Source organism: Nicotiana tabacum, chromosome 22, assembly GCF_000715075.1.
Source record: "Nicotiana tabacum cultivar K326 chromosome 22, ASM71507v2, whole genome shotgun sequence".
NCBI classification, from domain to species: domain Eukaryota; kingdom Viridiplantae; phylum Streptophyta; class Magnoliopsida; order Solanales; family Solanaceae; genus Nicotiana; species Nicotiana tabacum.
The window spans coordinates 207,292,073-207,364,161 of record NC_134101.1 but is presented as its reverse complement, the minus strand read 5'-3'; positions in this window follow the sequence as shown (position 1 = coordinate 207,364,161).

Here is a 72,089-nt window from a genome sequence, read left to right as displayed (position 1 = left end):
TACCACTTTGAGCCTCATTTATTTTCTTTCATACCCCCTTTTGGAATCAGTAGCGAAGTTCAGAAACGCAAGTGCAAAAGATAAGTAAAGGAAGAAAAAAAAAATAGAAAGGAAAGAGAAAAAAGGAATGAAAGAGGAAGAAAAGAATGAAAAAAAAAAGAGAAAAGAAAAAAAAAAGAAGAAAGAAGAAAAGCAACAAAAAGAGAAAAAGAAAGCAAAAAGAGAAAAGAGAAGAAAGAGAAAAGAGAAAATCACAACAACAAAGTAATTTCTATGACATGAACTACGTTCGACCTAATTCCTTTTATGGATACGTAGGCAGCCTCACGGTTCGGTCTCATCAAAATAAAAATCCAAAAGTCCCCAAGAAACAAACTGGGGCAGAAGTTGTGGTTGTTGTAAGAAATCTAATTCCGAAAGTTGTAATTTTGAACCCGTGTGAATTGTTTTGAGCCTTTGATATCCTTTATGTTTAACCCTATCCAAAATCCCATGTTACGGTCAAAAGAAAGACCTTTCGATCAGTCTTCAAGAGATGCCAAGTCAAGCAAGGAGAGGTAATTCATATCAGGGGCAACACTCTGGTCCAAGCAGAAAACTAATGAACCGTAGGGCGACGGGAGCTGAGAGAAATCCAAAAATGAGAGAGTCTTATTGGTGAAAACCCTCGCGGGCACCGTAAGGTGACGGTAAGTTGAGAGAAAGAACAGAATAAGAGAGGCTTGATGGTGAAAACCCTTCGGGCACTACAAGTCGAATAAGGATTGTGAATCAGAGTGGATAATCGGAGCATTGAAGTCCAGTTTCACGGTTCAGGGGTATAACAAGAGTTGAACATCAGACTTGTTTGACAGATTAGGCCACTTAATCAACATGTGCATGTCATGGTCATTAGAGTTGGTATCCACATCTGATAGGTTTCTACTTTGTAGTTTTCTTGTTAGGAATCATCTATTTCCTTTGTCCTTTACTCTGTTCCTTTTGTCTTGTTTACTTCTTCTTCCTGAGTTCGTTTGGTCAGAATAAGTGAGAAATGACTTCAAATTTTGCCACCAGCTTTCCAATTGCACAAAACGGGATCTGGCCAGCACATCAAAGTGGCATAAGTTAGGAAAGAACAACAAGCGCACTGAGTTGGTAGCAATCAACATGCTTTGGAGTCCATGAGAAATACAAAGGTTTGGTATATTTCAATTCGTGAACAGTGCAACAGATAGAGGATGTTGGGTGAACGGGTCAAAGGTATTCTCTATGATGAGATAAACAAAGAAAGTGTTTAACTAGTGACAAGCAAGGTATTCCAAGCAGAAATCAAAGTTATCGTGACAAGTGAGGGAACAATAGACTTCAAGGCCAAGGCCAGTGATTTAAGTCAGGAAGGAACATCATGCGCACTAAATGGATGGCAATTAACATGCTTTGGAGTTCATGTCAACACAAGAGCACGATGCAACAGATGGAGGGTGTTAGGTGGACGGATCAAAGGTATTTTTGGTGAAACACAAAGGTTGGTAAATGTCAGTTCATGAGCAATGCAACAGATAAAGGGAATTGGGTATAAAAGGAGAAGAGGTATTTTCTGTGATAAGGATGATAGAGAAAGTGATTAGTCAAGGAACAAGTAAGGTCTTCGAGTGGAAATTGGTTATCATGAGAAGTGAAGGAGCAACCGCCCTCAAAGTCAAGGCCACAAACCAACCACCATATTCTTAAACTGACAAGATTTTTCTTTGATTTGAAACAGGGGCAGGAAATCTCATTTGTTTCGGAGAAACCCACCGCAAGGAAAGGCAAGCACCAGACAGGTTTGACCGTAAACTCTCAGGACCTGCCTGGATAATGGGATTTAATTTAAATTTTTCAGGACCCTCCTGGAAAATGGGATTTAGTTTAAAATTCTAAACAATTATGAGTAGCAAGATCTAGCATAAGTGCGCCCCAAAGGAACATAAGTAGGCTTCAAAGTTTACATGTTTGAGATAGGATTCTATTAGGAGTTTTCAAGACCCTCCTGAATAACGAGACCTAGATTTAGGATTTTCATTGGATAACAAGGTTTAGAGTAAGTTCTGTTGTAGGGTAATATAATTTAGCCGTGAAATTGTTACTCTTAAGATAAAACTTGACTTTTGATTTTCAGGACCCCCTGGATAATGGGACGTAGTTTAAAACTGGCTTGCATAACAAGATTTAACGGAAGTAAAACCTTTAGAAGATATAAATTAGATTTAAAATTATCGTTTAGTTAAGAGTTGTCAGGACCCTCCTGGATAATGGGGAGTAGTTTAAGACCTTCTTAGATAACAAGATTTAGCGGAAGTCATTCCTTAAAAAGATATAACTTAGATTTAAAATTGTCATTTAGTTAAGAGTTGTCAGGACCCCCCTGGATAATGGGACCTAGCTTTCAAATTCTTAGTAATATGATTCAGTTTAACACGCACATATGTGCCCAGCTACCAAACTGGGGCAGAAAATTTTCTTTGTTTTGTCTATTTTTTGTTGAAATCAGGTACCCACTTGGAGAATAGGGAGAAACATTTCAAGTCAGTAGTCAGGAGCCTACCTGGAGAGCAAGGAATACATTTCAGGTTCAGCAGTCAGGAGCCCGCCTGGAGAGCAGGGAATACATTTCAGTTCAGCAGTCAGGAGCCCGCCTGGAGAGCAGAGAATATATTTCAAGTCAGCAGTCAGGAGCCCACCTGAAGAGCAGGGAATACATTTCAAGTCAGCACTAAGGAGCCCACCTGGAGAACAAGGGCATACAATTCAAGTTTTAGCTTTCAAGTTCTTATTGATATTTGGTAATATGATCCGTTTTACACTACATGTGTGCCCAGATACCCAACCGGGGGTAGAAAATTTTCTTTGTTTTGTCTATTTTGTTGAAGTCAGGAGCCCTCCTGGAGAGCAGGGAATACATTTTAAGTTCAGCAGTCAGGATCCCGCTTGGAGAGCAGGGAATACATTTCAAGTCAGGAGCCCGCCTAAAGAGCAGGGAATACATTTCAAGTTTAGCAGTCAGGAGCCCGCCTGGAGAGCATGGAATACATGTCAAGTCATGCAGTCAGGAGCCCGCCTGGAGAGCAGGGAATACATTTCAAGTCAACAGTCAGGAGCCCGCCTGAAGAGCAGGGAATACATTTCAATTCCGCAATCAGGAGCCCGCCTGGAGAGCAGGGAATAAATTTCAAGTTTATCCATCAGGAGCCCGCCTGGAGAGCAGAGAGTACAATTCAAGTCAGCAGTCAGGAGCCAGCCTGGAGAACAAGGGAGTACAATTCAAGTTTTAGCTTTCAAATTCTTATTGATATTTGGTAATATGATCCTTTTTACACTTACATGTGTGCCCAACCACCAAACTGGGGTAGAAAACTTTCTTTGTTTTTGTTTATTTTGTTGAGGTCAGGAGCCCACCTGGAGAGCAAGGAATACATTTCAAGTTCAGCAATCAGGAGCCCGCCTGGAGAGCAGGGAATACATTCAGGTTCAGTAGTCAAGCGTCCACCTGGAGAAAGGAAAAAAACATCTCCAAGTGTAGTTGGCAGTCAGGCATCCACCCCGAGAAATAAAAAACATCTCAGATTACAATTCAAGGCAGCAACAAAAGGATTCCACCAGGAGAATACAAGTCAACAAGGCAACAAGAACCGCAAAAGCAAGTTTGAAGATAGATAGAATTTTTTAATGCATAGATCATAGTCTAGTCTAACTTCGTTTTATTTTTTCATGGTGTAATAAGGGGATGCAGTAAGCAGCAGCAACAACAGTAAAACCACAGTTTCATGGTAGTCCCAGCTACCGAAACTTCCCGAACTACACTGACCTGATTTTTTTATATCCAAGGATATGTAGGCAACCTCAGAAGCAGGGTGCGGTCAAATCTTTCAAAATGCTTCCCACGGAGTATTCAAACGGGCAAAAATCGCTCGTATCCGCTCACTTTATCTTTGCACGAAAACTTTTCATGTTTTCGGGCAAAGAGGGACAGTTGTGAGCACGTGATTTTTGCCCTATATGAATTACTCCCATAAATTCAAAACAAAATAATCTCTTTTCATTATTTACAATTTTTGTGAATTTTGTGGCATTTTTTGATAATTATTTGCATTGGTTTGTGCATTTTTATTTTTGTTTAATTAATGGAAAATATAAAAATATGCTGCATCTGCATTTAGGATTTAATTTTACATTTTTTTTAGATTAATTAGTAAATTAGTTTGTTTTATAAGATATAAAAATCACAAAAATAGTTCATTTTGCATTTTAACTCTTTAATTTTGAATTTTATAGTTTTTCTCTAAATTTAGGATTTAATTAATATAAATACTATGATGAGTGATTAATCTAATTAGGTAGGTTAATTTGGTTTTAAAAATTAATTTTGGTTTTATTTTAATTTGAAAAGAAAAAGGATTTGAAATTGAAAAAGCAAAAGAAAAGAATTTCAATAAGAAGTCTGTTTGGGCCATTTTTATTTGAAATTCCCCAGGCCTAAACAAATTACCGGTCAAAACCCCCCAAAACCGGCCCAGAACCAGTCCATAACGCGGCTCCCATTTCCCCTTAAACCAAAACGACACCGTTTAGTCAAGATAGATCTGAGCCGTCGAGGTTAACCGATCTAACGGCTCAGAAGTGAGGGACACCCGGTATATATATGTCCTAATAGCCCTCCCCCCCTTACCCACCTAGTCCTCTCTTTCACACCCTCACAGAGCCCTCACCGTCTCCGCCGTGAGCCGCCTGCCGGAAATTGTCTCCGCCGTGAGCCCCCTGCCGGAAATCATCTCCGCCGGCGGCGTTGCTCCGGCCAATACCAAATTAACATCATAGATTCCCCTCCTTCTCCTCTTTCCAAATCTCCAAATCCCCACTCTCGAATCCCAGCCCTGCCTCTCGAATCTTGAATCGAAAGGAATGACCAAAACCCTAACTCATCCAATCGGCCCCATAAATGACACCCCACGAGCTCCGTGACCCCCTCTTCCTAAAGCACAAACCAGCTACTCTCGAATCGGCCCCAAGCTCCTCGAATCTTAAATCTAAGTCAAGACCTAAAATCCCAAAAACCTTGAGTTCAAGATTTCAGTAAGGATATAGGTCTAGTTCGACTTTATTCATGTGTTCTTGATAAGAACACATGATTAATGTCAAACATCGTCGGAAAATTTGAAGGTTCGAAGGTTTTTTTTGCATTTCTTACGGTCCATGCCATGGTTAGGTATTTTTCTTTACCTTTTGAGTGTTAATTTTCATGTGTGTTTCCCTTCTCATCCTACTATGTTTCTTTTGTTTATGTTTTAAGTTTTTCTATTTTTCCGTTCTTGCAATCATTTCTGTATGTGGTTCTTTTTAAGTTAAGATTAATGGTTAGTTTTATGGTTCGTCAGTTTTTCTTGAATTCTTTAGGTTATTTCGTTTGATTGTTCCCTTTTGTCTTGGGCTGGTTGAAAGCATTTGGTCCAAAAAGGCTGAAATCCTAATGGCCTTTCATTTTTCTGCCTTCTTGATTCTTCTGAGTTTCTGACTTGGACCTGGGCCCAAAAGAAAGGGACTAGCCCGGGTTTTCGAAGGCCCATATCTGGTTCGCCTTGGGTCAGCATTGACCCATACCCATCGGGTTCAAAAGGGAAATAACAGGGGCATGGGGGTTAGTTTGGGTATTTGCTTGAGGGAATCACTCTGATAACATAATAGGGAAGCTTATAGGAAGCTGGGGTGGGGGGATATTTTGAATTCTGAAAATTAAACTAAGGGCACCTAGGCTAAAATGAAAATTTCAGAAGGGCCTAAGTGCAGAAGTTATTTCCTTAAGGCTGCCCTACTTGCCTTGCCTATAAAGGCATCATTTCTTGCCTTTCAAGGCAGAGTTTTAAGAGCTGGAAATCCCGAAAAATACAGAAGCTGCATAAGTTTACTATTTCATAGAGTTTTTAAGAGCTAAACTACAGAAAAAAGGGGCAGCTAAAAATTCACTAAAAATTACTGTTTTCATTGAACCTCTTCTGAATTTTGGAGGTTTTCAATTTCTGAATCAACTTCTGATCCATCTGGGTTTGAAAATTGTTTGAATAATAAGCTGTGGCCGATTTCTATAGTTGTTGGCCTTTTGCTGCTGCTTCCTCTTAGTATCAGACTAATATTTGGTCTATTTTACTGTTATTCAGGTACACACTTCTGCATTTCACCTAATGTAAAGCTTGAGTTGGAATCGAAATGGGAATCCGGAGTGTCTGAGTAGTAGTCACAATCAGTTGTGTTCATAGCTTGGTTTACTTCGTTTACTTGTATAATTCCTAGTGTTATGGTACATGACATTTTGTTAGTTGTTGACAGATACTATGTTGTAGGCTGTGTTTGGTTTGAAATGAGGGATAAGGGTTCATTTGATCTTGCACTTGATGAGTTAAGTTGGATGACTGATGTCCTATATGCATCTTTTAGAGAGTTTCACTTATCATCTTTCTGACTTTGAATCGGTGATTAGCAATTGGGATTTTGAACATTATATGCTATCTTGTCATTTGGTTCTTTCCTACATATAAAATCTCAAGTCTGAAACCCTTGGTGAATGGCAGTTAATTTTGTTAGATGGAATTATGTATAATGAGATGTTGGTTCAGATGCATGTTTCATGGTTTTGATTTGAATTGCAATGTTAGACCCTTCCTGATGTTGGTTCAGCAAACCTGGGTTTATTCTCCATTGTTCATTTCAGATCTATTTTTTGCATAGATTAACATATAGTACAGTTCTGCCTTTGCTAATGAGTGAGCATCTTTAATCTTGAAAAGATTTTGAATAGGGTTTAAGCTTGGCTTTTCGATTTTTGATTTTTGCTTTGTCCAATTTTTAGGTTGAAGTATGAGTTCTTGTAGGAGCATAGAATAGCATATGTTTCTCATATTCTGTCACTATGATGTTATGCATGATGTAGATTGAGAGTAATAGTGAATGCTAGATAAAAAAAGGACTACTGCCTGATTGTATTTTTGCATAGGAATCAATCGGCATTAAATATGCCATGGTATTTGTGAAAAAGGGGATCAACATTTTCTTTGACTCTGAGGCAACAATGGGACTTGCAACCTCAAACTCGAACGCCTTACGCTTTGCACCATGTGGAGACTCGATCTCGAGTCTCTAAGTCTGTTGGAGCCGGTTTATCCCCAGTCTGGGCTCTCATTTGGGCTCAACGTGATTCTACTATAAAATTGTCAATCTGGGGCAGCCTTGCATTCATAGGTTATTGGGCCTCACGCCCAGCCCAAGTAGTGTTTAAATAATCAGCCTTCCCTTCTAGTGGCAATGTCATTTTTAGTTAGCTTAGGCAGTAACAGAATCCCAACTCCATTAATGTTCGGATAATTAAAATTCTTCGAATAGTGGAGGTGAGCCCTATTAGATAACATAAATAATTTATGGCCCTCATCAGTTAGTTTAGAAACCTTTTGGTTAGAATAAATCGAGGTGTGCCCTGCCGAACAAAATGACAATTGCATGGCCCTCGTTTGATTAATCTTATTTATCCTTAGACATCAAGGCGTTCCATTTAGCGAATTTTCATGGCCCTCGCAAAGTTGCGCATTTATGTGACCCAAATTCAAATCTCAACGATGTTAAAATATGTCAAAAACTACGGGTGCATTTATGTGACGTGGTTCGAGACACGTTTTAATAACGTTGCAATTTTCTTCAAAATTGATAAAAGCGGCTTAAAAGTTAAAATTGCGCATAGGTTTAAAAGTGTTTAAAATCAGATGATTGAGACAATTATAATAGTTGAGCGACCGTGCTAGAACCACGGAACTCGGGAATGCCTAACACCTTCTCCCGGGTTAACAGAATTCCTTACCCGGATTTCTGTGTTCGCGAACTATAATACGGAGTCAATCTTTTCCTCGATTCATGATTTGAACTGGTGACTTGGGACACCATAAAATTATCCTAAGTGACGACTATGAATTTTAATTGAAATAAATCTCGTTTCGATTGTCACTTTAATTGGAAAAAACTCCCATATACTCCCTTCTCAGGGGTATAGGTAAAAAGGAGGTGTGACAATAAGCTCCACTTCCTCGGAGCCCATATTATATATACAGGTTTGATGGGTAGGTCTAGGCCCTTTCCCGACCATGGTACAGTTAAGTTATCTCTATAGGCTTGTAGACAAGTCCTGTATAGTTTGTATATCAGTAGATGTTCATGGCGGCCTCGTCAGCCTCCATAGTTATATATATATATATAAGCTTTTGGGTATGTTTACCCCACAAATGAGAGGCGTTATTAGGCTCTTAGGTATGTTTACCCCACAGATGAGAGGGACATTATTTTTAGACGATTCAGAATATGGCCTCATTGGCCTAAGTTGAGGGTTTTCCCTCAAGAGTCCATAGTTCAGAGTGGTACACTTGGGACGAGTATGACACCGGGTGCCGGCCATGCCTCGTCGAGTTTGGGGCGTGATAGCCTTTCCTTTAGAACAAGCCTCCAAAGCAACCGAATCTATCCAAATATCGTTCAAATAATTCAAAAAATAAGCTTAAGAAACTACCTATGAGTGAAAAAGATTCAATATTTAATGAAATTGAAAAGGCCAACAAAAGTCAACCCTGGGCTCGCTTGGTGAAAATTCGAGATCCAAGCCAAATCCTGATTACCCATTTACCCCTGAGCTCGGATATGTGGTTTGTTTCGAAATATGACCTCAATTTGAGCTCTAAAATGTAATTTTATAAAATACCAAAATTCTACCCAAAATCAATAATTTCTACCATGAAATTACTAAATTTGATGTTATGAACTCATGAAAAGTAATGGGGTTGATGGAAAATAAATTAGAGTTTTTTACCAATAAATTTGGGAAGAAAATGTTCTTCCAAAATCGTCTCTAGAGTGTTTGGGGTTGAGAAATGGTGTAAATTGAGCTAAGTCCTGATTATCCCCTCTTTTACCCAGTCGTGATATCCACAAATTGAGACACTGATCGCAAATTCCATCAGTGCATCAAACCACCAAACATCTCAATTATGAGGAGTCTCCTTATCGCAAATGCTAGCTAAGCTTCGCATTTGCGAAGCTGCCAACTCCCAGCTCCTATTCGCAAAAGTGACTCAAAGGTCGCAAATGCGAATACACAAACCCCCCACATGCGAACTATTCTTCGCAAAAGTGAGGTTTCAACCCACCATCCAGTATTACAAATGTGATCAGCTGACCACAAAAGAGAGCTCGCAAATACAAGCCAGACCTCGCAAATGCGACATCTGTAATGCAATACTAAATTGTTCTGTAATGCACCCGAAACTCACTCGAGCCCCTCGGGCTCCAAACCAATCATGCTCACAAGTGCAATAACATCTTACAAAGTTTCTCGCTACCTCAAATCATTAAAATAACATGAATCGATCATCAAAACTCAAGAATTTCAACTTTAAAACTCATTTTCATAATTTTTCACATAACGCACCGAAATGCGCTCGGGTCACCCCGGACCCCAATCAAACGTGCGTACAATTCCAAAAACATCATACAAACCTAGCGAAATCGTTTACCAAGAATGTTGACCATGGTCAACTCAAGTCCCATTTTAAGCCAAAAATCACTTTTTATGAAAATTTTACGTACAAGCTTTTTGGAAAATGACACGGACCATGAATGCAAATTGATAAACATTAAATAGAGCTATGAGAGGTCTTGGAACACAAAAATACTTGATAGTACTCAAAACTACCTATTGGGTCATCACATTCTCCACATTTAAGAGAAACGTTCGTCCTCGAACAGGCATAGAAAAGTACTTGGACTGGTAAAAAAAAGAAGGGGGTAACTACTCCGAATATCGGACTCGGATTCCCGCATAGACTCCTCAATCGGATGACCCCACTATTGAGCTTTTATAAAAGGAAAAATCTTGGATCTCAACTTATGAACCTGCCAATCTAAAAAGGCTACCAACACTTCCTCATATGTCAGATTTTCATCAAGTTGCCCCGTGATGAAGTAAAAAACATGAGGTCTATCTTCATTGTACTTCCCAAACATGGAAGCTGATATATCGGATGTACCCTTGCTAGGATAGGAGTCAATGAAAGACTATAAGCAGCCCCCCAACTCTCTCCAAGATCTCAAATGGCCTGATAAACAAGCTCAGCTTGCCCTTCTTCCCAAACTGCATCACGCCCTTCAGTGGCGACACCCGAAGAAGAACCTTCTCACCCACCATGTAGGGTACATCTCGAACCTTCTGGTCTGCATAACTCTTTCTTTTTTCAAGGCATCACGGACCAAATCATTGCCCAACAATCTAGCCTCACCAGGCTCAAATCAATTAATCGAAGAATGACATCATCTATCATATAAGGCTTCGTACAATTCCATCTGGATGCTTGACTAATAGCTGTTGTTGTAGGCGAATTCTACGAGTGGTAAAACTGATCCCATGACCCTCCGAAATCAATAACACATGCACGTAACATGTACTCCAAGATCTGAATAGTGCACTCGATCTGCCCGTCTTTCTGAGGATGAAATGTGGTACACATCTCGACCTGGTGCCCAACTCACGCTGCATGACTCTCCAAAAAATGATGTAAATTGCATCCTCGGTAAGAAGTGATGGAAATAGGCATGACATGCAGGAGGATAATCCCCGAATGTAAATCTGAGCCAACTGCCCTGAAGAATAGGAAGTCATCACCAAAATAAAATGTGCGGACTTAATCAATTGATCCACAATAACCCAGACTCCATCATATTTCCTCAAGGTCCGTGGTAATCTTACTACAAAATTCATAGTGATGCACTCCCACTTTCATTCCAGCATCTCTAATTTCTGAGTCAACCCTCCCAGTTTCTAATGCTCGTACTTCACCTGTTGACAATTCAAACACCGAGAGACATAACCAACAATATCTTTGTTCATTCGCCGACACTAATAGTGCTATTTTAGGTCACTGTACATATTTGTGACACCTGAATGAATGGAATAGCATGAACTATGAGCCTTCTCAAGAATCAGCTCTCTCAACCCATCAACATTTGGAACAGAAATCTGGCCTTGAAGCCACATAACACCATCATCACTAATCACAACCTCCTTAGTACTACCTTACTGCACCATGTCTATCAACACCAACAAGTGAGGATCTTCAAACTGGAGAGCCTTGATACGCTCCAACAACGAGGACTGTTCCATAACACTCCGAAACATCCAATCTCATAAATCGATTGGTAAAGGCCTGAACATCCATAGCTAGTGGCCATTCCGCTGCCGATAAATATGCCAAATTGCCCATACTCTCAGCTTTACTACTTACTGCATAGGCTACCACACTGGCCTTCTTTGGATGATATAATATGGTGATATCATAGTCTTTTAACAACTCTAACCATCTTAGCTGCCATAAATTAAGGTTATTCTTCTTGAATAGGTGTTGGAGACTCCGATGGTCGGTATAGACCTCACACGAAGTGCCTTATAGATAGTGCCTCCAAATCTTCGACGCATGGTTGCTAACTCTAAATCATGCACATGGTAATTCTTATCATGAACCTTCAACTGCCGAGACACGTAGGAAATCACCCTCATCCAACATCAACACCGCACCAAGCTCAATACGTGATGCATCACAATCTATGGTATAAGATCCTGAACCTATAGGCAACACCAACATTGGGTTGCAGTCAATGCAGTCTTAAGCTTCTAAAATCTTACCTCACGCTCGTCAGATCATTTGAAAAGAGCACCCTTTCCGGGTCAACTTGATCAATGGGGCTGAGATGGAGGAAACTCCACCATGAACCGACGATAATAGCTTGCCAAACACAAAAAGCTCCAAATTGTTATAGCTGAAGTAGGTCTAGGCCAGTTTTGAACTGTCTCAATCTTCTTAGGATCCACCTTAATACCCTCGGAAGATACAACATGGCCCAAAAAAGGCAACTGAGTCCAACCAGAACTCACACTTCAAAAACTTGCATATAACTGATGATCCCTCAAAGTCTAAAGTACAATCTGGAAATTCTACTCATGCTCCTCTCAACTGTGGGATTAAACCAAAATTTCATCAATCAAGACAATACAAAAAAATCCAAATAAGTCTTGAACACCCGATTCATCCAATCTATAAAGGTTGTTGAGGCATTAGTCAAGCCAACTGATATTACTAGGAAATCATAATGACCATACTGAGTAAAAGCTATTTTAGGGACATCCAATGCCTTAATCTTCTACTGTGGTAGCCAGATCTCTAGTCAATCTTGGAAAATACCTTGGCACCTTGAAGTTGATCAAATAAGTCATCAGTCCTTTGTAACGGGTAGTTGTTCTTGATAGTGACCTTGTTCAACTGTCGATAATCCATACACATACTCATCGTTCTGTCCTTCTTCTTTAAAAACAACACTAGTGCACCCCAAGGCGAGACACTATGTCTAATGAATCCCTTATCAAGCAAATCCCGAAACTACTCCTTTAATTCTTTCAACTCAATTGGGGCCATACGGTTGGTGAGGTAGAAATAGGTTGAGTGCCCAAAACCAAGTCAATGCAAAAGTCGATATCTCTATAGGGTGGAATCTCCAAAAAATCTGTAGGAAATACCTCTGGGGACTCACGAATAACTGGAACCTAATCTACGAAAGGAACCTCTATAATAGGATAACAAATATAGGCCAAATTTTCTAGAAACCCCTTCTTGACCATACACCGAGCCATACCATATGAAATGACCCTACTAGTGGAATGACCATGAGTTACTCTCACTCCAATTGAGGAAACCCTTATATGGCCTGACAATCCAAAATAGCATTATAAGGTAACAACCAATCCATGCCCAAGATCACGTCAAAATCAACCATAACAAGTAGAAGAAGGTCGACCTTAGTCTCATAGCTTCCTATAGTGACCAAACAAGTATGATAGACACAGTCCACCATAATAGAATCTCCAAAGGGCATAGATGGACACATAGACAGAATAACTCAAAGAATCACAAGGCATAACCAGATATGAAGAAAAATATGATGACACGTATGAATAAGTAGAGCCCGGATCAAATAAAATTGATGCATCTATATGGCAAACTAAACAATACATGTGATGACCGCATCAAATGACTTTGCCTTAGATCTAGCTGGGAATGCATAGAAATAGGGCTGGGCCCCACCACTCTTACCTCCGCCTCTTGGAAACCTCTCCCTGGCTGACCTCCACCTCTATCGACCTGACCTCCACATCTAGCGGCCTCACCCTCACCTCTAGCTGGATGAGCAGGCGGTGGAGAAATCGGGGGCCGGAACCATGGCACGAGAACCCTGCTGTGACATACTACTATGAAGTCTGGGACAGTACCTCCTGATATGACATATACCTCCACACTCAAAACACTTTCTCAGCATGCATGGATGTTAAATCTAGGACTAACCCTAACGGTACCTCCACACTCAAAACACTTTCTCGGCTGGCGTGGATGCTAAATCTGGGACTGACCCTGACAGTACGGATAACCATTGTGATAGGTCTTAATTGGTGGTGCATTGATGGAAGCAAAAGGTTCACTATAGGCTAGCAGCTCAGGATGAGACCCATAAGAACCATGACTGCCTGAAGCACCGTGTGATGTTTGAAGTGCTAACTGAACCGGCCTAATAAGATGATCTCTACGAAATGAACCCCAGCCTCCAAATGAGGCTCCGCTAAAAACACTAAAATGACAAGGCCTCTTCATGAATGCAGCCTCTCTACCCTGACTATGAACCCTCTCGATCCGTCTAGTAATCTCTACAACAAGGTTGAAAGAAATATTATCACTAGTCTCTCTGGCCATCTCTAGCCTGATACCATAAGTAAGGCCATTTATAAATCTCCGTACCCTCTCCCTCTCATTAGGGATCAAGATAAGTGCTTGGCAAGATAGGTCCACAAATCTGGTCTCGTACTGGGTAATAGTCATGCTACCCTACTGTAGACGCTTGAACTAGCTGCGATACTCCTCTCTTAGAGTAAAAGGAATGAACTTCTCCAAGAATTGCTATGATAACTGATCCGAAGTAAGTGGAGGTGAACCTGCTGGTCTACCTATAACATACTCCTGCTACCACCTCTTGGTGGAGCCATGCATCTGAAATTCCGTGAAGTCAACTCTATTGGACTTCACTATACCCATATTGCACAGTACCTCATGTCAACGGTCTATGGAATCCTGTGAGTCCTCAGAAGGTGTGCCACCATATAGAATAGGAAATAACTTAGTGATTTTGTCCATTCTCTTAAACCCCTTAGACGAAATAAAGGGTCCTTCCATAGCCTGATAGACAACTGGTGCCACAAGAAATGCACCAGTTTGGGCCACGCTCTCCATAAGGCCCACTAAGTTGTAGCAACACAGCCGATTGTTTTGAGCATTTGCATCATGTTCACCTATTCGTATGTTGTATTATGAGTTGTATAAATCACCTGTTTTGGTTTTCAGGTTATTCGAAATTTATTTGGAAGAATGAATTTCATGATTGAAGCTTTAGAGTTGGAAGAGTTGACCAAGTTTGACTTTTTAGTATTTGACCTTGGATTGGAGTTTTGATGGTTCTGTTAGGTTCGGATGGTGATTTTGGACTCGGGCATATGCCCAGATTTACATTTGGATATTTCTAAAAGGTTACAGCGCCAATTGGCGAAAGTTTGAAATTTGAAGGTTTGGAAAGTTCATAAGTTTGACTGGGAGTAGACTTTGATGATATCCGATTAAGATTGTGGTTCTGGGAACTTGAATAGCTTTGTTATATCATTAGGTACTTGTGTGCAAAATTTTATCTCATTCCCGGTTGATTTGATATGTTTCGGCACGAGTTTTGGATGTTGAAAGATTGAAAGTTCATTAAGTTCGATTTGAGGTGCAATTTATGGTTTGATGTTGTTATGCCTGATTTGACGCCTCGAGTAGGTTCGTGTTATGTCATGGAACTTGTTGGAATGTTCGGACGGGTCTCGAGGGGTTAGGGCGTGATTCGGATTGATTTTGGACCATGTTTCTTCATAATTGCATTGTTAGTTCCTACTGATATGTGGTGCACCAAGTGTTCTTTGCGATCACGAATTTAGAGGTGCGATTGAGTGGAGGAAAAATTAGGAGCTAAGTATTTCTTCTTCGCATTCGCAAATGATTGTTTGCATTCGCGTAGGTTTCTAGAAATTGAGCATCGCATTCGCATAAGATATATCACGTTCACTTAGAGCTGAGCTAAGAGCTGGGAGTTGGAAGCTTCTTTAATGCATTCGCATAAGAGGAGACGCGTTCACGAAGTTTGGGCGCCTGTGTGCTTTGTGTTCGCATTGCTCATGTGGAACTTCTCGTTGTGGCGTTGGCTTTTGTGCTTTGCGTTCATGATGTTTGTTTCGCGATCGCGTATAGTATTTCTAGGGCAGTGCATTTTCTTCTTCATAATCACGATGGTATTTCCGCAATCGCGTTTTGTTGATCCGCCCAGTGGTTATAAGTACTCTAATTTCGGGGGTTTCGGCTATTTTTTCATATTTAGAGCTATGGAGCTCGGATTGAGACAATTTTTTGAAGCGATTATCACCATGTGTATTGGGGTAACAACACTCTACTCAATTTTAGTTATATTTTGTGAATTTGTCTTCATTTTTGGTAATTGGATTGTTGATTTTTAAAGAGAAAACTGGGGGGAGGGGTTGTCCAAAGTTTCATAAAGTGAATTTTTGAGTTTTGAACATCGATTCGGAGTCGGATTTGAGTGAAACTAGTATGGTTGGACTCGTAAAATGAGTTGTCGAATTTTGTGAGTTTTGTCGGGTTCCGAGATGCGAGCTTGGGTTTGACTTTTTGGATGACTTTGCACTTTTGATTAAAGATTCGACTTTATCGATTGGGTTTGTTTCCTTTGACATTGTTTGATGTTCTTGATTTTTTTTAGCTAGTTTCGAGCCGTTCTGAGGTCGGTACGTGTAGGATGACATTTTTGGAGCATCGCTTGGCTTGGTCGGTATTGGATTTGGCTTGTTCAAGGTAAGTAACACTTCTAAACTTGATGACGAAGGTATGAACCCTGAATATATGTGTTTTGTGTTGGTGTTGAGGTGACACACATGCTAGGTGACGGGCGTGTGGGCGTGCACCGTGTGAATTATGACTCAGTTGTTTCTGTGGTACTATGTAGCTACCTAATCCTATTTTTATCCATGAGATATCTACGTGCTAGAGTAACTGAGCTGTGATCCATGTTAGAAAACATGTTTAGGGTATGTGCTTATTATATTGGTATTCACTGACATATCTGCTTTTGAGTTATTTGCTTAAATTGATGTTACATACTCAGTCATACTCATTCATTTGCATATCATATCTCAGTCTCTGTTGCTATTTATTGATACATCATGTCATCATTTTTGGGATAATTTTCATGACATTGTGAGCTCGAGAGACTGGAGAGATTGATGACTCAGTTGGGGCTTGAGGACCGAATTGTGAGTGATATTGATAGGATCAGGTTGCACGCCACCTAAGGTATATTAATTCATGATGTGATCGGACTGCACGTTGCAGCAGCTTTATTGATTCATTCCATGATTGACTTATTATAGTGCTTGTGCAGGATCTTCCCCTCCGGAGTCTGAACACCCACAGTGAGGCAGTTGATGTTGATTCACGATGGGATCGAGTTACACGCCGTAGCAGGATTTATTAGTTTTTGAGTTGGATATGCCCTGTACAGTGCTAAGTGACTAAGTGTGTTGAGTGATTAAGCATGATGAGTGGGAGTGTGAGACAGTGAGATTGAGTACTCTAAGATGGTGAGTACATGAGTTCATCACTGTGACGCATTACATCTGACATGCATACTTTGCATACATGCATAGATATGCATTTTCTCATGTTACACGATTTTGTGACATTTATGACTTCACGTGCACATTGACATGTAGGAATAGGCATGTACTTTCCTCATGCTCTCTAATAATGAAACATCTTATTTATTGTTGAAATATTTTGGGAAAAATCATAATTCTTCTGCCTTACTCATACTTTGGTGAACGATTTGGGTTTTGCTGTTATACCTAAAAAGTATGACTATTTCCGTAAAGTTAAAGGATGTTTGGTTGGATTGTTGGGTGAAACCTATAAAATAGGAGAAAATGTGCATTATTGTGAAAGAAATGTGGAACTCACACCAAATTTTTGACTTCGTTTACTGGGGTCTAACCTCATCACTTGAAACCATCTTACCTTATCAACCATTTCTCTCGATATTGCCACCAATTTAGAGACACTCACATTGAAGTGGTAGTCTCCAAGCTTTGGCAAATCCGCCTCTTTACTTATTTGTGAGGACTAGCATTGTTCCTCTGATCTGTCCCCTGCCATTTCGGTTAAATGCTTGTCTTCTGTGGGGATCTTGTCTAGAAGGTCTATAATAAGGATTATAACGACTATTGAAATTTCTATCTTATTGTTGACATTAGTTTAGACTAGTGTGTCCACTTCTAACCGGAATTTGATACTGTACCATTATGTACATCATTTTAGGTCATCGAGAGGAACTCCTGAAGGCTTTTTTTCAACCTATTTATAGCTTCCGAACTTCTATGATTCACGTTATTTGAAAAATCTATTGTGGCCTATTTGTCCGGTAACATAAGAAACAACATTTTGACTGGTCTACGAACTCCCAAAGTAATTCCTTTCTTCTCTATTAGATCCTGAAAATGTCTTCCATTCTCTTTTCCACCTTCTTGCTTCGATGTGTGCCATCACAAAGGCATCTGCAAGCTCTGCAGATGAACCAATTGAATTTTTTAGGAGAATAGAAAACTATGTTTATGCCCCTTTTGTGAGTGCTTCCTCAAATTTCTTCACGAGTACTGACTCTATGTTAGGCTTTGTCAAATCGATTTTTGACTTTGATTGTGTATGCTATGACGTGATCCCGAGGATCTAATGTACTATTGTATTTTGAAATATCAGGTATCTTGAACTTCTTTGGTATCAACAATTGGGTAGAGCATGGCTTCCAAAGGTGACGAGTGTATTTGTCCATATCTATCCTCTTTGATAACGGTTGAAAAGCCCAAATTTTGGTTGACACATTTGTTATGTTCCTTAATCTATTTTAACAAATATACAAAAAGTTAATATGGAATTTTTAAATTTTGAAGTACCAGTTGTACCTGAACCTCTAGTCCTAATTTCACCAGGTGGTCCCTCGATGTCGAAATTTCTTGATACGAAATTTTGAGTCTCATTGGTTGGTTCTAATCTTGATGGAGGAACTACTAGTGTTCATGCTCTTGCATTGATAGTTAAGGCCATCAACACCTCTCTGATCTGGTTGTTCTACGCCTGCTTCATAGTTATGAAACTTCTCATTATTTATTTTAATCTGTGTTGCTTTGTGCCCCTACTAAAAGTCCTCTCGGGGAAATTCTCACTGGATGGGCATGGTAAGTTTCTAGGGCTCTGATCATCTGTAGTTCTTCCCCTCTATAAGGCTTGGCTCACTTGTTGAGATAGATAACTTATTAGATTGTTGATTTCAGACATTTTATTCCTCCAAATTGTAGTTAATACGTGAGAATCAAAAGTGAATTAAAAAAGTTGAAGAAATATGTCACAACCCAGATTTCTCACCCTCGAGAGTCGTGATGGCGCCTACTAATGTGATCTAGGCAAGCCGACTGTTTGAACCAATTACCATTTTACCAATTTATATTCTTTAACAATTATAAAGCAATAACGTGTAGACAATGAAAATTACCATAAGCGTAAGAAAAGCAATGAACTATCTGAATATGTATCCAATGCAACTGCTTGAGCATCGACTACCCATAACTGGTGTCACAGTATCACAGACGGTCTAAGATTACTACATACAAAGTCTGAAAGATAAAAGATACACTATTTCTGAAATAAGTAAAAGAAACAGGATAAAGGAAAGATAGGAGGTGATGCCAAGGCCCGCGAACGTCTGCAGGGCTACCTCGGGTCGCCTGTGTGGACTGAAGACAACACCCTCACTGCGGTCTAAGCACTCCGATATCAGTATCGGCATACAGTGCAGAGTGTAGTATAAGCACAACCGACCACATGTGCTGGTAAGTGCCTAGCCTAACCTCAGCGAAGTAGTTGCGAGGCTAGGACTAGACTACCAAATAAATCTGTGCAGTTAAATCATATGCAACAAAAAAATTACAATTAAAATCGGGCGGGGGAAACATGTTGCGGGAAGTAACAAGTAACAACAGAACGACAGTAGAGAAACATAAGGAATGTCATAAATCAATTACCAGAAAAAATAAGGAAATAGAAGAAATAAGCACACACGTAATACCGTTGCAGGCGTGCAACCCGCTCCCATTTCACATATTACCATTGCAAGCGTGCAACCCGCTCCCATTTCACATATTACCATTGCAGGCGTGCAACCCGATCCCATTTCACATATTACCGTGGCAGGCATGCAACCCGCTCCTATTTCTTTTGTCAACACCAATCAAAAAAGGGTCCCGACAAGGGATCAATAATATCAAACAAACATCCCAGCAAGGGAACAATAATATGACAATAACATCCCGACAAGGGAACAATAATGATAATAATATTTGAAGCGCAATAAATCACAACGGAGTCATAACAATTACCATAAAAGACTCACGGGCATGCTTGACACCGACGTATAGATACCTGTCACCATGCCTATACGTCGTACTCCACAATTAACATGTAGCAAATAAGACACGACTCATAATCCCTCAAGCTAAGGTTAGACCAAACACTTACCTCGATGCCACGAACACAATTCAAGTCTCTACTATCGCTTTACCTCTTGATTCCACTACCAATTCGCTCGTATCTAGTCACAAGTTACTTAATTACATCAATAAATGCTAAATGAATCAATTCTAATACATGAAAATGAGTTTTCTAAAATTTTACCCAAAAAGTCAAAAATCGCCCCCGGGACCACATGGTCAGAACCCGAGGTTCGAACCAAAACCCGATTACCCATTCCCTCATGAACTCAAATATATCATTTGTTTTGATCGGACCTCAAATCGAGGTCCAAATCCCCAATTTTTGAAAAACCTTGGTTCTGCCCAAAACACCCAATTTCCCCCATGAAAATCATTAATTTTGAGTTGAAATCATGTGAAAAAATATTAATGATTAAAGAAAACGAGTTAAAATTGGCTTACAATTGATTTGGAAGAAGAGTTGTTTTGAGAAATCACCCAAGAGTGTTTTGGTTTTGAAAGAGTGTGAAAAATCAAAGATTTTCGGCTAAGTTATAAAATTGCAAGTTGCAGATGTCGCAATTGCGACCAGGGTTCGCAATTGCGAACCCAGAAGTCTGTTACCTTCGCATTTGTGAATATGGGTTCGCATTTGCGAACCCTGAAGAAAACCAGGCCTCTTTGCATTTGCGATGTCGCATTTGCGAACATGGGTTCGCATTTGCGAATAAGGCAGCCCAGAGCACTTCTTGCATTTGCGATACAGTGCTCGTATTTGCGAGCCAGGCTTCGCACCTGCAACATACCATCAAATTCATAAGTGAAATTTTCACTCAGTGGCCTATCCAAAACTCACCCGAGCCCTCGAGGCTCCAAACCGAACATGCGCACCAACCTAAAAACATCATACAGACTTGCTCTTGCATTCAAATCACTCAAATAACATCAACAACTATGAATTTAGCATCAAAATCCTGAAATTTCTTAAGAACTTCAAATTTTCCAACTTTCTCAAATACGGTTCGATTCACGTCGTTTCGAGTCCGTTTCTTACCAAATTTCACAGACTCATCTTAAATCACATATAAGACCTGTACCGGGCCCCGGAACCAAAATACGGTCCCGATACCAATGGTTTCAAACATAAATTCTCTTATTTACTTCATAATTAATTCAACAAAATAATTTCTTTCAAAAATTCATTTCTCGGGCTTGGGACATCGGAATTCGATTCCGGGCATACGCCCAAGTCCCATATTTTTTAACGGACCCTCCGGGACCGTCCAATCACGGGTTCGGGTCCGTTTACCTAAAATGTTGACTGAAGTCAACTTAAACTCATTTTAAAGGCAAAATTCATCATTTTTCACAGATTTTCACATAATGGCTTTTCGGCTACGCGCCCGGACTATGCACACAAATCGAGGTGAAAGAGAAAGAGATTTTTAAGGCTTCGGAACACAAAATTTATTTCTAAAACAAGTAATGCCCTTTTGGGTCATCACAAAAGATCAGCTACGTTTTAAAATGAATGCACAATTTCTTTGGTCGCACGGTGACCACCAAAATATTTAACCTAAAATTTGCTTATTAGACTAAAACAATAAAATTTATATAATTATGCCTCAAGAAATTGATTCGATCAAATTAAGTTGATCTTCGTTAACATGTGTCAAATAAAAGAAGCTAATGATTGCAAACAATAAAAATGTAAATGTAATAAAGAAGAAAGAAAGAGCTTCAGATTGATCGATCCTCAGTGTTAATCCAATAGTTGATCATGATTAAAGGAGAATAGCAATTTTACTATAGTAACAATAGGAATGCGTCAATCAGAATGGCTACAAATGGGGAAAAGGGATATTTATACTCTAATATTTACATAATTGCCCCCCCTAATTTCTCGCCTAGCCTTTATTCGAATTATCTGCCGTGGATGCAAATCTCGGCAGTAATGTTTACACAAGGTATTACTAACGACTGCAATTATAAGCATATCCTACGTATCTCGGAGTCCGGTTGTCACGACCCGCATTTTCCACGCTCGGAAATCGTGATGACGGCTATTTGTGAAAGCTAGGCAAGTCGCGTAATATAGAATCCCTAACTCTTTTATTTAGCCTTTTTAACAATTTAAACTAACATGTGATTAACAGTGAAATATTAACGATAAATAGATTCAAGCGGAAGACTTAATCTGGTAAATTAACCATAAACATTACAACAATGCCAACATACATCTCTACCCGGAATCTTTTGTCACAATATCACGGACTGTCTACGAATACTACATACAATTGTTTGAAAAGAAAGTAAAATCTGTCTCGGAATCAAATGGAAACAGAATACACATAAGGATAGAAGAGAACGTCGGGCCTGCGGACACCTGCAGGACTACCTCGGGATTTCTAACTGGACTGAAGGCAGCCACCCAATGCAACGGTCCAAAAGCTGTCGCTCCGGGACCTGCACATAGTGCATAGTGTTGTATCAGTACAACCGACCCCATGTGTTGGTAAGTGTCTGGCCTAACCCCGACGAAGTAGTGACGAGGCTTGGACCAGACTACCAAATAAACCTATGCAGTTATAAAATATGCAGCGGAAAATAAAAGAGGAATAAACAAGTGAAGATGGGAGCGGGTACATGATGTGAGGAAATATCAGTACCAACAGTAAATTAAGAGGAAAGCATAAGAACAATTTAGAATTTACAGCAAAACAATAAGGACTCGTATCCAATCTATAAACACTTCATATTATCAATTGTTGCGGCGCGCAACCCGTTCCCAAAACATACTAACTCTGTTGGGGCGTGCAACCCGATCCATATCATTTATCATTATTGTGGTGTGCAACCCGATTCAATTATATTATTGCTATGACATGCAACCCGATCCAAATATAATATTATTGCGGCTAGCAACCCAATCCTAATATAATATTGTTGTGGCGTGCAACCCGATCCAAATATAATATTGTTGCGGCGTGCAACCCGATCCAAATATAATATTGTTGCGGCATGCAATCCGATCCAAATATAATATTGTTGCGGCGCGCAACCCGATCCCATTATACAGTTCAACACCAATCACAACAAGAGTCCCGACAAGGGATCAATAATGAAACAATACTATCCCGACAATGAAATCGACAATATAAGTAAATACATCCCGGCAAGGGAAAATCAACTATAACCAGACTTGTTCCAACATCTAGCTACCTCAACTAGCACCAATACTCAATCATAAGTAATTTCCACGAGGATAATCAAAATTCTTGTTCGACTCAGAGAATCAACAACTTAGGCATTTGTAGTATTTATTCAGAACACAACAATTTTAATTTAAGACTCACGGTCAGGCTTGACACCAACGTATTGATACTCGTCACCATACCTATACGTCGTACTCAATAAGTAACATGTAGCAAATAAGACTAAACTTCTAATATCTCAAGCTAAGGTTAGACCAAACACTTACCTCGATGCCACGAACACAATTCAAGCATCTGCTACCTCTTTACCTCTTGATTCCACCACCAATTTGTTTGTATCTAGCCACAAGTTACTTAATTACACTAATAAATGCCAAATGGATCAATTCTAATGCATAAAAATGAGTTTTCTAAAGTTTTATCCAAAATGTCAAAAATCGCCCCCGGGCTCACATGTTAAAAACCAAAGGTTCGAACCAAGACCCGATTACCCATTTTCCCACGAACCCAAATATATAATTTGTTTTGAAATCGGACCTCAAATCGAGGTCCAAATCCCCAATTTTTGAAAAATATGGATTCTACCCAAAACACCCAATTTCCCCCCATGAAAATCATTGATTTTAAGTTGAAATCTTGTGAAAAAATGTTAATGATTGAAGAAAACGAGTTAAAATTGACTTACAATCGATTTGGAAGAAAAGTTGTCTTTGAAAAATCGCCCAAGAGTGTTTTGGTTTTGAAAGAGTGTGAAAAATGAATGATTTTTGGATAAGTTATAAAATTGCAGGTTGCAGATGTCTCAATTAAGACCAGGAGAACCCAAACTTCTGCTAAGTTCGCATTTGCGAAAATGGGCTTGCATTTGAGAGCTGGGAAATGCGACCAACATGTCGCATTTGCGACAACTGGCCACAAGCTGGGGGATCGCATTTGTGATTAAAGCCCTCGCAATTGTGAGATAGGCTGACCTGGGCTACTTTCGCAATTGCGACATAGCCCTCACATTTGCGAGCCAGGCTTTGCAAATGCGAAGCCTACAGGCCTGCACAGAAACAGCTGAAGCCTGCAATTCCTTAAGTCTAAAAATTTACCCCGTGGCCTATCCAAAACTCACCCGAGCCCCCGGGGCTCCAAACCAAATATGAAAACCAATCTAAAAACATCATAAGGACTCACTCGTGTATTCAAATCACTAAAATAACATTAACAACTATAAATTTAACATCAAAATCATGAAATTTCTCAAGAACTTCAAATTTTCTATTTTTCTCAAATATGATCCGATTCACGTCGTTTCAAGTTCGTTTCTTACCAAATTTCACAAACTTATCTTAAATCACATATAAGACCTGTACCGGGCACCGGAACCAAAATACGGGCCCGACACCATCAAATTTTAAACTCATTTCATTTCCAAAACTCAAAAATAATTTCAGAAAATAATTTTCTTTAAAAATTTATTTCTCGGGCTTGGGGCCTCGGAATTCGATTTCGGACATACGCCCAAGTCCCATATTTTTCTATGGCCCTCTGGGACCATCAAATCATGGGTCCGTGTCCGTTTATCCAAAATATTGACCGAAGTCAACTTAAATCCATTTAAAGGCAAAATTTATCATTTTTCACAGATTTTCACATAATTGCTTTTCGGCTACGCGCCCGGACTGCGCATGCAAATCGAGGTGATGCCGAAAGAGGTTTTTAAGGCCTCGGAATGTAGAATTTACTTTTAACACAAGTGATGACCCAACCTTTTGGGTCATCACATCCTCCACCTCTAAAACAACCATTCGTGCTCAAATGGACAGAAGAAGGAAGTACCTGAGTCGGGGAAAAAATAGGGATAACGGCTCTACATATCAGACTCGGACTCCCAGGTCGATGCCTCAGCAGCTTAGCTCTCCACTGAACTCGAACAGAAGAAAAACTCTTCGATCTCAACTGACGAACCTGCCGGTCTAGAATAGCTACCAGCTCCTCCTCATAAGACAAGTCCTTGTCCAACTGGACAGTGCTGAAATCTAACACGTGGGATGGAACGCCGTGATATTTCCGAAGCATGGACACATGAAACACTAGATGCACGGCTGATAAGCTCGGCGGCAATGCAAGTCTGTAAGCCACCTCTCCCACTTGATCAAGAATCTCAAACGGGTCAATGAATCAAGGGCTAAGCTTGCCTTCTTCCCAAATCTCATCACGCCCTTCATAGGAGACAGTCGAAGAAATACTCGCTCACCGACAATGAATACCAAATCACAAACCTTGCGGTCGGCATAAATCTTTTGCCTGGACTGAGCCGTAAGAAGCCTATCTTGAATAATCCTAACTTTGTCCAAGGCATCCTGAACCAGATCTGTACCCAACAACCGAGCCTCCCCTGGCTCAAACCATCCAAGCGGCAACCGACACCGCCTACCATACAAAGTCTCATAAGGAGCCATCTGGATACTCGACCGGTAGTTGTTGTTATAGGCAAACTCTGCTAAAGGCAAAAACTGATCCCACGAGCCTCCAAAGTCAATGACACAAGCTCGGAGAATATCCTCCAAAATCTGAATGGTCCGCTCGGACTGCCCGTCCGTCTGAGGATGAAATGTTGTGCTCAACTCAACCCGTGTGCCCAACTCTCGCTGAACTTCTCTCTAGAAATGGGAGGTAAACTGTGTACCTTGATCCGAAATGATAGACTCGGAAACACCATGAAGACGAACAATCTCTCGGATATAGATCTCAGCTAACCTCTCGGAAGAATAGGAGACTGCCACAGGAATGAAATGTGCTGATTTGGTCAGCCTATCAACAATAACCCACATTGCATCAAACTTTCTCTGAGTCCGTGGGAGTCCAACAACGAAGACCATAGTGGTGCGCTCCCATTTCCACTCGGGAATTTCAATCTTCTGGAACAAACCACCAGGTCTTTGATGCTCGTACTTAACCTACTGATAATTCAAACACCGAGCCACATATGCAATGATGTCCTTCTTCATTCTTCTCCACCAATAATGTTGTTGCAAATCCTGATTCATCTTCACGACGCCCGGATAAATAGAGTACCGGGAGCTATGGGCCTCCTCTAAAATCAACTCTCGAAGCCCGTCCACATTAGGCACACAAACTCGACCCTTCAATCTCAAAACTCCATCGTCTCCTAAGGTAACCTGCTTGGCACCTCCGTGCTGCACCGTGTCTCTAAGGACGACACAAATGGGGATCATAATACTGCCGATCACGGATATGCTCCAATAAAGAGGAACGAGCGACCGTGCAAGCTAACATACGACTGGGCTCAGAAACATCCAACCTCACGAACTGATTCACCAAAGCCTGAACATACAAAGCAAGCGGTCTCTCACCGACCGGAATATAAGCAAGACTGCCCATACTGGCTGACTTCCTACTCAAAGCATCGGCCACAATATTGGCCTTTTCCGGATGATATAAGATGGTGATATCATACTCCTTTAATAGCTCCAACCACCTTCTCTACCTCAAATTCAACTCATTCTGCTTGAACAAGTACTGCAGACTCTTGTGATCCGTGAATACCTCACATGCCACGCCATACAGATAATGCCTCCAAATCTTCAACGCGTGAACAATGACTGCTAACTCCAAATCATGAACCGGATAGTTCTTCTCATGAATCTTCATCTGTCGTGAAGCATAAGTAATGACCTTGCTATACTGCATCAACAACGCACCAAGTCCAATACGAGATACATCACAATAAGCTGTATACGGCCCTAAACCTGTAGGGAAAAAACAATACCGGTGCCGTAGTCAAAGCTATCTTGAGCTTCTAAAAACTCGCTCACACTCGTCTAACCACCTGAACTAGGCACCCTTTTGGGTTAGCCTGGTCATCGGGGCTGCAATGGACGAAAATCCATCAACAAACCGACGATAATAGCCTGCCAATCCCAAGCAACTCCGGATCTCTGTAGCTGATGCTGGTCTAGGATAGTTCTTGACTGCCTCGATATTCTTCAGATCAACCTGAATACCCTCTGCTGATACAACATGACCCAGGAATGCAACTGAACTCAAGCAGAACTCACACTTAGAAAACTTAGCATACAACTGACTATCCCTCAAAGTCTGAAGAACCACTCTAAGATGCTGCTCGTGCTCTTCCCGGCTGCAGGATTAGATCAAAATACCATCAATGAAGACTATCACGAACGAATCCAAGTAAGGCATGAACACTCGGTTTATCAAATCCATAAAAGTTGCTGGGGCATTTGTCAACCCGAATGACATCACCAAGAACTCATAATGCACGTACCAAGTGCGAAAAGCTATCTTAGGGACATCAGATGCCCTAATCCTCAACTGATGGTAGCCAGATCTCAAGTCAATCTTCAAAAATACCTTGGCACCCTGAAGCTGATCAAACAAATCATCAATCCTCGGCAACAAATACTTATTCTTGATTGTAACCTTATTCAACTGCCGATAATCAATACACATTCTCATCGATCCATCCTTTTTCTTAACAACCAATACCGGCACACCCCAAGGTGAAACACTGGGACTAATGAAACCCTTCTCAAGCAAGTCTTGCAACTGCTCCTTCAACTCTTTCAACTCAGGTGGGGCCATACAATATGGCGGAATAGAAATGGGCTGAGTGCCGGAGCCAAATTAATACAGAAGTTAATATCCCTGTCAGGTGGCATGCCCGGCAGGACTGAAGGAAATACCTCAGGAAACTCACGAACAACAGGCACAAAATCAATAGAAGGAATCTCAACACTAGAATCACGAACATATGCCAAATAGGCCAAACACCTCTTCTCGATCATGCGCTGAGCCTTCACATAAGAGATAACACTACGGGTAGAATGACCAGGAGTCCCCCTCCACTCTAAACGAGGCAAACCCAGCAAGGCTAAGGTAACAATCTTGGCATGACAGTTCAAGATAGCATGGTAAGGTGATAACCAGTCCATCCCAATATGACATCAAAATCAACCATGCCCGGAAGTAACAAATCTATACATTCTCAAGATCCCCAATCATAACTATATAAGAATGATTGACTCGATCTACCACAATAGAATCACCTACCGGTGTGGACACATATATAGGGACACTCAAGGAATCACTAGGCATGACCAGATATGGTACAAAATAGGATGACACATATGAGTATGTAGACCCTGGATCAAATAAAACTGAAGCATCTCTACCACAAACTAGAACAGTACATGTAATAACTGCATCAGAATCCTCAGCCTCAAGCCTAGCTGGAAGAGCATAACATCGGGGCTGGGCGCCAACACCCTGGACTACATCTCTGGGACGGCCTGCAGCTGGCTGGCCTCCACCTCTAGCTCTAAACTCTACCTCTAACACCTCTACCTCTACCTCTAGCACATCTACCCTCACCTCTAGCTGGCGCAACGGGCGGTGGAACACCTGGTGCCTGAACCATAGCACGGGGACCCTGCTGCTGCGATTGAGTACCCACCAATCTCGGACAAGCCCTCCGAATGTGACCATACTCACCACATTCAAAACATCCACCTAAATGCTACGACTAAGGAAACTGAGACTCACCTTGGCGACCTGAATGACCAACCCGAAAACTCTAGAGCGGTGGTGCACTGATAAGAGCTGGTGGTACACTGTAGGGCTGCCAATCAGAATACTGCATGTGAGAACCACGACCACCTGAAGCACCGTGAGAAACCTGAAGGGCTGACTAAAAATGCCTAGAAGGATGGCCTCTACCATACGAATCTTTGCCTCCAGATGAGGTACCACTGAATCGTCCTGAATGACAAGACCTCTTGTCAGACCCCTGACCACCTCCCTGTGATAGAACCTTCTCAACTCTACTGGTCACATTGGCCGCCTCCTGAAAGGAAATCTCACTCCCCATCTCCTTGGCCATCTAAAGTCGAATAGGATGGATAAGTCCCTCATTAAACCTCCTCACCCTCTCTCTCTCTCTCTCTCTTAGTGGGAAGTATGATAAGAGCATGACGAGCTAAGTCGATGAATCTGGTCTCACATAGAACCCTGCTAGAGATGCTCAAACTGCCTCCGATAGGCCTCTCTCTGAGTGATGGGGAGAAACTTCTCCAGAAATAGCTGAGTAAATTGCTCCCAAGTCAAAGCTGGCGATCTGGCTGGTCTAGCCAAGCAATAATCTCTCCACCAAGTCTTGGCGGATCCCGACAAGCGAAAAATAGCAAAATTGACCCCATTGGTCTCCACTATCCCCATATTCCAGAGAATCTCATGACAACTGTCTAGTAAATCCTTGTGATCCTCAGAAGATGCACCGCTGAAGGTAGTAGGGAAGAGCTTGGTGAACCTGTCCAATCTTTACAAAGCATCGGTAGACATAACTGCTCTATCATTGGTCTGAGCTACCACACCCGGCTGAACTACTCCAACTGGCTGAGCAGCTGGAGTCTGAAACTGGGGAGCCATCTGCTCCGGAGTGCGAGTAGCTGGAGTCTGGGCTCCTCCTCCAGCCTGAGAGACAGCTGGTGCTACAGGAAGCAAGCCTGCCCGGGTGATACATTCCATAAGGCCCACTAGACGGACCAGAGCATCCTGGAGTACTGGGGTAGCAATAAACCCCTCCGGGACCTGAGCTGGGCCCATCGAAACTGTCTGGGCCGGAACCTCATCATCAAAGTGAACCTGAGGCCCCGCTGCTGGTACTACTGCATTGGGATGAGCTTTGCCCCTGCCTCAGCTTCTATCACGGCCTCGGCCTCGCCCTCTGCCCCTCGTGGGAGCTACTGTTAGGGGCTCGAGCTGCTAATTGGTGGATGAGGAAGCGCGTGTTCTCGCCATCTATGAAAGAATAGAGTAGAAATTAAATTAGCATTGAAAAACCAAATCGCACAACAGGAAAGAATAAATGTGAAGTTTTTCCTAACTCTGTAGCCTCTGAGGGATAAATACAGACGTCTCCGTACCGATCCCTCAGACTCTACTAAGCTTGTCCGTGAATTGTGAGACCTATGTAACCTAGAGATTTGATACCAACTTGTCACGACCCGGATTTCCCACCCTCAGGAGTCGTGATGGCGCCTACTCGTGAAAGCTAGGCAAGTCGCGTAATATAGAATCCCTAACTCTTTTATTTAGCCTTTTTAACAATATAAACTAACATATGATTAACAGTGAAATATTAACGATAAACAGATACAAGCGGAAGACTTAATCTGGTAAATTAACCATAAACAGTACAACAATGCCAACATACATCTCTACCCGAAATCCGGTGTCACAATATCATGGACTGTTTATGAATACTACATACAATTGTCTGAAAAGAAAGTAAAATCTATCTTGGAAGCAAATGGAAACAGAATACACATAAGGATATAAGAGAACGCCGGGCATGCAGACGCCTGCAGGACTACCTCAGGATCTCTAACTGGACTGAAGGCAGCCACCCAATGCTACGGTCCAAAAGTTGCCGCTCCGGGATCTGCACATAGTGCAGAGTGTAGTATCAGCACAACCGGCCCTATGTGTTGGTAAGTGTCTGGCCTAACCCCGGCGAAGTAGTAACGAGGCTAGGACCAGACTACCAAATAAACCTGTGCAGTTATATAATATGCAGCGGAAAATAAAACATGAATAAACAAGTGAAGATGGGAGGGGGTACATGATGTGAGGAAATATCAATACCAATAGTAAATTAAGAGGAAAGCATAAGAACAATTTAGAATTTACAGCAAAACAATAAGGACTCGTATCCAATCTATAAACACTTAGTATTATCAATTGTTGCGGCGCGCAACCCGTTCCCAAAACATACTAACTCAGTTGCGGCGTGCAACCCGTTCCATATCATTTATAACTGTTGCACCGTACAACCCGATCCAATTATATTATTGTTGCGGCGTGCAACCCGATCCAAATATAATATTATTGCGGCGTGCAACCCGATCCAAATATAATATTATTGCGGCGTGCAACCCGATCCAAATATAATATTGTTGTGGCGCGCAACCCGATCCCATTATATAGTTCAACACCAATCACAACAAGATTCCCGGCAAGGGATCAATAAAGAAACAACACTATCCCGGTAAGGGAATCGACAGTATAAGTAAATACATCCCGGCAAGGGAAAATCAGCTATAACCAAACTTGTTCCAACATCTAACTACCTCAACTAGCACCAATACTCAATCATAAGTAATTTCCACGAGGATAATCATAATCCTTCTTCGACTAAGAGAATCAACAACTTAGGCATTCGTAGTATATATTCAAAACACAACAATTTCAATTTAAGACTCACGGTCATGCTTGACACCAACGTATAGATACTCGTCACCATGCCTATACGTCGTACTCAACAATTAACATGTAGCAAATAGGACTCAACTCCTAATCCCTCAAGCTAAGGTTAGACCAAACACTTACCTCGATGCCACGAATACAATTCAAGACTCTACTACCGCTTTACCTCTTGATTCCACCACCAATTCACTCGTATCTAGCCACAAGTTACTTAATTATATCAATAAATGCTAAATGGATCAATTCTAATGCATGAAAATGAGTTTTCTAAAGTTTTACCCAAAAAGTCAAAAATTGCCCCCGGGCCCACATGGTCAAAACTCGAGGTTCGAACCAAAACCCGATTACCCATTCCCCCACGAACCCAAATATATAATTTTTTTTTTGAAATCGTACCTCAAATCGAGGTCCAAATCCCCAATTTTTTAAAAAATCTGGGTTCTACACAAAACACCTAATTTCCCCCATGAAAATCATTGATTTTGAGTTGAAATCATGTGAAAAGATGTTAATGATTGAAGAAAACGAGTTATAATTGACTTACAATCGATTTGGAAGAAGAGTTGTCTTTGAAAAATCGCCCAAGAGTGTTTTGGTTTTGAAAGAGTGTGAAAAATGAAAGATTTTCGTTTAAGTTATAAAATTGCAGGTCGCATTGCGAACCCAAACTTCTGCTAAGTTCACATTTGCGAATATGGGCTTGCATTTGTGAGCTGGGAAATGCGACCAACATGTCGCATTTGCGACGACTGGCCACAAGCTGGGGGATCGCATTTGCGATTAAAGCCCTCGCAATTGCTAGATAGGCTGGCTTGGGCTACTTTCGCAATTTCGACATAGCCCTCACATTTGTGATATCCAATTTGCGAGCCAGGCTTTGCAAATGCGAAGTCTGCAGGCCTGCACAGAAACCGCTGAAGCCTGCAATTCCTTAAGTACAAAAATTTACCTTGTGGCCTATCCAAAACTCACCCGAGCCCTCGGGGCTCCAAACCAAACAGGCACACCAACCTAAAAACATCATACGAAATCTCTCGTGCATTCAAATCACTAAAATAATATCAACAACTATGAATTTAACATCAAAATCATGAAATTTATCAAGAACTTCAAATTTTCCATTTTTCTCAAATATGATCCGATTCACGTCGTTTCAAGTCCGTTTCTTACCAAATTTCACAGACTTATCTTAAAAAACATATAAGACCTGTATCAGGTGTCGAAACCAAAATACGGGCCCGAGATCATCGAGTTTTAAACTCATTTCATTTCCAAAACTCAGAAATAATTTCAGAAAATAATTTTCTTTAATCATTTCTCGAGCTTGGGACCTCCGAATTTGATTCCGTGTATACGCCCACGTCCCAGATTTTTCTACGAACCCTCTGGGACCGTCAATTTACGGGTCCGGGTCCGTTTACCTAAAATATTGACTGAAGTCAACTTAAATCTATTTTAAAGGCAAAATTTATCATTTTTTTTACTGATTTTCACATAATAGCTTTCCAGCTACATGCCTGGATTGCGCACGCAAATCAAGGTGATGTCGAAAGAGGTTTTTTAGGCCTCATAATGTAGAATTTATTTTTAACTTAATTCTCAAGTTTCTATTTTTTAAAGTGCCAATAATATTATTAAACGGTACATGTTATAACATTTATGACTTATGTAATCTAAATCTATATATATATATATTAAAGGACTAAAGTTGCCATATATATAATTGGCATTGTGGTTAAGATATATATATTAAAGGAATCAAGTTACCATATATAATTGAAATTATGATTAAGCCAAGTGGCAATCTAATAAATGTCAATAGTAATATATATAAAAACTGAATTTGAATTAAAAGATAATTTTGAATTTTGAATTATAGATAAAGTTGAATTAAAAGATAATTTTGAATTTATAGATAAAGTTATGAAATTCGAATTTAAATTAAAAATAAAATTTATCATTTTTTATCATGTTATCAAGCTTAATTCGGTTAATTATCATATGCAATCATGTTAGGAACTTTTGTTATATTTTATAATTATTTAAGTACTACTTAGCCTCTAGAAAAAAAAACTACTCCATATAACTATAAAACTCTTACACATTTAAAATTCAATAAGTATAGTTCTTTGAAACATTGTAGCTAGATTTGAATAAAATAAAATTCTTTTAAAATAAATGTAATATATAGGGTACACATCTATGTTTACCTAAATAACAAAAAAGAGTTTACAAAACCAAATAAAAGTCTACTTACATATATAATAAAGTAAACATACATGCTAGAGAAAAAAACATCACAAAATCAGTCAATATTAAAAAAAAAAGTTATTTCTTTTTTCTTCTTGAAGAATATTTGTTTGAACAGTCAATTTTCATAAATGGACATCAAACAAATAACAAAACTTTGGCTATACAATTGCTATCATTAATTTCAATTTAGCACATTCAAGAAATTGAAGGGTACAAGTTAAAATCCCTTTATTTAGCTATAGTCAAGCCAATATTGCAAGGGTATAATATTTTTTTTGTTAAAGAATATTAGTTTTGAATCATTAGATTATGTGAAAGGTTTTTTTTTTCAAACTCAACAAGAGATAAATTAATTTCTAATTGATAGTTTCTATAGCGACTTTTAAGTGTAACAAAGAGTATATATAAAGAAAAAATTGGTATGACGTGAAATATAATTTTTTTAAAAATGTAAACAAATTATTTCGAATAAACTCTTTACTTTTTTAATTCAAAGATAATAAAAATTTTAACATTAGTAGAGAGTTTTAAAATTATTATAATAGAAGTTATATCATGGATAAACTCAAAAAATTCGAAATCTTATGGAAAATTTACATAATATTCGGCCATATTTATTGTTTATTTTTTATAGCTAATATAAATAGATTATATACCGACAACACACGATTATACACATATTATACATGGATTATATATAAATTACACATCATTTAATTTTTTTAATTTAAATAGTCGAGTGAGCACTTATTTAAGCTGATTAGATAAAGCCAAAAGAAAAATATGAAATAATTTCAACCAAAGACTAAAAATATAATTAAAGTTCATATGTAGATAATTTTTGTTAAAACTCATCCTTTTATAGTGAAATAAATTAATTTTTTGTAACAAAAGAAATAATGACATAAAAAATAAGATAAAAGAAAATAAATATTGAAAAAAATGATAGAAAGATCTAAAAATGAGAAATAAAAGATGACAACAAATTTCTTCTTATGTTTCATCTTTGTTGAGTATAAAAAATTTGAAAGTTAATCTCATCGATTTCAAATATATTTTTTTTCGACTCAAATACATAGATTAGAGGATAAGGTATCTTCGAATATTTTTTTTAATTTACATTGTGTGTCATTTTTAAAAAATTATTATTACTAACAAACTCATATGATATTCGAATTTGAATTGGAATGCAATTTGAGTAGTTTGCATTGAAGTTAAGCCAAGTATGTATTGAAAAATAAACTACTTGACAATTATATATATATATATATATATATATATATATATATATATATATATATATATATATATATATATATATATATATATATATATATATATATATATATATATATATATATATATATATATATATATATATATATATATATATATATATATATATATATATATATATATATATATATATATATATATATATATATATATATATATATATATATATATATATATATATATATATATATATATATATATATATATATATATATATATATATATATATATATATATATATATATATATATATATATATATATATATATATATATATATATATATATATATATATATATATATATATATATATATATATATATATATATATATATATATTAAAGCAAGAAAGTTATCATATAAAATTGACATTATGGTTAAGCCAAGTGACAAGCTAATAAATGTCATTAGTATATGGTAACTTTATTCTATACTTGACTATTTTAGTTAATATATATATATATATATATATATATATATATATATATATATATATATATACACACACACACACACATATAATTTTGAATTATAGATAAAGTTGAATTAAAAGATATTTTTGAATTTATAGATAAAGTTCTAAAATTTGAGTTTAAATTAAAAATAAAATTTATCTTTTTTTATCATGTTATCATACTTAATTCGGTTAATGATCACATGCAATCATATTAGGAACTTTTGTTATTTTTTATAATTATTTAAATACCACTTTGCCTCTAGCAAAAAAACAACTACTCAATATAACTATAAAACTCTTTCACATTTAAAATCTCATAAGTATAGTTCTTTGAAACACTGTAGCTTGATTTGAATAAAATGAAATTCTTTTTAAAATAAATGTAATATATAGGGTACACATCTATGTTTATATAAAAAATAAAAAAGAGTTTACATGTCACGACCAAAAATTCACTAAGGGTCGTGATGGCGCCGGACACTGCTGTCAGGCAAGCCAACCAAAATACTTAATTAAATTCTCGTTTTAATAATTTTGAAAACTATGATTTTCCTTCAATTTTACCAGTAAAAGATAATCGTTTCAAATCAAATACGAATGTTAAGAAGTTAATACAAGATACCCCATAATCATCCCAGAACCCGGTGTCACAAATGCATGAGCATTTACTAGGGAATGAAATAAAATACAGTAATTGTCCAGAATACAAAGTGGACAGAAACGAAAAGCATAGTAAAATACTCTGAAGGGAACTCTACTGGCTGCGGGTCGTCTCGATAAATGCAGCTCACTTAAGTCGTATCAACCATGCTGCTATGCCACTAAGCCACTAGCCACATATGAATCTGTGCAACAAAAATGTACAGCAAGTGTAATATGAGTACGAAAACAGCGTGTACCCAATGAGTATCCCGTCTAATCTCAAAGAAGTAGAGATGAGAAGTCGACTTCGATACTTACTAGTGGTCCAATAGTAATATATTATTAATGCGAATTATCATGGAGTTATTAAGAACGTCAGTAATTTCAAATAAGTCACGAACATGTAAAAGTTCCTTTTTATAGTAAAAATCTCCGGATTCACAATCTATTGATTTTCAATTATCTCAAGTCAAGGAGGGAAAAGATCAATATCGATAAATCACAAGGAAGGCAATACAAACATGCACAAATCATGCCGAGGACGTACGACCCGATCTAACATAAATGTAAAATGTGCAATGTCGAGGGTCGAACGACGTGAACCATAGATGCATCTATTACCCTGCTCGCGATTCATACATGAGATGCAGGTACACATAGAAATACATGCTCAAACAGCCAATTAAGAATTTATCGGGGAATATTTATCCAAATAAAAGCCAATTCTCTTTTAACGATTGTCGCTCCCCCTTTTTCTCGCGAAATCGGGTTAATGACATTCGAGAGGACAACTCGTTCCCTTTTGGGAATTGGGTTTGGATTGAAGAGTCGCCACCTAATGATTAAAGTGCATTAGGACTCTAAGAAGGATTTTGATTTAGAAAACCAGAGATTGGGTAAGGGCTAGAAATTATCTCGAGGGGAAGGTGCTAGGCACCCCTTGAGATCCACTAGTGTGGTTCCCGGTCATGTTATAATTGTGACTTTAAGTGTGAACAACAAATAGACACGTAAGGGTTTCTAATACAAAGAGGGGTTTCACATAATGGTTGCAAGTAGTTGAAGTTGAGAGAAAATAGAGAAAAGCTGAAGTTGAAGTAGTTAAAAGAGTTCTGAAAAAAAAAAACAAGTAAGAAAAAAGGAGAAGGGGGGGGGGATCCTAGGTTTACAAATAATATGGATCACATCAATGCAATATCTGGTAATCACTCCTCAGAAGAGGTGTTACACGTGGTATTAGCGCACTGGTCATCAAATCCATATCTACCCTTTCCCACCTCATTAAGGTATTAAAGCGTGGAATGGTTTCTTTACTTATTGCATGCTACCCGCCCCGATTCTATCAGTCCCGAAGGCACTTGGGACTACTAGTCCTAAAGGGAAGGGAGATTTGGACTTTTGGGTTTAAAAGTACAAAATCTAAGGCGACAATCAAAAACACGTAGAGCAGTTATGGGGAAGCATATAACAGTTAAAGGCTCAAACATGCCTCCTTAACTTAAATACAGATTGTTTAGCATGTCTTTCACGTACTGATTATGGTCTAATTAAACTAAAAAGGGTAAGGCGGACTGATTTATTACATACTTCAGATAAGAAATCCGAATTAGTTTTTCCCCTTTTATTTTATAAAAATAGTTAAAATGACTTCTGAAAATAAATTAAAAGTACTGAGTCAATTAATAATATATAAATATTAATTTAAAAATATTGGAACCAATTTCATAATTATAAAATGCTATTAATCTTAAAATAGGCTAAAATTGCAATTATATGCAATTTAGTTTTTAAAATCCCAAATAAATTTGTAAAAAATGTATAAAAATTAACCTAGATATATTTTGGTATAAATATGAGAATAAAGTAAGTTATTCACCAAAATGATAATTTTGGGAATAATTATTGGTTTTAGTACTGCTAAAATGGGCAATAAATAAGCTTAAAAATCTTTTAGAAATTAGGAAAATTATTGTAACACTTGGACATACTTATATATGCATATATATGCTATTTTGAAAGTTTTTGCATGTAAAAATATATAGGGAAAAATTGGGTATCAACAGCTGCCCCTCTTTACCCGGGAAGAATGAAAGAGTTGTCGGGTAAAGATATGATGGCCAATTTGACCGAACGAAACAGTTTGAAGAACTTGATCGTGCTCTTGTTCCTGAACTGCCTACATATCCCTCGTCTTACAGGAATCAGGCCATATGTAGTTCATGATCCGTCGGCAGAATATGCCGATGGAGATTTCTTCAAAGACGGACGCGATATTTAGGTTGGGATGGATGGTTAAAGTCTAATAGGGCTGCAGGAACTGGAGCGAGATCGCTCCTGTTGAGACAGCCATTGCTAGTCGGTTTACTTGCAAATAAGAAACACAAGTGTATGCTGTGCGAAAAATTAAACATGATGCAAGTTCCCGTCGGACCATGAATGCTGTCTTTGGACGGTTAGGATGACATCGTCAAACAATGACGTCCTGGGCCATGAAGCGTATGATAAGGATTCGCTGGCCATGAAATGATGTTCTTGGGATATGAGAATGATGCCTCCTAACCATGATGCCTTTGAATAATGATATGCAAAAGATAAAAGGGATCCTCAGGCCATGAAATGGCGTTCTTGGGATATGAAAATGGTGCCTCTGAACAATGACGCCTTTGGACAATTTGGCGATCTTTTAGCCCATGAGATGAAATAGGTGGCGATCTTTTAGCCAATGAAATGAAATAAGTGGCGATCTTTCAGCTGATGCAAAGTATGAATGAAGCGGTGATCTTTCAGCCTATGAAATGCAATAAGTGGCGATCTTTCAAAGATGCAAGGTGTAAATGAAGCGGCGATATTTCATCCATGCAGATGTAAATAAAGCGGCGATCTTTCAGCCGATGCAAGGTATAAATGAAGCGGCGATCTTTCAGCCGATGAAATGCAATAAGTGGCGATCTTTCAGCCGATGCAATGTATAAATGAAACGGCGATATTTCAACTATGCAGATGTAATAAAGCGACGATCTTTCAGTCGATGCAAGGTATAAATGAAGAGGCGATATTTCAGCCATACAGATGTAAATAAAGCAGCGATCTTTCAGCCGATGCAAGGTATAAATGAAGCAACGATATTTCAGCCATGCAGATATAAATAAAGCGGTGATCTTTCAGCCGACACAAGGTATAAATGAAGCGGCGATCTTTCAGCCATGCAGATATAAATGAAGTGGCGATATTTCAGCCATACAAGGTGTAAATGAAGTGGCGATATTTCAGCCATGCAGATGGAGGTAGAGCTTAACCTCGGAAGGCAGAATAGTAGCCTTATGCGATGCAGAGAATGTAGATGGAGACAGAGCTTAGTCTTGAAAGGCAGAATGGTAGCCTTATGAAATGTAGAGAATGTAGATGGAGACAAAGCTTAGTCTCGGAAGGCAGAATGGTAGCCTTATGCAATGCAGAGAATGCAGATGGAGACAGAGCTTAGTCTTGGAAGGCAGAACGATAGCCTTATGCAATTCAAGATAAAAAGAAAATAGTAGTAAAATTTCTTAGCTGATAGCTGATTGCGATATTGTGGCTGCTGGGGATTTTGTGCGCGGATAGCAAACTGTGAATAGGTGCTACGGTTCTGAGGGTTGTATTCCTGAAAAGTATGAGTGTATAAATGTGTTCGATGATTTCACGACTTGGGTGCCTGCAACCAAAGAAAAATCTTGAGTTTTGTAAAGGGGGGAAGGTTAGTTCGTATTCCTGTTGACTTCGCTTGTCCTGCTTGGCTATATTTCGGTGATATTGTATGCATCATTAGGGCAGCGTTGCTAAACAAAGCAATTTTGATAATAGACATGCATGATTTAGTAAAAATATAACATAAATAGTTTTCTTTAGATGAACCGACGACTGCGACGTGGTTCAAGACATTGCAACCTCTCTTGCTCCGGAATTTTGAGGGTCGTCCTCAAAATTCTGCCCCAGTTTACTGATCTAGTACTTTTGACGGCTGCTTGCGGTAAATGGCTGAAATTGGCTTCGGAATTTTGAGGGTCCTCCTCAAAATTCTGCCCCAGTTTCCAATTGTGGAGGGGGGAGGAATGAAAATTTTATTGCATTGTGACGTATCCCCTCTTAAACGGGAATCAGTTCAGGCGTAGTTCAAATTACATCATAAAGGAAAGCATAAAGGTTACACACAGTATCGCTTGTCTACGTCTGAATTGATCGGCTTTGGCCAAACTTCTCCGTCCATTTCTGCAAGTATGAGGGCTCCTCCTGTTAGAACCCGGTGGACCATGTACGGACCCTTCCAGTTGGGAGAGAACTTCCCTTTGGCCTCATCCTGATGCGGGAAAATCTTCTTTAACACTAGCTGCCCCGGTGTGAATTGTCTCGGCTTGACTTTTTTGTTGAAGGCTCTGGACATTCTATTCTGATAAAGCTAACCATGGCAAACTGCGTTCATTCTTTTTCCATCTATAAGAGCTAGCTGCTCATAACGACTCTTCACCCATTCTGCATTGTCGAGTTCTGCTTCCTGTATGATCCTCAAGGAAGGAATTTCTACCTCGGCAGTAATGACCGCCTCTGTACCATAAACCAACATATAGGGAGTTGCCCCGGTTGATGTGCGGACTGTGGTGCAATACCCCAATAAAGTAAATGATAACTTCTCGTGCCACTGCTTATGCTTCTCTATCATTTTCCTTATTATCTTTTTGACATTCTTATTGGCGGCCTCTACGACTCCGTTCATCTGAGGTCTGTAGGTTGTAGAATTCTTGTGTTTGATCCTGAAGGTTTCACACATGGATTTCATCAAATCACTATTGAGATTGGAACCATTGTCAGTAATAATTGATTTTGGAATTCCGAACCGACAAACGATACGGTCGCGGACAAAGTTTGCCACGACTTTCTTAGTCACTGCCTTGTACAATGCTGCTTCAACCCATTTGGTGAAATAATCAATTGTCACTAGGATGAACTTGTGCTCGTTTGATGCGACATGTTCGATTGGTCCAATAACATCCATTCCCAGACGGCGAACGGCCATGGTGAGCTTGTTGTATTAAGCTCGTTTGGAGGCACCTTTATCAGATCTGCATATATCTGACAGCAGTGGCACTTTCGGACATACTGGATGCAGTCCGTTTCCATTTTCATCCAAAAATAACCAGCTCAGAGTATCTTCTTTGCTAAGACAAAGCCGTTCATATGCGGACCGCAGGTTCCGGCATGGATCCCTTCTAGCAATTTAGATGCTTCCATTGCGTCGACACACCTTAGTAATCCCAGATCCGGAGTCCTCCTATATAGGATTCCTCCGTTGTGAAAGAAATTGTTAGACAACCTTCAAAGTGTGCGCTTTTGAGTAGTGTTTGCGAGTTCTGGGTACTCTCTTTTTGCCAAGTATTCCTTGATATCGTGAAACCAAGCTTTCCGTTTGCTTCTTCCTCAACATGAGCATAGTAAGTTGGCTGGTCATAGATCTTTACCGGAATAGGATCAATGAAGTTCTTGTCTGGATGTTGTATCATGGATGATAAAGTAGCCAATGCATCGGCAAATTCATTCTGGACCCTGGGGACATGCTGGAATTCTGTCTTTGTGAACCTCTTTCTCAACTCTTGCACATGATGTAGATAAGGGAGTATCTTGGAGTTCTTGGTCACCCATTTTTCTCGAACCTGATGTATAAGCAAGTCATAATCCCCGATCACTAGCAACTCTTGGACGTTCATGTCAATGGCCATCTTGAGTCCCAAGATGCAGGCCATGTACTCAGCCAAGTTGTTGGTGCAAGGGAATCTGAGTTTAGCAGACACCGGATAATGCTGACCGGTTTCTGACACTAGGACTTCTCCTATGCCAACTCCTTTGAAATTTGCTGCTCCATCGAAAAACATTCTCCAACCATCACATGATTCTGCAATGTCTTCTCCTATGAATGATATCTCTTCATTAGGAAAATACGTCTTTAAGGGTTCGTATTCTCCGTCCATGGGATTCTCAGCAAGATGATCTGCCAAAGCCTGTCCCTTGATTGCTTTCTGAGTTACGTAGACAATGTCGAATTCACTCAGCAGGATTTGACACTTGGCTAGCTTGCCAGTGGGCATGGGCTTCTGAAAGATGTACTTCAACGGATCCATCCTTGATATGAGATACGTGGTATAGGCACAGAAATAGTGCCTCAACTTCTGAGCTACCCAAGTTAGAGCACAACAGGTGAGTTCTAATAGAGAATACCGGACCTCGTAAGAGGTGAATTTCTTGCTAAGATAGTAGATGGCCTGCTCCTTCCTCCCCGTTTCATCATCTTGCCCAAGAACACAACTGAACGCCCATCTAGCACTACAAGGTAGAGTAATAGGGGTCAACCTAGTTCGGGTGGGACTAAAACTGGCGGTGTTGACAGGTACTCCTTGATTCTGTCGAAGGCCCTTTGGCAGTCATCAGTCCACCTGGTAGCAGCGTCCTTCTTCAACATCTTAAAGATTGGCTTACAGATGATAGTAGATTGAGCTATGAACCGACTGATGTAGTTAAGTCTTCCCAGGAAACTCATCACATCCTTTTTGTTCTTTGACGGTGGCAATTATTGAATGGATTTGACCTTTGATGGATCTAGTTCTATTCCTTGGCGACTTACAATGAACCCAAGTAGTTTTCCGGCAGGAACCCCAAATACACATTTCGCGGGATTCAGTTTCAGGTTGTACCTTCTTAGTCTGTTGAAGAACTTCCTCAAATCTTCCATGTGATCAGTGGCTTTCTTGGTTTTGATGATGACATCATCTACATACACCTCGATCTCTTTATGTATCATATCATGAAAAATGGTAGTCATGGCCCTCATGTAGGTGGACCCTGCATTTTTCAAGCTGAACGACATCATCTTGTAACAGTACATTCCCCACGGCGTAATGAAAGCCGTTTTCTCAGCATCTTCTTCGTCTATCCAGATCTGATGATATCCAATGAAGCAATCTACAAATGATTGCAACTCATGCTTGGCACAATTGTCGATTAGGATGTGTATGTTCGGCAAGGAGAAGTCGTCTTTCAGACTGGCCCGGTTGAGATCCTGATAGTCGACACAGACTCTGACCTTCCCATCCTTCTTTGGTACTGGCACAATATTGGCTAACCATGTTGGGTATTTTACTACCCTGAGAACCTTGGCTTTGACTTGCTTAGTGACTTCTTCCTTCATTTTCAGACTCATGTCTAGCTTAAACTTTCTGAGCTTTTGCTTTATCGAAAAAGATGTTGGATCGGTTGGCAGTTTGTGAGCCACAATAGATGTACTCAGACCAGTCATGTCATCATACGACCAAGCGAATATGTCTTCATATTCCCTTAGAAATTATGTGTATTCCTTCTTTGCTGATAGCGATAAGTGGACACTGATTCTCATTTCTTTGACGTTCTCTTATTCTTTGGACTTAGGTCTGTTCTCAAAATTTTCAACCTCTTTAACAATCTATCCTGGTATGTCATCTTCCTCTGAATATATGTCTATTTTTTGCATTGTCTTGTTGCATGTCACAGTCATTGGTTCATCAAAATAAGTAATAGTAATGCTGTATGAGTAAAGTAATGAGAGAAAAATAATAAGAGTAAGATTTATAGAGAAAATGTTTTGCTAAATTCCATAACTGTTTTGAATATTGAAGATCTTATTGCGAAAATTCAAAAATGCGAAAGGAAAATCAACTAGTAAAAATGAAAGATAGTGCATGATGCTTTGTTCAGCCTTGCTACCCCTAGGCTTTCTGGGCTCTGGTGGTTCTGATGGTCCAATTGTTGAGGCATGCTCCTCGGCTTACAACCTGCATGGAAGGGCCTTCCTCCCCATCCTCCTTGAAAATGACATAACAATCCATGTCATCATTTTCCACGAATAAATTCCTCATTAGTGCCAGTGCTTCCTCTTCTTCCAACCCATATATAACATCGGCTGACTGGAAAGTTTGTTCCAAATGGGGTATCGGCTGCTTTAGTGGGTAGTAAGGGTCGTGCCATGGTGGCGACCAGTTGTTTAACTCTTCCTAAGTGTACTCGTATCCTAGACCGAAAGTGGTGCCATGATTCTTCAGCTTGATAGGTTTGGTGATTCCTTGGAGGTTCTTGCCAAGTCCCTTGCCAGGTTCATATCCGCTCCAGTTCAATATGCTTTCGATTTTGTTGTCCCACCATTTGTTCTTATCAACGAATTTGACTCGCTCGATGTGGTGATAGGTCTCTCCGCCTATCCTACTTCTACATCCGATCGCTGGGATGGTTTGGAGACTGTATATGGGATTGCTACCGTCGCCGTGAATGATCACCTCTTGGTTATTCCACTCAAACTTCACTACTTGATGTAGGGTTGATGCTACAGCCCCAGCGGCATGAATTCAAGGCTGTCCCAAAAGCGAGTTGTAGGATGCTGGCACGTCTATTACTTGAAATTCAACATCAAACCAAGTAGGACCCATCTGCAAACACAAGCTAATTTCCCCAATAGTGGACCTTTGGGAACCGTCGAAAGCTTTGAAATTGATGGCCCCGTCCTTGATCTCATGCAGCCCCTTTCCAAATGTCCTTAGTGTTAACAACGGACAAATGTTAAGGCTGTACCCTCCGTCAATCAGGATTCTGGTGATAAAATAATCCTCGCATTGCACAGTGATGTGCAGCGCCTTGTTGTGACACAACCCTTCTGGTGGCAACTCATCTTCATGAAAAGTGATCTTGTGACTCTCTAATACCTGCCCTACCATTTCTCTTCCAGTGATGTTGCTTAGTACATATGTCTCACTCAAAACCTTCAACAAGGCATTCTTATGTGCATCGGAGCTTTGTAGCAAGTCTAGGATAGAGATCTATGCCGGTATTTTGTTTAACTGATCAATGACTGAGTACTCCTTTGCTTGTATCTTCCTCCAGAGATCATCAGGCCCGATTTCAGTGATGGTCGGCCGACCAGAGTTTTAATTGCTTGGCCCAGCCAAATGTTCCGGAGTATAAACCCTGCCGGTTCTTGTCATACCCTGTGCCGCACCTGCTTCTCCGGATTTGGTTTTCCCTTTCCTTCTTGCCTCAACTGTGTAGTCCCAAGGGATGGCCTTTGTATGGAATGGGGTTATAGCCAACATTGCTATCGGAATGGGCACTTTTACTCCAAATGGAGTAGGTGTTTTGGAAGGTAACACAACAACTTCAAATGGTGTAGGTGCATTTGCTGGAGACCCAAACTCGACCTCAATCGGTGCTGGCGTCTTTGCAGAAGAGGGCACTTCAAACTCAAGTGGTATGGACATATTCAATTTGGTGTCCCCAGAAGGCTGTATCTGGACTACAATTAGATTAAGGGTGACTATTGGTTTCTTTGGCTCGTCACCTTCTGCGATTAATCTGATAGATCCCTTGGGGTCCCAATCATACTCTATCTCAATTATGTTAATGCATTCACGCTTATGGTAGGGCAGAGGGTTGTTGCGGACATTTGGAGCAGGCTCATTTGCCATAATAATCTTGTTATCGATCAGTGCCTGGATCTTATCTTTCAGAGAACAACATTCATCAATGGTATGCCCTTTCATGCCGAAATGGTATGTACATGATTTATTAGGATTGACCCATTGGGAAGGGTTTTCAGGAGTTATAGCGGGAATGGGGGTGATAGAAATAGTAGCTTTGAGCCTTTCATACAACTGGTCAATTGGTTCGGCAATGGCGGTATACTGTTTGGAAGGTCTGTGGTCGAAATTTGGTCGGGGTCTAGGAATGTTTTGGCGAGTGAGAGGTGATTGATAGTGAGAGGGTTGAGTATTGTACACTTGGTAGACATGTGCGGGTTGGGAATATCTGGGTGAAGTAGGCTGATATGTGGGCGGTGGAGGTGATAGGTAAGTTGGAGGTGGAGCTTGGTAAGAGGGCGAAGATGCTTGGTAATTTGGGGTAGGTTAATATGTGAGTGGAGGCATCGGGTAGGTTTGGTATTTGATAAGGGACTTGGTTCTCTCTGCAGTCATCGCGTCGCTCACGTCCCTATTCTTGGTCATGCCACCAGACTATAGAGCTTTGCTGGTAGCCTGCAAAGCCTCAAAGTTTGTGACCATACCACTTTTGATTCCTTCCTCAATCCTCTCACCTAGCTTGATGATGTCGGAAAATTTCTGGCTTTCAATCAGCATCAACCTTTCATAGTACTGTGGGTCTTGAGCTCGGACGAAAAACCTATTCATTTGTTCTTCTTCTAAAGACGGTCTGACCTTAGCAGCTTTTGATCTCCAACGAGTAGCATACTCGCGGAATGTCTCCGCAAGTTTCTTCTTTAGGTTCTGGATGTAGAACATATATGGCGTATTTTCTGTGTTGAACCTGAACCTGTCCATGAAATCAGACGCTATGCTTACCTAGTTCGACCACTTCTTTTGATCTTGGTTAATGTACCAAGACAGAGCATCTCCCTTCAGACTCCTCATGAAACGTTTCATGCGGATCCTTTTGTCTTTTCATACTCTGACTAGCTTGTGGCAATATGTTCTCAAATGAACTCTTGGATCTACTGTACTATCGAACATCTCGAACTTCGGAGGTTTGTACCCCTCGGGCAGTTCAACATCGGGCTGTATGCAGAGATCTTCATAGTTTAGCCCCTCAATTCCTTTCCTTCCTTCGACACCCTGAATTCGGCTAGTCAATTTCTTAAGCTTTTCAGCCAGACTCCTGATGAGTGAGTCTTTATCATCAGACTCGGGTGTGCTTGAAATGGGTTAGGTGGAGTGTGGCATGGTTTCCACGTAGATGGGGGTGTTATGAGTGTGGAAATGGTCATTTGTGAAGTTCACCGGTTCTGGGATGAGCAGTGGAGTATTGTTGGAAGTATGACAGGTGTTGCAGTGGTGTTGAGGAGTGGGATAGTTTTATGGTATTAGGATGTTTTTGTGGAGGTGTGGGGTTCTGAGCGTCGGGAAAATTGACATCTGGGGTGGTCAGGGAAAATGATAAGCTCGCCAAGATCCGGACCTAATCAAGTTCCTCCTGAAATTTCAACAGTTTTTGCTCGAGTTGGGATGTACTTTCTTTGGAGACCTGAGTAACATGAGTGACCTCTACCCGTTCAGTTGAGTTGTTCAGATCCTCCATCTTTTCTTTGTTCTTGTTTTTGACAGGACTTGGAGAAGGAGTGGGTGGAAGACCCTTTGATCTTGTGGAATATGATGACGATGCCAGAGTGCACGAACTAACCTTGGGGGAGGGGAATAAATAAGCAAAAATAAAAACAAAAGGGTAACAAGTCAGTGAGGATTATGAAAAAAAACGTTGCGATATTTAAACACGTAGTTCAAGAACGTAAGTCGTGTCCTAATTTGGGAGCCTCGTTGTGCCTGAGGTAGGCCTAGAGACAAGTTGATTTGGAGAACTTGTAATGCTAAATGCCTCATTTTATTGATAAAAATAAGACGAATCCCAAAACGACACTAAATAACAGAAGATAAAAATGTCACTAATGGTCATTGTCCTTATTACATTCATAAAACGAAAAGGTAAATTCCAATCTATTTGGTCCCAGAAGGAGCTTCCCCAAACTCGGCATCTTTGGCTCCATCGAACAGCTTTACCAGCTCGTGAAGTCCCAGCAGCAAGTAGGCTTTAGCCAGGTGTTCACCTTTGTTTCCCTCAGCATTCTGGCAATCCTCGATCCTCTTGATGAATTTCCTTTCCAACTCCACTAGACCCCGTTCCAAGTATCCTAGTCGTTTGTTGGCGCTGACAACCATGTCTTCCATTCTTCAATCAACTATTGGTGGGCTTCATGAATTTCGCGGTGTTCGCTTTCACATTCCCGAATCCTCTTGCGTAGTTGGCTGTATTTGACCTGTGCTTCAGCCCTTTCATTGATGATTCTCTGACCTCGAACAAATCCAGGTTGGCCCAGACGATTGTGATTTTCCTCCAGCCATCCTGAATAGTATGGGGTGCAGCCAACATGGTATCTATCTGGCTCGATAGTATCTTTCCCCATGATGATCTTGCAATGCCACATATGCTGAGCTTGACACTTATAAGGACTGTTATTAGCTTGGAAGTCGGCCCAGAAGTGACTCATCTTGTCGACCCTTGGTATAACCTGTTTCCTACCAGCCTGTCTCATAACCCAAAGAGGGACATAAGGGTAGGTTACTATCAAACCATTCAGTATCAAAAATGGTACATCCCTGGATCGGGCGATGAACTCTTCAATAGGGTACCACTCGAACATCCATTGTATTTGATCCTCAGTCAGATTTTCAAACAGCTCCACCCATCCCTTGGCATCTTCTGGCTGAGCAAACATGTTGGGCATGTAGTTCATTCGCCTTTGTTGATGGAAGGCTATATGATCGTCCCAGTCCCTACACTGAATCTCTTGTCGATACTCGCCTTTTTGGAGGTGCTCCATGACCCAGAGTTGGAGTAGCAAGTTGCAACCCTTGAAGTGTTTGGCTCCTTGTTGACATTTTTCCAGGGCTTGACACATTTCTGCAACGATCATAGGCACTATGCTAAATGGTTGCCCACCAATTCCCTCCATTATGGTTTTGGAGACCTTGGCTAACCTGGTATGGATCCTAGCCTTCTTCATTGGAAACACTATCATCCCCAAGAAGCAGAACATGAAGACAAAGACTCTTCGGTGAATATGCCCTAACGACGTGAGGGCGAACTCATCAGGATAAGTACGGTAAGATTTGCTGTGACCGTACCTCTCGTACAAATAATCAAAGGGAATATAGGACTCCTTCAAACAGGTTAAGTATGGATTCTTCTTTAGGCCCATCATCTTGAGAAAACCTCTACCTTTGCGATTTTCTAGCATTACATGACCCGGAGTTTCCCATGGTATACCCGCTAGTCCTCCTATTTCCTCTAGCATGGGTGTCATCTCAATCTCCCTGAAGCAAAACACAGACCTATCGCAATCCCAGAATAGGGTAGCAGCTTCAATAATCTCATTGTTGGGTTGGATCTTCAGGAGGGAAGGTAGATTTCCTAGGTATTTTCGGACAAACGTCTGATCACTAGAATGAAGATCTCTCCACCAGCTTAGCAATCTTGGGTGGATGTTGGTTACCATGCCGAATCTGGGGACTTCGTGCCTTATTTTCTGCAAGGCAAAAGTGTTAGGCGCTTACCCCCACCAGACTCGACTATTAAATAACAATAATCGGCATAAGAAGCATTTAGTTCTCCAAATAAATGCATAGAACGTGGTAGTGTCCGTTTGGGTTTCAAGGAAACCCAGTGGACTTTGGACAAGGTTATCTTAAAGAGTCATTATGCGGACAACATAACTGACTCGGCTAGATTTGACAATGATGCATGCACAATTAAACAGAGTAGGGTTTCTATGGGGTATTAGATTGGTACCCTTGAGCGGACAACTCAAGAGGGAAAGATACGGAACCGTCGACTACAACGTTGATCAACTGGTTTTACCGCAATATGCCTTTGCCGGATTTAAGGGGTGATAATATCGGAAGGGCGCAACCACTCATTATAAGTGTTGTTATGGTATTTTGTTTGGCACGAGTGGAATATGATGTTGAATATGCAGTTACAATAATTAAACAAGTTGTCACGTATTTGCACGTTCATAAAGTAATAATTACAATAAATCCTCAGAATTTACAACGGTAATGAAGGAAAGCAGTAAAGGAAAGCAGTAAAGAAATAAAGGAAAGAAACAAAGAGCCAAGTCAGTTTCGTAGTAGAAGAAGGGAAATAAATATTTAAAGGCATTAAATAAAGACATGTAAAGTAGCATAAAGTCACAAATAGCATGAAATGGTAAAAGCCTAAAAGGTATCCCCAATAGAGTCGCCTTGCTGTCGCGCCCCCTTTTTCTCGTGAAATCGGGTTTATGACATTTGAGAGGACAACTCGTTCCCTTTTGGGAATTGGGTTTGGAATGAAGAGTCACCACCTAATGATTAAAGTGCATTAGGACACTAAGAAGGATTTTGATTAAGAAAACCAGAGATTGGGTAAGGGCTAGAAATTATCTCGAGGGGAAGGTGTTAGGCACCCCTCGAGATCCACTAGTGTGGTTTTCGGCCATGCTATAATTGTGACTTTAAGTGCTAACAACAAATAGACATGTAAGGGTTTCCAATTCACAGAGGGTTTTCACATAATGGTTGCAAGTAGTTGAAGTTGAGAGAAAATAGAGAAAAGCTTAAGTTGAAGTAGTTAAAAGAGTTCTAAAATAAAGCAAACAAGTAAGAAAAAAGGAGGGGGGTCCTAGGTTTACAAATAATATGGATCATATCAATGCAATACCCGGCAATTACTCCTCAAAAGAGGGGTTACACGTGGTATTAACGCACTAGTCATCATATCCATATCTACCCTTTCCCACCCCGTTAAGGTATTAAAGCGCGAAATGGTTTCGTTACTTATTGCATGCTATTACCTGCCCCGATCCTATCAGTCCCGGAGGCATTTGGGACTACTAGTCCTAAAGGGAAGGGAGATTTGGGATTTTGGGTTTAAAAGGACAAAATCTAAGGCGACAATCAAAAACACGTAGAGCAGTTATGGGGAAGCATATAACAGTTAAAGCCTCAAACAGGCCTCCTCAACTTAAATACAGATTGTTTAGCATGTCTTGCACGTACTGATTATGGTCTAATTAAACTAAAAAAGGTGAGGCAAACTGATTTATTACGTACTTCAGATAAGAAATCCGAATCAGACCTGCCTACTGGTTGTAATTAACGAAGTCTGATTCAGCTAGCTAATTTACCTTATGGCTTGCTTAGGTGAAACCTATAGGCATGATATCTATTAATGCAGAAGTATACTGATTCTAGAGAAGAGGACTTATTAGTTACAGAAAACATAAGTTCTGCAAATATTAAGCAATGCTACTACTGATTTTTAGACTTATAAGCGAGATAGACGATTCAGATTTGGTTGATTACTCCTATAGGCATGCTTTCTATGCGTTATTGATTTTAAACGTTTATAGAAGTGTAGAAGTCCTATAGGCATGGTATCTAGAATGCTGACTATTATTTAAACCTATAAACTGTTTGCCTAGTGATAGATGCATATACAGAATTCAGGAAGTCCTATCGGTATGTTATCTATATGATATGCAGCGTTTGGGAATGCAGAACCTATAGACATGTTTTCTATATAAAATGTAGATCCTATAGACATGGTTTCTACGTGAAAATGCAGATCCTATAGACATGGTTTCTACGTGAAAATGCAGATCCTACAGACATAGAATCTATATGAAATGCAAAAACCTATAGACATGATTTCTATGAAATGCAGAAGTGCAGAAACCTATAGACATGGTTTCTACATATGAAATGCAGAAGCGACAGCTGTAAGCAGGATATGAGTATAGAAATATAACAACTCCCCATGAACATGATATCTACCCCCTTTGCATGCATGATTGACCCTCCATTTTTCATTAAAACCCCCATAAGTTATTACAAATTATTACAGCCCGAGAAAATGTATAAAAATTACATCAGAAACTTAAAATTCCGACCAAGGAGAGCCTGATTCAGACTTCTGTCTGAAGCATAAAGTAAACCAACTCCGAAGATCAAATTTTCAAAGCCTTTCTCTTATTTGGGATGTGTAAGAGTTCTCTAAGAGTCCCAAGTGGACTCCGGGCAGTGCTTACACCCAAATATATTGTAGAATTGAGTTATAGTGCAGTGTGGAAGGGCTAGCCCTCGAATGTCCAAGTTCAGAGGGAACTCAGGGTCCCAAAGCAAGTCTCATAAGAGAGGGCAGAACTTAGAATCTAAGAGAGTGTGTAAGTGCAGAGAGGGGATTCTGGGGGAAAGCCAAGACAAGCTAGTGGTCATACCTAGCAATTGGAGTGTCGGCACACCCCAACCAGCATGTTAGCCACATTGTTTGGGAGTTAGGATCCCCTAAGGGATTAACTCCAGACATGAGCAACAACTTGGATGTTGCCATGTTCTGAACTTCAACTCAAACACATAGAAGGGGACAGGGGTGCAGAGATTCACAGTTGAAACATATGCTAATTAACATTAAACATAGGCAGTAAAGCAGATAGGGATGTAGAAGCTGTAAAATAAACACATTGGGATGAGGCTGAAAATCAAACTAGAAATACCAGTTTCAGGGAAACAAGAAAAGAAAGCAGTAGTCTTGTGAAGCCAAAGTGCAAGGAAATAGTCAGAATGCTATGATTAGAGAACTATGATACTTGAGTAGTATAAAAGTGTTAAATTGAGAGTGTGTTGGTGAGAAAGGAGTCGTGCCCCTTTTATAGTGTAGAAGGCAAGCAGAATAAGGCAGGAGAATAGTTTTATAAATCAATTAAAAAAGTTCCCCTTTAATTGAGGGATTCTGATTTCAAACGGGTAAAATAATTAAGGAAAGGGATTGATCAAAACCTTTTCCAAAGTAGTACAAGAAGGGTAAATACACAGAGATTATTTAAGGCAAAAGTCTGGTAGCACACCGTTTGTGCAAATAAGGAAAGGAAATCAATTAACAGCTAGTAAATCAGAAAGTCTGAATTTTGGTATGAATGAATCCAGTCAGAAAAGGTGAAGAAAGGTTTTACTTAAGGAAGATCAGTAATAATCAATCAAACCTAAAAAAAGGATTCTGAATCAATCATAAGTTGGAAAACCTTTTCGGAAGAAAGAATTCATCATACATATAAAAACATACAACCATGCTTAAGCACGAAGAACTGTCATGCTAATCAGTAGAAGAGTCTAGCATAGAAGAGAAAGTTCAGATTCGTAAACAAAGAAATTCAAACTTAGTTCACAGACTCAGGATGAGTCTGAAAGAGTCAAGGGTTCCAAAATAGAACCCTAGTCCAAACACAAGATCAAAACTCCCCAAAACCCCCAAATTCTAGGATTTCCCAATTCGAATCAGACACAGAGATGAGGAGGCAAATAATTGAAACAGGCTCAGAGGTCTCTTTCATAGACTCATGAGAAAACAAAAAGATGCAATAGCGAGTTTGAAACAACAGAGTGAAGAAACTGATTCAAAGCATAGTGAGAGTAGAGGGAACATGTTTAAGAAAAACCTTTTAGAAGGGACTTAAACAGGGTTCAGAAGAGAAAATAGATAGTATAGAAGAAACATATTTAAAGGGAACTCAAACAAAGGTCAACGAGACATATAGGAAAACACAGCAGGATGAACATGCTAGCATGGTGTAGAAACACAGTAGAAAAATGAAACAATAGAAAGCACAGAAGAACATGTATAGTAGTAGGAAAGTATAAGAAATCGGTAGAACCATATGTGTGGTAAAAGGACAGAAACATATGAGCACAGTGGAGACAAATACACACAAAGAAAGAAAAAGAAAAGTCGGAGAAACATTTTTAAACCTTTCAGAAAACCCTAAATCGAAGAGAAATGGTTTTAAAAAGATAATTTTTGAAAGAAAAATTGGAAAAACCGTTTAAAAACCCAAGTAGAGCATAGATACGTGACAGATCTAAGAAAAAAATTAGAGAGAACCTCGAGTAGTCAGGGTTTCAGAAGAACCCTAGAATGAGAAAGGCTTGGAAAAGGTCCGATCTGAGTTGGATAGGTTAGAACCAGGCTCAAAATGCTTGGATACGCTAGAGCAAGGCCGGAGGGGCCATAGAACCTTGAATCGGAGAAGATCTAAACGGACACCATTGAGGTCAGACCTCGAAACTTAGAACACCAAGCGTTTAAGAGAGGAGGGAGGTGAGTATAGACCATCCATGGCCTGAGAGGCCATAGATTCTGGTGAGATTGAGGTTAAAAATGGTAGAAGACGGTTAGGGTTTCAAGAACCTTCGAGAGAGTTTGAGAGAGGGAGGGTATTCAGAGGTGGATGATAGAAAGAAAATGAGGTAGAGTTAGGGGTGTGGGCGGATTAAAAAAGGAAAGGAAAATTCGTGGTCGTTGATCAAAATGATCAACGGCCTGGATTAAAAAAAGGAGCTGGGCGGGTTGGATAAACGGGTCAGGGGTCGGGTTAAATAGAAATTGGGCCAGTCCGTTTGGATTCAAAATTAGGTCAATTAGGGGGATAAATTTGGGCTATAATTGAAATGAAATAGGGCCAGATTTTAAATAGCCAGTTTTTCCCCTTTTATTTTATAAAAATAGTAAAAATGACTTTTGAAAATAAATTAAAAGCACTGAGTCAATTAATAATATATAAATATTAATTTAAAAATATTGGAACCAATTTCATAATTATAAAATGCTATTAATCTTAAAATAGGTTAAAATTGCAATTATATGCAATTTAGCTTTTAAAATACCAAATAAATTGGTAAAAGATGTATAAAAATTACCCTAGCTATATTTTGATATAAATATGAGAATAAAGTAAGTTATTCACCGAAATGATAATTTTGGGAATAATTATTGGTTTTTGTACTGCTAAAATGGACAATAAATCAGTTTAAAAGTCTTTTAGAAATTAAGAAAATTATTAAAATACTTGGACATACTTATATATGCATATATATGCTATTTTGGAAGTATTTGCATGTAAAAATACATAGGGAAAAATTGGGTATCAATAACGATTTAATAAAATGAAGTTTAATCCTTTTAGAAATTCATTTACCAATTCGATAGAATTTAAGCAATTCATTTGTCAATAAGATTACAGATATTCCAAGTATAACATGCTTTTGGGTCCTAGACTACCTGGACTTACACATATTAGTAGCTACGCACGGACTCTTGTCACCTCGTGCGTACGTAGCTCCCACAAATAGGAGCACATAACCAATTATTTCTTATGGGACAATTCCCTCTTACAAGGTTAGAAAGGAGACTCACCTCGCTCTGAAGGTCCATAACCGACATTCCACGCTCTTTCGAAGACTCGAATCGATGCACAATGCTCCCAAAACTAGCCAATAATTATGCAGATCCATTAATATATGTTCAATTACTTATCAATCCAATTTATAACAATTCCTAACCCCGATCGAAAAGGTGACAAAATTGCCCTCGGGCCCACGTGCCCGTATTCCGAAATTTTTCGAAGATAAAGTTTACCCATGAATTCACGAACTCAAATATATGATTTTCTCTTAATTTCATACCAAAAATCGTGGTCAAATTCCAACAATACGAATTTTCTTGGTTTCCCCTCAAATCCCAAGTTTTTACCAAACTTTTATGCTCAAATCCGCACATAATAAATGTATTTAACTCAAGATAGGTGGGGTTAGCTTACCTTGTCGTTGATGATGAAAAAGCCCACTTGAAGCTCCCCAAAATCGTCTACACCAAATGAAAAATGGGGAAAAATGACCAACCCCCCGATTTTTAAAGATCTTACTGCCTCCAGCACTTCCGCACCTGCGGTCACCCGACCGCTTCTGCGGTTCCGCAGGTGCGGCCCCACCGCATTTGCGGTCCTTCCCAGGCCCCCTTATTTCCGCTTTTGCGCTCTGTCTTCCGCAGGTGCGGTCCCTCTTCTGCGACGACTTGACCGCATCTGCGGTCCCAGCCTTCTCCCTTCTCCATCGCATCTGCGCTCCTTTGGCCGCTTCTGCGGCTTCGCACCTGCGGCCAAAACCCCGTAGGTGCGGTTATACCAGATACCACCTGCTGAAGGCCTTCTTCAAACTCAAAATTTGATCCGTTAACCATTCGGAATCCACCCGGAACCCCAACAAATCATGCCAACCAATCCCAAAACACATTATGGACTTGCTCGAGGCCTCAAATCATATCAAACAAAGCTAAAACCACGAATCACACTCCAATTCAAGCTTAATGAACTTTAAAATTTCAAACTTCTACTTTCGGTGTTTAAACCTATCAAATCACGTCCGATTGACCTCAAATTTCACACACACGTCATATTCGCCATTATGAACCTACTCCAACTATCGGAATCGGAATCTGACCCCGACATCAAAAAGTCAACTCTTGGTCAAACTTCCCAAAAACCTTCAAATTTCTATATTTAGCCAAATGACCCCAAAATAACCTACGGACCTACGAATTTACTTCCGATCGTGCTCCCAACACCATAATCACCATTCGGAGCTATTCGTAGACTCGGAATCTCAAACGGACATTGATAACCCTAAAATACACTTCAATCCAAACTTATGAGATTCTTCCAAAAATGCTAACTTCCACAATAGGTGCCGAAACATTCCCGGGTCTTCCAAAACCCGGTTCGGATATATGCCCAAGTCCGAAATTATCATACAAACCTGCTGGAACATTCGAATCCCGAATCCGAGGTCGTTTAGTCAAAAATTCAATCTTAGTCAATTCTTCCAACTTGAAACTTCCGAAATTAGAATTCTCTTTCCCAATCAACTCCGAACTTCCTGGAATTCAGTTCCGACCATGCGTACATATCATAATACCTGAAGTGAAGCTGCTCATGGCCTCAAACTGCTGAATGACGCGCTAGAGCTCAAAACGACCGGTCGGGTCGTTACATTCTCTCCCACTTAAACATACGTTCGTCCTCGAACGTGCTAAGAACTGTGCTGGAGTTGTCCAAAATCACTGTTTAACACCTCGTGTACCTACCCGTGCTACCACAACTCAGTCGAGCACATTAGCTCGATCAATCTGATGATATTCTATTTTTTTCAAGAAAATAAGCTTAGAGCCCAATTCCAACATCTAGAATTCTCTGCCAGGACTGTTTCCAACATACAATCACCATATCAATCACTACACGCTGTACCCAAACATGACTACACAATTTTTGCTGAATTCACACCTTGCACCATTTTACTCACAGGACCACAATAACACCTTCTGATCAAATTAGTCCAAATTCCACGAATCTGATGCTCCCATTGCATCTCATGACATACATAGGTCTTGCTCTAACTCTTACAATATTGCCACGACGGAAGAGATGTGTAAAAATTCATAACCAACTGCCGAATCGATAAACCATTGGGTCTATACTTCTGACAAGAACCATTACCTCATTCTGAACCAAATAATGATCTTAGCTCCGTAATATACTTCATATAATTAGATTGCACTGATCCTAAATCTAATGATCTCATCTCACCTAGTATGAACTGCTCAGGCAATAAGCCACCCAAACATGACCAAATGTCTCATATGATGCCACAATGCGCCAATAGGCTACCAATTCGAACGCGATACAAAAGGAAAACGAACTCTGAAAAGGAAATCCAATTACCCCGCTCACGAATCACGCATGCAACGCGGTCAACATAACTAAACAGACATCCCCGCTCGCGAATCATACATGCGATACAGGCGCACAGCTAATATGAGCTTTCCTGAGAAAATATAGGAAACAAAATACATAAAAATAGATACGGGAAATTATACTCAACATCACACTGTTGCGGCGTGCAACCCAATCCAAACAACATACCCATGGCAGCGTGCCACCCGATCCACTCATAAAATTCACATAAGGAGATACACACTGAGCCAGATTGCTCATTACAACAAAATACCGAATGTCAGTCACAAGCACGCTAAGTGCATAATACCATCCCTGGGGAGACATATAGCGCCATAAGCTACAAAACTCAAGCACAACTGAGGTGCGATATACGATCTGAATCTCAAGATCCATTCTGCTCATATAACATTATCTATACGCGGAACCTCAACACATAAGAAATTCACCAAGGCATCTCATGACTCACACGGCGCAATACATCATTACATGAAATAGCTGACGATGAAATAACATCCCGACTACTCTTCCATAAGGTGCGCACGGCTAAAATGAACACATCTGTCCTGATATAGAGCTCATTCACATTTAAATCCATCCACATACCTCAAGTTGATTCTGATCGCACTGAACCAGGCTAATAAGCTTTCAAAGGTGCATAATCACCCCCCTTTTCTCATAACATACAAGAACGACCATCATAACAGGAGTAATCCTCCATAGTCTGCAACCCAATAAACCGTGTGCCCTCCAGGCATCAATTCTCAATTTAACGTCATCACCACAATCTTCATACTTTGGTTTAACTCTTCAATCAATCAAGTGACTACATGCCACACTTATACAACCTTCCCGTGGGGCACGCTTCCACAACCTTCCGTGACAGATAATAGGTCTGTACATCCAAACCATCGGTCGCACTAACACTAAAAAGCAATCAAGAATCCTTAACCAGGATGCAAAGCCTTTTTCACAAAACATCGATCTCAGGTGACGCTGAAGACAATACCAACTTACCTTAAACATCGAAATTCCTTTCTTGCTCATCCGAGCTCGTGACATCCTTATCAATACCGAACTGCAACATTGATCCTCACTTCAAATTCCATACCACTCACTGCACCCAACATGCCAATATACAATCGAACATGTTTTTCATCATAACTTTGGAACCACTAATAGATTAACACTTTATCATATAAAAACTTTACACTTAACTCACTTCAGGAGAACCATAGCAACACACATGTGAATTCTCATAACCGTGGAATATGCAAATCTCTAAGTAGTGGTCTAAGCCACCATAGCCCTTCTGGGATCCGCCTACACATAACATGCCATAACAGTAGAATACTTTTGAACAACATCAATTACGGCGGCCGACCGGCCTCACACGTACCGTCACAAATCACTTGCATAACTTGGTCCCCCTGCAGGAACTGATCACTACCACCAATATGCCAATTCAACTATGGCTAATCAATCTATCTTCTTCCAATTTATCCTTGATTGCCTTAGAAATAATAATAACTCCATTCAACACATAACACACCCCATCCGCACTCATCCTGAGTGACCTTGAATCACGAGATCATGTTGTCTCCAATCCCACAAACCATTTTATACCTCCCTTGTGCGCACATTCGCATCCTCAACCAGTATGCCCATTCTGAAAATTCCTCTACGAATCCGAAGTCTTTTCAAATTTTCCTCCTAAATGCCACTCTGCGAGTCAAAACATCATAGAACATTCTGGGCCTCTTCTCATAAGCTGCTACAAAAGCTTGATTCTTAACCGTACTTGTAGGCTCGAAATCATTAGGCACCACACTTTAACTTTTGAATTCACTAGGACCATTGTTGAGAGCCACCCGCTCTGACTTGGCCCCGAATATAATCGACTCCATGAATCTTCTAGCACATGAATACCCTATCGGAGAAGCACCCGGCATAATCACTTCCCTTGAAACCCGCATCTATACAAGGCATAAATCCCGAATCCTTCCCCAAGTCTAAACATGAGCCAATAAGGCCAACCATAGAACACCTTTAACAATTCCTTTGCTCAAATTACCACTTATGTTCTTTTCCCGTAGCTGAAATAGCCCATCAATATGCTAATAACCAGTAACCTCGCAAGTAGTTAACCATGCAACCCAATCATAGGCGGTGGGACTCTCCCACTTAGCTTGAAGCCACTATTACACAACTCTGGAATTCACCAGGATTCTTTATCTCTTATTGACATAACCTTGCTCACTCAACCGCCAAAATTCTCGGAATCTTTCTGTGAAACCCCTTTTTATACTCTAAATCATCAACCACATTCGCACGACCGATCTCTTTGCTATATGACTAATAGAATTCTTCGCCGAAGCTTCGCCAACCATGTGACCGCCAATTTGCTCACTAGAAATAACCCACCTGTGGAATACGTACCGACATCTTCCAATGCTACTGCACGGGGTACAATCACTATGACATCAATAACCCATCCTGAGTCCGAGCTCACTCTAGCTGCACAAGTTCAATCACCCCTCGTAGACATCAATTAGATGTGTGGCAACATCCTTCCAATTCAAAGTTATGTTGTATCTTTCTTTACTTCAAGCAGCTCCTTTCCGCTATATCAAATCTCCTGCCGCATAATATCCCATGCTCCAAATTAAATCCGTAGGCCCCAATCACGAATCTCTAAAATTCCCAAATCATTCAAAACTCTCATTAAGGTGCGTAGTCATCCTACCGCAAAGCCCATATGCAACTCCACCCCTCTCCCACTTTGGCGGAACTCACCCCTTTAATCGACTACTCGACCTTTGCTTCTTATACTTATCCTTCTAGAAATTTTAACCACCGCCTGACACTCCCAACATGTCCTTCCTCATACTTTGCCGCTCAATTGTTGCCTTAAATAAAATCTACCTTCGTAACACTTAAACCCACAAATCGCTACTAACTTTAAACCTCTCCGAAGATCTTTTTTCTCGAGCCATCAACATTAGAAACACCGATTCAATCCAGAACCACCGCACCCCGCGATATCTAACAGTCGTTTCTCCAATATTATTTCACAGTATCTTACCCCAAAGGCGAATTGCAGAAAACCATATCACCGGCGAACTTAACACATTCAATCACGGATGACGACACCACATTGCAGATGAAAATCCCATCACACTTGAAATCACCAAGTTTTGTTACTCCATCACTCCAAATCTGGATGTCCCTAGGCCAATTGCTTTTTCTTTGCCGGAAATGAAATTTCAGATCTCTGAATCATGTACTGAGTATGCTTCCTTTCAAATCATTCACTACCCCAACACATAGTCAAGTATCGTTCTATCAAGTCATTACTATGCGATAACCAATCGTGAGCATTATAGCAACCTGTGCATAGCCTCTAAGCACAACTACCGAGCGAAAATGATAGAAAAATCCTTCTGCAAGGCAATGACAATAGCCCAATCAACTATACCGGGTGAAACATTCCACACCACGTCCGCAGTACCATTACAATTCCTTAATTCTTGATTTATAACAAGCGACTCGCGTCGCATAAGGTTGAGTAGGAAGGAAACAAGGGCATAAGCCCCTAGGAATCAAATCGCATGATGAGGAATCAAGAAGGGAAGTGCTCCTAACAGCCCCGTAGCCTTTCGAGGATAAGTACACACGTCTCTGTACCGATCCGCAAGACTCTACAAGACTCGCTCGTGACTCGTGAGACCTAAGGGAACCAAGTACTCTGATACCATGTTGTCACGACCGAAAATCCACTAAGGGTCGTGATGGCGCCGGGCACTGCTGTTAGGCAAGCCAACCAAAATACTTAATTAAATTCTCGTTTTAATAATTTTGAAAACTATTATTTTCCTTCAATTTTACCAGTAAAAGATAATCGTTTCAAATCAAATATGAATGTTAAGAAGTTAATACAAGATACCCCATAATCATCCCAGAATCCGGTGTCACAAGTGCATGAGCATTTACTAGGGAATGAAATAAAATACAGTAACTGTCCGGAATACAAAGTGGACAAAAATGAAAATCACAGTAAAATACTCTGAAGGGGACTCTACTGGCTGCGGGTCATCTCGATAAATGTAGCTCACCTAAATCTCTATATCATCAATGCCGCTATGCCACTAAGCCACTAGCCACATATGAACTTGTGCAACAAAAATGCACAGCAAGTGTAGTATGAGTATGAAAACAACGTGTACCCAATGAGTATCCCGTCTAATCTCAAAGAAGTAGAGACGAGAGGTCGACTTCGATACTTACTAGTGGTCCAATAGTAATATATTATCAATGCGAGTAATCATGGAGTTATTAAGAACGGCAGTAATTTCAAATAAGCCACGAACATGTAAAAGTTTCTTTTTATATTAAAAATCTCCGAATTCATAATCTATTAATTTTCAATTATCTCAACCTAGGGAGGGCAAATATCAATATCGATAAATCTCAAGGCAAGCAATACAAGTATGCGCAAATCATGCCGAGAACGTACGGCCCGATCCAACATAGATGTAAAATGTGCACTGCCGAGGGTCGAATGGTGAAAACCATAGATGCATATATTACCCCACTCGCGAATCATATATGCGACGCGATCAAATTGAAATAAACAATCACCCTGCTCGCGAATCATACATGCGACGCAAATAACATAGAAATGGATGCTCAAACAGCCAATTAAGAATTTATCGGGGAACATTTATCCAAATAAAAGCCAATTCTCTTTTAACGATTTAAGAAAATGTAGTTTAATCCTTTTAGAAATTCATTTACCAATTCGATAGGATTTAAGCAATTCAACCGTCAATAAGATTACAGATATTCCAAGTATAGCATGCTTTTGGAAACTAGACTACCCGGACTTACACATATTAGTAGCTACGCACGGACTCTCGTCACCTCGTGCGTACGTAGCCCCCACAAATAGGAGCACATAACCAATTATTTCCTATGGGGACAATTCCTTCTTACAAGGTTAGAAAGAAGACTCACCTCGCTCCGAAGGTCCATAACTAGCATTCCACGCTCTTCCGAAGACTCGAATCGATGCACAATGCTCCCAAAACTAGCCAATAATTATGCAAATCCATTAATATATGTTCAATTACACATTACAATCCAATTTATAACAATTCTTAACCCGATCGAAAAGTTGACAAAATTTCCCTCGGGTCCACGTGCCTGGATTCCGAAATTTTTCAAAGATAAAGTTTACCCATGAACTCACAAACTCAAATATATGATTTTCTCTTAATTTCATACCCTAAATCGTGGTCAAATGCCAAAAATATGAATTTTCTAGGTTTTCCCTCAAACCCCAAGTTTTTACCAAATTTTCAAGCTCAAACCCGCATATAATCAATGTATTTAACTCAAGATAGGTGGGGTTAGCTTACCTTGTCGTTGATGATGAAAAACCCCACTTGAAGCTCCCCAAAATCGTCCACACCAAATGAAAAATGGGGAAAAATGACCAACCCCCTGATTTTTAAAGATCTTACTACCTCCACCACTTCCGCACCTACGGTCACCCGATCACTTCTGTGGTTCCGCAGGTGCGGCCCCATTACCGCATCTGCGGTCATTCCCAAGCCCTCTTATTTTTGCTTTTGCGCTCCGTTTTCCGCTGGTGCGGTCCCGCTTCTGCGGCGACTTGACCGCATCTACTGTCCCAGCTTTCTCCCTTCTCAACCGCATCTGCGTTCCTTTGGCCACTTCTGTGGCTCCGCACCTGCGGCCGAAACCCCGCAGGTGCGGTTATACCAGATATCAGCTGCTGAAGCCCTTCTTGAAACTCCAAATTTGATCTGTTAACCATCCGAAATCCACCCGAGGCCCCTGGGACCCCAATAAATCATGCCAACCAGCCCCAAAACACATTACGGACTTGGTCGAGGCCTCAAATCATATCAAACAATGCTAAAACCACGAATCGCACTCCAATTCAAGCTTAATGAACTCTAAAATTTCAAACTTCTACTTTCGGTGTTTAAACCTATCAAATCACATCCGATTGACCTCAAATTTTGCACACAAGTCATATTCGCCATTACAAACCTACTCCAACTTCCGGAATCGGAATCCAACCCCGACATCAAAAAGTCAACTATCAGTCAAACTTTCCAAAAATCTTCAAATTTCTATATTTATCCAAATGACCCCAAAATGACCTACGGACCTCCGAATTTACTTCCGATCGCACTCCTAATACTAGAATCACCATACGGAGCTATTCCTAGACTTGAAATATCAAACGGGAATTGATAACCCTGAAATGCACTTCAATCCAAACTTATGAGATTTTTCAAAAAAAGCTAACATGCACAATAGTTGCCGAAACATTCCCGGGTCTTCCAAAACCCGGTCCGGACATACGCCCAAGTCCGAAATCATCATACGAACCTGCTAGAACCTTCCCGAATACGAGGTCGTTTGCTCAAAAATTCAATCTTAGTCAATTCTTCCAACTTAAAGCTTCCGAAATTAGAATTCCCTTTCCAAATCAACTTCGAACTTCCCGGAATTCAGTTACGACCATGCGTACATGTCATAATACCTGAAGTGAAGCTGCTCATGGCCTTAAACTGCTGAACGACACGCTAGAGCTCAAAATGACTGGTCGAGTCGTTACATTACAAAACAAAATAAAAGTCTACTTACATATATAATAAAGTAAACATACATGCTAGAGAAAGAAACATCACAAAATCAGTCAATATTAAAAAAAAAGAGTTGTTTCTTTTTTCTTCTTGAATAATATTTGTTTGGAGAGTCAATTTGCATAAATGAACATCAAACAAATAACAAAACTTTGGCTATACAATTGTTATTATTAATTTCAATTTAGGACATTCAAGTAATTGAAGTGTATAAGCGGAAATCTCATCATTTAGCTGTAGTTAAGCCAATATTGCAAGGGTATAATATTTTTTTTATTGAAGAATATTAGTTTTGAATCATTAGATTACGTAAAATATTTTTTTTCAAACTTAACAAGAGATAAATTGGTTTCTAATTGATAGTTTCTATAGCGACTTTTAAGTATAACAAAGAGTATATATAAAAAAAGAATTGGTATGACGTGACATATATTTTTTTTAAAATGTAAACAAATTATTTCGAAAAAAATCTTTACTTTTTAAATTCAAAGATAATAAAAAGATAAAAAAATTTAAACATTAGTAAAGAGTTTTAAAATTATTATTATAGAAGTTATATCATGGTAAACTCAAAAAAATTGAAATCTTATGGAATATTTACATAATATTCAGCCATATTTATTGTTTACTTTTTATAGCTAATATAAATAGATGATATACCGACAACACACGATTATACACATATTATATATAGATTATATATAAATTACACATCATTCAATTTTTTTAATTTAAGTGGTCGGGTGAGCACCTATTTAGGTTGATTAGATAAAGCCAAAAGAAAAATATGAAATAATTTCAACCAAAGACTAAAAATATAATTAAAGTTCATATGTAGACAATTTTTATTAAAACTCATCCTTTTATAGTGAAATAAATTAATTTTTTGTAACAAAAGAAATAATGACATAAAAATAAGATAAAAGAAAATAAATATTGAAAAAAATGTTAGAAAGATCCAAAAACAAGAAATAAAAGATGACAACAAATTTCTTCTTATGTTTCATCTTTGTTGAGTATAAAAATTTGAAAGTTAATCTCATCGATTTCAAATATATTTTTTTCAACTTGAGTAGTTTGCATTGAGGTTAAGCCAAATATGGTATCGAAAAATAAACTACTTGACAATTTTAAGATAATATATGGAATGTTTTATAATAATAATAAAATAATTTAACATTTAATGATTCAAAGAACAAAATTTTTGTATATATAGGTTATTAAAAATTCAAATTCTGAAGCTAAAGATATCGATAAACTTAAAGTGGAGTCATACTAAAATAAATCCGGCCAAAGAATTATTTAAATTTTTGGATAGCCGATTTAAAGTGAATTTTAAATTAAGGATTATATCTTCACTTGCATCATTATAAAGATAATTATTATTATAATATATACAAAGTTTAAGAAATTGAAATTTCAAAATAGAAATATTTTTTGAAAGATAAAATCATACCAAATAAGAGTTCAAGTCGTAGTATAAGAGTCACGTCGTAATCAAAGAATCGCTTATATCGTGTCAACCTTTGTGCTTTGCCATAAATATTAGTTGTTATTTCACTTTGTGGCTATTTTTAGGTTTCAATGACACCTATGAGAATAGTGCAAAAATAAAATTATCACTACGATAATTGAGAAAATGTTAGTCTTTTTTTTATGTAGTGTTTCTTAATTAATATCTGGCGATTATCTATAATTATTTAGAACGTTTAAATGTAAAGGTTATTTACATATAATTCAAATAACTCAGATATTTAACATGGTTAATGTTAAATATCAAAATGGAGTAAAACAAATTCACTAACTAAAGAATTTTTTATATTTTTAGATAGCCAACTAAAATGAGTTTTGGACTAAGAATAATATTTTCAATTATATTATTATAAAAATAATTATTATTGAAAAATAATATTTTAGAAACTGAAATTTTAAGAAACAAATATTTTTTAAGAGATATCAACACACCAAATAAGAGTTCAAGTAGTAGTAAAAGAGTTAAGTCTTATCGAAAGAGTCATTCATTGTCTCAACATTTGATTGTGTTGCCATAAATATAAGTTATTATTTTGCTTCCTGACTATTTTTTGGATCAAATGACACCGGCAAGAATGATATCAAAAAAGAAAAATAGAAGAAATGGTTAATTTTTTTCATGTAATTAATATCCAATGATTATCTATATTTATCGAGAAAGTATAAATTTTAAGATTATTTACGTACAATCCAAATAACTTAAATATTTAACATGATTAGTGTCCGCATATCTGCGCAGGTACTAAGAATAGTTCAAGAGATGATAGGGTTCTCAAGGGACTAAGGATGACAAGGTGCCGTCTAGGAAATACTTGCTATGTGTCACTCATCACACTGGCCACGTCGCATAGTCATATTTTACCAATACAAATGTGGCATGCGATAATGCAACTACAAGTATGAACTTACTTTGCTAAAATTAAAGGGGTGCTCTTTTGGGCCAAAAATATGCTAAAATTGAAGCTGGGAAACTAAGGGCCTAAATGGCTGTGCATATGCCAATGTTGAAGTTTTGCACTCAAAATGTTTGTTTAATATGCCTATAATGATGCTATCATGAGAATAAGGGTTCCTTCCGGACGCTGACACACGTTGGACTACCATTAACGATCTAGCCTCGCTATAGAGCAGTATTGTATATAAGACTCGATTTGATAGCGACCACTGAACTAGCTTGCACTATGCAGGTAAAGTTGACATAATTGGTCCACCCTATGGGGATGTAAGAAAATTGGCCAGCTCTATGGGGGCATAACTAGTCTTCACTATGGGGACATAAACCCATATTACGCATGTGGTTCTAGAATACACCCTACACTAAGGAGGGAGAACATAAACTTAGTTCTCTTCTGTACAACTCCCATGATGCAACTTTTTTTTTTCACGTAACTTTTCAACTAGTATGCTAATGTTCAATGCTTTCAAAGTATATATGTATACGGTAAAATTGGAGGGTCCAATTTTCTATTGTTACGACGTATCGAAGGCTCAAAACCACGGTCGCATTTCATCCCTCGAGGGCCATTGACGCTCGACCTCGGAGCAGTATGGACTGATGGTTACGGAGCGAAAGTGGGGAGTTCCCAAGGCGTGTAGCTAGAGCCAAAAAAGTCTGTCAGGCTAGTCTAAGCCCGCATTATGGCATTAACTAACTGTCTCATCTCCATATCTTTGTAATAAATGTATTTGCACTATGTTGGGATTTTCCCTCATATATAAAGGAGATCCTTGTCATTTTGCAAACACCTGATGCTCAATACTAAATATAAAAGAACATTCTCTCTGCTCTCTAACATATTCTCTTGATCTCATTACTTCATTTATTACTTATATTCATTGTGTGCTATTTATTGTTCTTCATTTATTACTTATTATTGGCCATAAAGAGCCGTCATTGATTTATTTATAACTGTTAGTCTCTATCGACTACCCTTGGCGGGGCATTAGACTCGGCCCCGAGGCCCCGAATAAGCAAGCTCGAGGCCCCGATCGACAACCACTCGGTTTGGTTAACATCTTATTTTTAAACTCTTATCTCGTTTCTAAGTCTTTCACATAGCATCAACTGCCTAACAACTAGCATAAAAATAGATCACGTATTTTTAGAATCACAAAATCAAATTCAATTGTTATTACTATTTTCACGGTAAACAGCTTGGCGCCCACCGTGGGGCTAAAAATAATAGTGATTATTTTCTTGTTGGTTTTACTACGTAACGCAAGGTACCTTTCACACTTTTTCTTGCCAAGATCTTTGATTTCAAGTCAAAATGTCTGATTCGGTGAACAACAATCTTGAGAACCTTGAATAAAATGGTGTGGATGTTCCAAGTGTTGGTGTACCACCACAAAACCCTAAGAACACACCAGAGCCAATTCCCGTGGATGCGGTCTCACGCGACGCTCAACACGTCGATATAAGCTCTCACACTAATAGGAGCGTGCACCAAAGAGACCAACAAGAAGCTTAGAGAACCCCAACTAGGGAAGAACGGGAGGTTACCCTTCACGTTATTTTTGAAATGCTACAGGAACAACAACTGGCAATTGATTAGCTGCAATGTCACCAGAAAACTCCCAGCACGGTAGCACCAGGGACAGCTCCCCCAGCCGAGAAGGTACCGGAGAGGTCAAGCAACAACGGGTCAGCATCCGAACCCGCCATCATAAAGATGCCCAAGGACCTCACGAGGAGGATCGAATCGTGCGAGAAGAAGATAGAAGCCAATGACAAGAAGGTCGAGACCTACAATTCTAGGGTCAATCAAATCCCGGGCTCACCTCCGATCCTAAAGGGGGTAGACTCGAAGAAGTTCATGCAAAACCCGTTCCCGCAGGAAGCGGCCCCAAAATTCATTCCAAAGAAATTCTGAATGCCCGAGCTTCCGAAGTACAACGGAACCTCGGACCCCAACGAGCACGTCACTGCCTACACTTGTGCAGTGAAGGGCAGTGACCTAAAGGACAGCGAGATCGAGTTCGTCTTACAGAAAAAGTTCGGAGAAACACTCTCGAAAGGGGACATGATGTGGTCTCACAACCTATCTCCTAACTCCATAGATTTATTTTCCACGCTGGAAGATTCATTCATAAAGGCACATGTCGGTGCCATCAAAGTAGCAACAAGGAAGTCTGACATCTTCAAGATCAAGCAGAGGGAGAACGAGATGCTGCGAGAGTTCGTATCTCGCTGTCAAATGGAACGAATGGAACTACCACCAGTCTCCAACGACTAGGCAGTGCAGGACTTCACTCAAGGTCTGAATGAACGAAGCGCGGTGGCTTTGAAGCAGCTGAAACAAAATCTGGTTGAATATCCCGTCGTGACCTGGTCGGACATTCACAATCGATACCAATCGAAAATCAGGGTCGAGGATGACCAACTAGGAGCCCCCTCGGGCTCGGTATACCCAAGAAGGCTTCTGGCGAAGGAGCCAAAGCCGAACAAAGAATGGTACCAGCCATACACCGACGATAGGAGAAACGCCCCGAGGTGTATCATACCCCGCAATGATCAAAGGATGGACCGAGGCCAGAATTCCCGGGGACTCGTCAACAGAGATGGATTCGATAGGCACACAGGGCTAACAGAGGCACCTCGCTTGTCAAAATACAACTTCAATATTGATGTATCAGACATCGTGCTCACCATCAGTAAAATCAGAGACGCCAGGTGGCCCAGGCCTGTGCAATCCAATCCTTCGCAAAGAAATCATAACTTAGTGTGTGAATTCCACAACACGTACGGCCACAGGACCGAGGATTTCCACCAACTCCGAGAAGAAGTATCCAGACTACTCAGTAAAGGTCACCTCTGAGAGTTCCTCAGCGACCGGGCCAAAACTCAGTTCCGGGAAAGAGAGGCGTCCAAGAAGAACGAAATGAATGAGCCACAACATGTCATTCACATGATCTTGGAAGGCATCGATGCCCCACATGAGCCCATGATGAGAAGAACAAAAATATCCATCACCAAAGAAAAGCGAACTCGGGGATACATACCCGAGGATGCTCTCACATTCAGCGATGAGGAAATCGAGACCTTGTCTCAGCCTCAAAATAACGCACTGGTAATCGCTTTTGTTGTAAATACATTTAAAATTAAACGTGTACTTTTGGATCCAGGTAGCTCGGCCAACATTATCAGGTCAAGGGTGGTAGAGCAGTTCAAACTGCTTGACCAAATCATACCCGCCTCTCGAGTCCTCAACGAATTCAACATAGCGAGTGAGAAAATGAAAGGGGAAATCACCCTCCCAGTCAACGTGGCCGGCACAACCCAAAATGCCAAATTCCATGTCATCGAGGGAGACATGAGGTACAACGCCTTGCTCAGAAGGCCATGGATACACTGCATGAGAGCAGTACCATCCACCCTCCATCAAATGATGAAATTCCCGACAAAGGATGGGATTAAGACCGACTACAGGGAATAGCATGCGACGAAGAAATATTTGCGGTGCACGATGTGGCCCCGACACCGGTACCTCAACCTTCGAAGGAGCCGAAGGATAAGTAAACAGTAAAATAGCGATAACACGCTACACTTTCTGCTATCCCCGACTAAACAAAGCAGGGGACCGTACCGCGTCCTCATCACAAGCGACTAAAACATATCAGGGCTCGAAACATCGCTGGCACATTCTACGTTAAGGTATGACCATCTCCTTTCTCTTTCAATTACATTCTACACTGACCTGAGTGCAGGAATCCGATCGAAACTGCCAAAGCACTCTCCAACTCGAACGCCTTAGGTTTCAAAAGCATGCATTGCACTCTTTTCCTTCGACAGGGTTTTTATCCCAAAAAGGGTTTTACCGGCAAGGTTTTTAACGAGGCAAAATCCATATTCTACCTAAGGAAAACTCAACAAGTATTCAAGGCTTCTTTTGCGATCAACCTCGAATACTGGGGGGCTTCCCTCTGGAAGGTCACCTACTCGGAAAAGCCTAGACGCGCTAAGTGGGGTCTCGATAGGAAAATAATGTACTGGCCAAATGATCAAACGAACTATGTCCGCATAGAAAAAACAAGCCCTTAACAACAAAGGCATGTATACTTGTGCCAAGTAATCATAGAATACTTCCCAAAAGCATTTTGTGTTTCAAGGAAGCTCGACAATTTTTGCAAAAAATGGCCCGGAGCCAAAAAACCTCCCCAATACTCGGGGACTGTCGTCAACAACTCGAAACAGTACGACCCCCGGGTCGGAGCTTCAAACTCAAATGCCCTCAATGAAGCAACAACGAGATCACAAAACAACTCCAGAGCCAAAAACGTCCTGAACACTCGGGGACTGGCGTCGAAAACTTAAGGCCACATGATCTCCGGGTCGGAAACTCCGAAATCATAAGCCCTCGATGAGGCAATACCAAGTTTACAAGTAATGGCTCCCAAGTTAGGAAATCCCCGATGACTTGGGGACTGCCGTCAATCTCCATCTCCATCGACTTATCAAAACCCAAGTCCATAAGACCACATGCGGGCAGCCTCAGTCTCGTAAGACCTATATAAAGCAACAACAATATCTATAAGACCTCCAGCAAGGCATGAACCTCACTTGTACCGAGTGACAATATCTGTAAGACCTCAAGCAAGGCATGAACCATACTTGTACAAAATATCCAAAACTGTAAGACCTCAAGGGCATGTAAAACTTGTAAGACCTTACTAAAGGCATAAACCATATCTCAAAGTTAAGTCTATATATCAAACTTTTAAGACCCCTAAAAAGGAATACCCTCGATATAGACGCCGAAAACACTTCACTCGGGACTAAAAGGCTCCAACCAAACACAAATGACTACAGTCATAAGGTTGTACTAGCAAAACTAACGCGACTCGGGGACGCCCGACCGTTGTTATAAATCACAGGCCTTCAATTACTTCAAATATACTTTGAAAAAGAACCGGTTAAACAAGCTACCTTCGACATAGGCAAAGGCGCTTCGACCATGTCAGCTCCTAAATACAGGCTTCGAGATACTCAGTCACCGAGCCAAACCTCCTAAGGTGCTCGATCACCGCCATATAAAGACTCACAATTGAGGTTTTTTAAACCGTCGAAGAGTCAGGCAAACATCATTTCAAAAAATTCTTATCGAGGGAAAAATAAAGCCTATATTAGAGGTCGCATCGACCCAAGGCGTAAGAGCCATTGTCGCTAGCCCACATAAAAGGTCACATCGACCCAAGGCGTAAGAGCCACTATAGCCAACCCACACAAAAGGTCGTACCTACCCAATACGTAAAAGCCTAAGGGCCAGTTTGGGGACAAATTGATTATTGCCATATAAGGGGGCAGTAAAAGTATGAAGTAAATAATCAAGTATAAGTACAAAATAGGCTTATTTTGGGAAAGGATTCAGCAAGGTAACACATCTAGTAAAGGGAAAGGAATGAAATAATTTTAAACATGCGAGTGAAATGAGGGTTCATAAAAGAAAAGCTTTTGCAATTAGTCACCAGATCAAGATCAATCAAGGAAGAAACATGATTCTACACTTCAGTATATAAATAGAGTGAAGAGAAGCATCAGACATGCGAGGCCAAACACATTAGCAAAAGAGATAACACAAACATACAGTAGTGGCAAAAATAAGCTAGGATTCAATAGTGAGAAAAATATTCGAAGCTGAGTAGTCAAGTAGGGCAAGTAGTCACATAGAATCAACAGTGAAGAAGAACATAGTATCAGGTAAGATTAATCAAAAACAAGTAAAGGTCTCACAGTAATAATAAGTGAGAAAAGCCCCTT